Source organism: Ictalurus punctatus, chromosome 3 (genome assembly GCF_001660625.3).
Source record: "Ictalurus punctatus breed USDA103 chromosome 3, Coco_2.0, whole genome shotgun sequence".
NCBI lineage: Eukaryota > Metazoa > Chordata > Actinopteri > Siluriformes > Ictaluridae > Ictalurus > Ictalurus punctatus.
The window spans coordinates 12,368,584-12,440,672 of NC_030418.2; the positions used below are offsets into that span (position 1 = coordinate 12,368,584).

The window sequence follows — 72,089 nt, forward strand, 5'->3', positions numbered from 1 at the left end:
GTTCTGCAGTAGGTTTATTTATTTATTTATTTTTAAGCATTTGGTCTAAACATTTAAATCTTTTTGGAAAACACATGCAAATGTAATATTTGTTCAATAAAACTATTCTGTGAAATTTAATATATTATACATTGGATATAAAACATCTACATGCCCCTGTTAAAACTTTTCTACCTTTACCATGAAATTTTAACCTATAAATTAAAGTGAAAAATAATAAATTATTTTAAGGAAAATTATTATTTTTTAAAACGTTAAAAATGTACAATAACCTGGTTGCGTAAGTGTGCACACCCCTAAATTAATACTTTGTTGAAGCTCCTTTTGATTTTAATACACCAGTCAGTGATGGGTAAACGTCTGTCAGCATGGGATGATGACTTCGCAATATATTTCCACTTTTTTGTTCAAAAACATTCTAGATCTGTCAAATTGTAAGTGCGTCTCCTTTGCACTTCAGGTCACCCCACAGATTTTTAGTTAGACTCAGGTCTGGGCTCTGGCTAAGTCATTCAAAGACCTTATCTTGTTTTGGTGAAACCATTCCTTTGTTGAATTAGAGATTTGCGGTATACTTTGGGTCGTTGTCATGCTGAAAGTGAAATTTATCTTTCTTTTAAGTGTTTTAGCAGAAGCCTTAAGGTTTTGTGCCAAAAATTTACTGGTATTTGGAGCTATTCCTTACTCCCTCTACCCTGATTAAAGCTTGTACTGTGTTTTTTTGTGCCAATCATATCTCTTCGTATTATGGCTAACAAGTTCAAATTTGTTCTTCTCAGAACATAACACATTATTCCGTATGGTTTTGGGAGATTGGAGGCAGGTGTACACTAATTAGTATTTAACATGAGTTTGAATGTGAATGGTTGATTCTGAACACTGCCACATTCTCAATTATAAAAGGGTATGCACACTTATGCAAGCTGGGTATTGGAGGCTTTTTATTCTTGCTTTTTCCCACCAAAACATTTTGGGTGTTTGTCACTTGATTTGTGATGCTGCAATTTCACAATAAAGGCAAAAAAAGGTTCTGACATGGTTTAACTTGGTTTCATTTTTTTTTTTTCAGCACAAAAACCTGCCATTTTAACAGGGGTGTGGAGTCCACTGTATAAACAATTAAATTTGCATAATCTGACTAATCTTCTAATAATAATCTGATGAATTAATATTTTAAATAGTTCAAACGACAGGTTGTTATAGTAATGAGAGCCAATATTTTGTGTACAATTTTATGTTTCAAACTTTCAGCAACAGATTTGTAAGGTCTGTGAGGATGGGTTTCATGTACCTATAGTGCTGCCTAAAGATAGCAACCGTTGAATCAAAGTTATAATCAATCCTAAAAAATTATATTTATCAGGTTACATTAAGCACTATTGTTTGCATAACATGCATTTTAACAATGTCAAGTACAAATAGTTTTCCAGCTGTCAAACAAATCAAAATAAACAAGTTCTCTTCCAATATTTTACTAAAAGTGTTAACTCAGAGGGCAAGCTCATTCAAAAATGTTTCTTTGTTTATGTATTTATTTAGTTATTCTTTTTTTAACCTCATCAGAAAACACTACAGATGACGGTGCTACAAAAGTAGCTTAATTGACTATTACTACTGTTTGTAGTCTCTCAAGCTCCCTCTAACTTTTTTTTAAATGACTGTAAGGATAATTATTTATATAAAAAATAAGAAAAATATTTTGATTTTATTTATTTAAAAAACTGTTTTTAATAGATACTTTCGTATGCCTAATGACATAGTTGGCAAAATGTTATTAGGAGTGACTTGAATTTAATGATCGAAGCATTTTTATTACTCTATTTAAATACATTTTACGGTCTGAAAATCCTTTCAAAAAATCCACTCCTATCACATTGGGTCATTTTGGTATATAGTGTCATCTACTCTCCACTAAATAATGAATTGCTGCACTGAATTGCAGTGGAGTGAAGAACTGTATTAAAACAATATAGCAGTTCAGTTTCAACTCAACTCAGAAACAGTCAGTTATTTCACTTAAACTTTATAAATGTATAGATTTCACATATAATTTCACCAGTGTATGAAAAACAAACAAATCCCTATGACCATCTGATGCAGACAAGAAAAGAGTGAGATTTTAAATGGCTTTTAGTTTCACAGATATGTTAAAATGAATATGTATTAGACTTTATTTTTAAGTTTTAATACTACGATGTATTATTGTTGGAATTAATTGGGATTATGTCATGAAGCTACACAAAAAAAGTCTTTAGTATTGATGTGGGTTGGGACACTACAGTTTACAAAATAATTCACACACAATAAAAATGTATTGTATTATTATTCACCTCCATTGCTGTGAAACACATAAAATGGTTATTTTGGAAACAGACATGGATACAGCATCAGAATCATTGCTTAGTAATGAAGAATAACATGTCATTAGGATGTTTTACTTTGAGTTTATGGCTCAAAGTTTATTGCTATATATTTTACACCCAAGTAACTCAACAGAGACTAACTCTTTTTTTCTAACCATTTAATTCAATTAAAATTCATTTTAATTTAGAACAAGGATTCTAAATTCAATTTGTGGGCCAGAATAGAAATCTTGTGTATATTCAAAAAGTTCGTCTAGAGTAGTAAGTATGCAATTTGAGAAACAATTGTGCTCTTAAAATAAGCATAGTCCTCCATTCTGTATGGTTTTAACACATAGCATATCCACTCCACTTATCCATCCATTCCATTTCTCCATGTTCTTTCTAAAACAGGGCTAAGACCACACACAGGATCTCAGTATATTCACATCTCAGACATTCATTGTGAGTCAAGTGTGCTTTGAAGGGACTCGAATGACTAATTGCTTTCATAATGAAAGCAGCTTCTGGAATCCTAATTTAAACTTAATGATAGCCACCACTCATCTGTTACTAATTAGTGTCATGAGTTCATGTCAAAACTAACAATTATGGCACAACACAGAAGAGAAATGTCACAAGTCTTGAGAAAGAAAGTAATTTCTTTACACAAAAAAGTTCAGGGCTACAAGAAAATTAGTAAAGCATTGCTAATCAGTCAGAATACAGTAGCGAAAGTGATTAAAAAATTCAAAAAGGATGGACTTGTGGCAAGAGACGTCCAAGCCGTCAACAGAAGCTAACACCTCGAGGTGAGTGTTTTGTCCTAAGAAGAGTTGAGTAAAGTCGCCATGCAAGTTCATCTAAATCATGCAAGTTAGCCAAAGCTGTACAGAGCCAAATAGGGGTGATTGTTTCATGTGACACAACACGACGTATGCTGTAGGGGACTGGCATGCAAGGGTGCCAATGCTAAAGCCAACATACAAAAAAGCCTGTTTAGCATTTGCCAAGGCTCATGTTGACAAAAGTGAAGAATATTGGGATTCCATACTCTGGTCTGATGAGACAAAGGTAAATCTTTTTAGAACTGATTGCATCCAAACTGTACGGCATTGCAAGGGGGAAGAGTACAATGAAAAATGCATGGTACCCACCGTAAAGCATGGTGGGTATATACATATATACAAGGTATATACATATACATATATACAAGGCTATATAAAAATGTTGCATATCTTCTTGTTTTAGACTGGTTTACCAGCAAACAGATTGTGTGTCTGTAGCACTGGGAGTGTTTCCAAATTGCATAATTATTTTTAAGTGTGCATTCAACTGTGGTGTCTTTTTCTTTTCTTTTTTTGTGGAATTATCATGTAAATCAATTCAGTATTCAATATAAAAATGTACAAAAAACATATTTTTGGTGACAATGTTTGGGTAAACATTTGTGACAACATTAGAACATATAGCAACATTTGGAGAAAAAAAAATCACAAAGCTAGCACACACTTTCTGGGTTAAATTTTAAATGGAGACTGGAGTTAAGGTTCTCCCACAAAACAAAAGAACAATTTCTTGGATCAAACTTTGTAGGACAGTGACCCTACAGGACTAGAGAGAGATATTATTATTTTTTCATGTTGTGGACTTGCTATTTGTCACTGTTTTCCCATGGCTCAAGGTCTATTAGAAACCTTTTGTCATGTCACCATGTTACACACCATACACTTCACTACTGACTCCACCCACAGTTTTATTTAAAAAGATTAAGAACATTTGCTAATAGGGAGTACACACATCAGTAATGAGTACTCCCACACTTTAGGGTCAGAAAATTATTACTTTCATCAAGTATTGTTCTCTTGGCCCACCCAATGGCCTATTATGATTTTAACTTTTATTAACTTTCTTGTGATCTAGGATAAGTTGATCCATATGTGTGCACATGTGCATGTACAGTATGTACTGTATGCTTCAACATTTTTCCACAGATAAAATCAAAAAGACGCAGAGTGCCATATTTTAAGATTGAAAACCCTACAAATACTGTACACTGCAGGAATACAGCAGATGCGCAGGCTGTATAAAAGTGTGTGGGAGCTTTTGAAGTGCAATCATCCCCAAAGACAGTTAAGAGAATCCTCCTCTACTTTCACTGCTGTCTGTTCTTACAGCCATGACAACATGATTGGAACCCAATTGTCTACAGTCTGGGCTCATAACAGGAAGTGTGAGATCAACCATTTGTGCATATGTGTGAGGGAGTGAGACAGTTATGCAAAATACACAGAGCACATAAATGCCAATCTTCAGGGTGAGATCAAAATCATTTAAAAAAATGACAATATATTTACTATTATTTCTGTGAAGCCTGGCTTTCTATTAAGTGGTTCCAGTTGATCAATTGTAATTACCATTGAAAAATAAAAGCACACTGTAGGGAAAATTGGCTGATTAGATTCATTTGTTGAATTATCCACCATTATATTTAAGGAAAATTTAGATAGTTAAATTTAGTTATGCATGTTCTCCCTGTGCTGCGGGAGTTTCCTCCGGGTACTCCGGTTTCCTCCCCCAGTCCAAATACATGGTGGTCTGATTGGCATGTCCAAAGTGTCCGTAGTGTGTGAATAGATGTGTGAATGTGTATGTGATTGTGCCGTGCAATGGACTGTCACCCTGTCCAGGGTGTACGCCGCCTTGCACCCAATGCTCCCTGGCATAGGCTCCAGGTTCCCCGCAACCCTGTAGGATAAGCAGTATAGAAGATGGATGGATGGAAATTTAGTTACCTATATGCTCCAACAATACATGTAGGAAAGCTTTAGCTCACTAGGAATCTTAATTTGATTTAAGGAAATATTGCCAAAACTTTTGGTGAGGGTTTGCACTGATTCTGAAAGTTATTACTCTTGTGGCCTTTAATAGTAATACCTTAAAGTGATAATGCAATATTTCTGAGCAGGGTAACAAAATCGGCAAGTTTAGGGACTCAGATCATGAGCAAATGAATCACAGGCAACTTCACTTTAATACACACAAGACTTTATTACACTATTCTACGACACATAAACTAATCTAACTGCTACACAAAGACTATTCTAACACATATTCACACACACACACACACATATACACACACGAGCATGACAGAAAGGAATAGTCTTATAACAGTGGCAAAGCAGAATGCTAGTGTTTCGGCAAATTATGGCTTCAAAAAAGACTCCGACATGAGCGAACCATCAATGCCTTAGGAGTGACCCAAAACTGATTGTAAGGTTAGCCTAGCTGCGGATTCTACTGCACCAGCTTATTAAACGTGGGAAAGATGTGTTCTTGCTTGCCGTAGTTAGTGAGAGATGAAGCAAGCGACATCGTTGGACGTCAGGAGGCCTGGTCGAGCCGATGATCAGAGACTAGATGGAGTCAATCACTGTCGCAGGTTGGTTTCGGCTTAATAGTTTCTTAACTTGCCAGTAATATTTAAGAAAAGGAAGAAGCAGACGTCTGAAAAACAGTTGATGAATCAGATGGGACTAACAAAATTAATCTTCTCGCTGGTAGTCAGAGGGTTCACTGTGGCATAGCCTTTTAACCCTTGCTGACTATCCCAGCCCTCTAGGGGTCTTAACCAATTAGAAATGGTCTTTTCGGGTGACTGGTGGAGAGTTTGGTCTTTCCCTCCAACTAATTTGTATAATCTCTGTTAGAGTCCATGCTCATTCTTATTTAGTGTTAATTTGTCCTTTACTTTTAAAATGGGATTTTGTGATGAGTTATTAAAATCTGCCGTTCACTAGCATTCTGGAAATGTTATAACTGACATACAGATATCAAACATGATGTATTTAGGTATAAGGAATACTTTGCCAGATATATTGGCCTAATACTAGATAATAAAAGCTTAATAGCTACATTTACGTCACATACAGGGTTAATATAGTTCACAACAGTTAGCTCGCTAGGGATACTAGTGAATGTATACATTGACAAACATAAGGATTATATTTTTGGATTGTGGACATGGATGCGTGAGTGTACAGGAAATGATAAAGTCTGTGTCCTTTTAGAAGATGGTATGAACTAAGGGGCCGTTTACACTTCAACGTTTTCAAATAAAAATGGAAAACTTTTTATGCGGTTTGGCTGTTTGTTTACACGGCAACTACGTTTTGGGGCCTGAAAACAAAAACAGGTTTCAAAGTGCTAGATTTTGAAAACTATGACGTTATTGTCTCTGTGTAAATATACAAAAACGAGAATCTGTGAAAACGATGACGTCACGTGCACACATGTTCAGTCTATAGGCATGCACGCAAGTACTTAAAAACAACACAGGAGACATTCAAAACAGGACTGTGTTTGTGCTGCTCAAGATTTTGAGTTTATTGACGCCTCTCCAGCAACGTGTAGATTTACTGCATCACCACTACGACCAGCAGAGATGCATTTGTTACATACAGCAAATTGTTAGCCCACATCTATGCTAATGAAGGGTATTCAAAATCTTATAATTATCTTTGTAATTGTCTGTTTTGGAGTATATCTGTATCCTTTTACTGCTAATAAAATATAGAATGCAGACTGACTGCCAGTGTATCATTATTTGATTTGTATTTTGGTACAATGATGGTCAGTTATTAGTACTTAAAGATGCATTGTTTCAGGGTTTTTTTTTTTTCAGTATTTAAAAATTAACGAGCTTTGTTAACCAAATTCTGATCTGGAGCACAAGACAAGCTAAAAGATGGTGTTGAAGACAGAAAAATCCATTTCCACTATCAAAAAACTTTATGTACATTAAATTATATTACATTAGGGACATTTATTAGCCAAGATAAATAAGCCAAATCTATGCTTGACAAGTGTGAGTTTTCTCAATTCCTTATGACCGTGAATAGTTTTCCAAGTCTAAGTATCGAGATTCTAAGTAACTGGAGATAGAACTTTTTTTTGTACTCCATGTGGATCATAAACCATTGGAATTGTTTGAGAAACGTAAATGTTATTGTGTTTATTTTTTTATCCAGAAAAACCACAGCTCCCACGTTTATTTGTATTTGTTTGTAGGGCAGTCTTGCTTGAATCAATATGGCACACACGTTGACGTGAATGCTTATGTGTGCAGGCACGTAGAGTTTCTTTACAAAGTTACATCACCGACTAGTGGCCTGGCATGCATAATACATGGTTTTTAGTCGTTTCCGTGGGGATGTGAACGGGGATAGTTTTGACAACATTGTCATCTGTATGTAAAACGTTTGCAAAATGCAATGGAAAAACTTTCCCGTTTTTAGTACATAGCTGTCGAGTAAGCGTACCCTTAGAGCCCAGGGATTTTCACCTTGCTCACTTTTCACCTATAGAGTTTTACTTCTTTGACTCCTTGAGGCTTTTCCGGTGGGTGATAGATCATCAAAAGGCATCATCCTGCCAGATGGCCTCTTTAACAAGGGCCGTTGTATAAAGTGTTATTCTAAAGCATAGTTCACACTACACAATTTTAAGCCCGATTTGCAAGTAGCTGAGTGCGCTGACAAAAACCCATTGGTTGGAGGCAAATCAGCGAGCAATCGGCGTTCGCCATTCGGCAGTCGATCTACACAGATATCTTGTGGTGTGAAAAGTGTTGTCACTCGCAGTGCTTGCAGTGACAACCTACAGCCACAAAGGCATGGAATGAGGTCACCGTGAGGAAGGGAAACCCACAAAACCTTCCTTCTGCAAAACTGGCTTGTCATTAGAAACCTTTTTACTCACCTCCAACTCTCTCTGTAGCGCACACACTCCCTGCTGCCTGCATGTGCTAATCCATTCTTTTACCCACATTCTTCGTCTTTTCCTTTTTGGGGTTTCTTCAGCACAAATCATCGATCGAACAGTTCGCACCGCTTGTTTCTGTCCTACGTCCATTTTCAGACAAACAATTCCTGTTTCGCATGTGGTTTTCACATCATATATCCATGTCACTTCTTGCACGTGTTTTCGTGACCTAATGTAGTTTGGTCACCAGATAGAGTCATCGGGTGACAGAGTTGTTGTCAGATTGTATAAGGCTAAGTTCACACTACCCAACTTGCTGTCTTGTAATCAGGAATCAAAGAATGTTTGTAAAGAATGTGGGTAAAAGAATAGATTAGCACATGCAGGCAGCAGGGATTGTGTGCACTACAGAGAGAGTTGGAGGCGACTAAAAAGGTTTTATGTGTTTCCCTTCCTCACGGTGACCACACCACATTCCTCACTCTCACTGGCTGTACCTTGTTGCCGCAATCACTGCCGGTGTCAACACTTTCACACTGACAGCTCCAAATATTTAGCAAGTCAAATATCTGTTTGGTGTCGCTGATGCCTCTGCGATGTGTCAGCATGCCTCTGCGATGTGTCAGCATGCCTCAGCGATGCATCGTTGAGCGGTTCACACACAACGATCGACTGCCGATTGGTGAGCGCTGAGATGCCTCCGATCAAAAGGTTTTTGTCGGCAAGCTCGGCGATTTGCAAATCGGGTTTAAAATTGCATAGTGTGAACTAGGCTTAAGATTACACTCATCTGTAATCACAACTGGGCCCAGTCCTGTGAGTTAATCTTACGGGGACGTTAGTCCACTGATTGGAAGGTCGTGAGTTCGAAATCCCAGCACCACCAAGCTGTCACTGCTGGGCCCTTGAGCAAGGCCTTTAACCCTGAACTGCTCAGTTGTATAAATGAGGTAAATGTAAGTCGCTCTGGATAAGGGCATCTGTCAAGTACCATAAATGTAATGTAAAAGTATTGTTTGAAAGTTTAAAGGAATGTGTTTGGATTGCCCTCTGTGGAATTTGGCTCAAGCTCTTTATGCTGAGTTCTTTATGGCCTGGTTCTCTCAGGTCCTACAATACTAACATTTGAGATAGAAAAATATTAAATTAATTATATTTTTTAAAAACTGACTATTAAAATATACTTAATAATAATTTAATAATATATTGTAAATATATTTTACAATATATGGAGGTCATCATCGCAGTTAAATACACTATATGGCCAAAAGTATGTGGACACCTGTCCATCACACTCATTTGTACTTACTGAACACCCCAGTCCAAAGATATGCATGGTAGGCTGATTGGCATGTCCAATGTGTCCGTAGTGTATGAATTGGTGTGTGAATGTGTGTGATTGTGCCCTGCAATGGATTGGCACCCTCTCCAGGGTGTACCCCGCCTGTGCCCAATGCTCCCTGGGATAGGCTCCAGTGTCCCCATGACCCTGAAGGAAGGATAAGCGGTATAGAAGATGGATGGGATGTTACTTTATTGATATTATTTTATGTCAATAGTTAATGTATAGTTTGTTTGGGTCACAGCAAGGGCATTGCTAGCCCAGTTTTAGCAACTGTTCCTTAAGCACCCACTCCTCTCCTCCCAATTATTTCTCCCCTCACAACCTCCGCCATAAACTACTATACAAATCTGATATACACTGAGACGGTGTTGCCTTGGCTGTGCTGCAAAAAAAGTGTTACAGAGTTGTGCTCACTCTGCAAAATAAGAGCAGAAACTCTAACATCAGTCAGCACGTGCCACATTTTGACAGGATGTTGGCTGAACGCTTACTAAGATAAATGTTATATCTTAATCAAGATGCGGTTCAGTAGTATTTGGACTGTGATGCAGTTTTCTGATTTTTTCCTCTGTACACTACCACTTGTGTGATTTGAAATGAAGCAATTTCAAAGGAAGAAATCAAGATGTGACTGAAGTGTAGAATTTCAGATTTTATTTAAAGGGTTTAACAAAATATTGCATTAAATGTTTAGGAATTATAGCTACTTTTTACATAGACTCTGCATTTTCACAGGTTCAAATGTAATTGGACAATTGACTGATAAGCAGTTTCATGGCCAGGTGTGGCTTGTTTCCTCTTTATTTCATGCCAAATTAAGGAGATAAAAGTTCTGGAGTTTATTCCAAGGACTGAATTTGCATTTGGTAGCTGTTCATGGGAACTCTCAATATGAAGTCCAAAGAGCTGTTGATGCAAGTGAAATAGGCCATCATTAGACTGACAAAACAAAATAGACCTATCCGAGAGATAGCAGAAACTTTTGTAGTAGCCAAATCAACAATTTATTACATAAAAAGGAATGCACTGGTGAGCTCAGTAACACCAAAAGGCCTGGAACGGCACAGAGGACAACTATCTGTCTGCACTAAGTGACAGCAGAAAAAAAAAAAACAAGCAAATTTATCAGTCAGCAAATGCAGCAAGTTTACCACAGCCCAGATGAAGCAAGTGATCCCAGAAGAATGGTGTGTGTTCGCTTTATGAGGCAGATGGACTACTAGGACAGTGTTTCCCAGAGCAGGGGTGCTGTGTAAAAAATCCTTTTCTAAAACGTTTCTAAAATGCTAAAATGTGTATATGTGATATGATGATGAATGAAAACATGGTGCACCCCCCCAACAAAACTTCAGCTTTGGCTTTATTCTTTCAACAGTACGTACAAAGCAAATAAATTTTTAAAAACCTTTCCATGGATTTTGTGCCATATGGCTATCAATATGGTAGCGCATGGATGGATCATAGAGATGCCTGTACAATCGTACCTTCCGTTAAGAGTCACCTTGAAGTCAATCATTTCCGAATGCGGTGCCACGAGGCAAGTTGCAAAAAATGCTGTTGAAACCGCCACGCCAATGAGACCTTATGCACTCAATGCGCTCGACCGCCCACTCTGCGATAATGTCATTTCTGCTGCGCGCTCCCTCGCGCTATTGCAGACGTGTCGATTATAAACCAGGCTTAACCCTGTCTAGCATTAGTGTTTGTGTAGGGTGCCACAAATTTTTGAAAATTTTCAAAGGGTGCCGTGACTGAAAAAAATGTTGGGAAACGCTGTACTAGGATATCGATGAACTGCTACAGTAATCATGAGGCTGATTATTGCTGAGCGGTTGACTTCAAGATACAGAGAAAAGAGTTGGATAGTTGAACAGAAATACTTGGACACTGAAAACAGCAATGGATGAAAACAAAATAGAATTGTAAAAATACTTGTGGATTGTCTTTAATGCGTTAGAATACTATGATTTATCTTTGCATTTCTCTTTGCATTTCAATTGTTGATGGAGCAAGACAGGTATTATAACATACTGTAAGTATTATAACAAAATAATAGTAACCAGAACAAATCAACTACATAAGTAATAATAAAGTCAAAGTTAATACTTTATATACAGATGCATACAGTTGAGTTTGCAGACACTTACTATATGTTGCTAATTGCCAGAATTCACAGCTCCCCTTCCCAAAATATGCATTATTTCAATGAATAATTTTGCTAAAAATGTTGTACTTCTTTATGAGATGCCAATTATCAAGAATTTCAGATGTCTGAATAAATAGTTTTAGCATCATTAAATAAAATTGTGTTAAGTTGTACTAAATCCACCCTGTTCAGGGTGTACGCCGCCTTGTGCTCAATGCTCCCTGGGACAGGCTCCAGGTTCCCTTTGACCCTGAATGATAAGCGGTATAGAAGATGGATGGATGGGATGTACTGAATCCTGTCTGTTTTAATTTACAGAGATGGACACCTGTCCCAGTTTCGATGCAGTTCTTGTATATATCTGATGTATGTATAAAAATGAATCTAAAAAAAATATTGTTCTAAAAATAAACATATATTGATACTACTTATTTATACTAAGATACCACTTTTTCTCCCCTTGGTTTTCGGAAAAGCTTCAGAACATTTCCCTTAAATACAACTATAGTGGTAAGAATCCTTAATAATTTAATATCAGCCTGATTTCTGCCTTTGAAAAAGATGAAACATTTACCAAAACAGTTCACAATCTTGGTCATATATATTTTTTTTAGAGTCAATATATATTTTTTAATTGTTTCACAGTGGTCTGAGAGAGGACGGCGCACATTTGTTGGGGTAAATTCTGTACATTTACATATGCATTATTATTAAAATCATAGTAAGCTTTATCACCTGGGATAACTCTCCTCTAGAATTCTCAGCCATCAATTGATGATCCATATTAGGTGTTTTGTTCTCATGAGTCTGATGGGATATTCTGTCATATGCTTTGGGAAAGTCAGGAGATTTCTTAATTTTGGTTGCTAAACTTATGTCCTGTATATTAGGTCTGAATATTTGTTGTCTTTATTTCTATTGAATAAATTGTGTAATGATGTGTCTGTTTGTATAATGGAAGCCTTTTTGGTGGCTATCTGCAATGTGGGCATGCTATGTCTAAGGTATTATTGCTCACTACAAATGTAAGACATTCCAACTTTATCTAACTTTATATATTTTAAATGTTCCATTTATGTCATACAATTACAATTGTAATTAAGCATAAAAAAACTAAACTGAAACATTCCCATTCACCATCTACTGAGATACTTTTATGGAAGGTAAATTGCTGTGAGCTTTTAAATACCTGGCAACATTTTTTGTAAAGGTTGCCAAGTATTTAATGGTTACTATACAGTTGCATTAACAGAGTCTTAGCTCATTCAGGCATGACTAACAAATAACAAAAAATTCAGTTCAAATCTGATGGCACTTTGTGTTTTCCTTCAGAAACCATCACCTGCTCAGAAATCACTTCCAGTCACAGTGCTGGCACGGCGGCTTAGCTGAAATTGCATCAGTCCAGCTCGATTGATAGACCTTTTTACTGCATCTCGGAACATGGTGCTAGAAAAGCAGTAGATAACAGGATCCAGGGCACTGTTCATGTATGTGAACCCAATGGACAATACGAACAACTGACTGGCTAACTTGTACGCATTACAGTAGACCTCCAACCTACTTTTTAAATAGACTGCGGTCAGTGCTGTGGCAACTCCAGGGAAGAAACAAAAGATGAAGACCCCAACAATTACTAGGACGGTGCGAATAGCCTGTCGCACCTTCTTCTCTCTGCCCTTCTGCAGCTGTTGTAATATGCAGGCAATTTGAATGGAGCAGAAGAGTAGTGTCAATAGAGGGAGGAAAAATTCAGCAATATATATCACATAGTGTAGAATAATACCAGGGGGGGCATTTTCAATGTTGAAGCTCCGACAGTAAGAATTATTCTTCTCCTTTATAAGGAGATCATTAGTCAGCAGAGGAAGCCGCATTGAGACCACCACTACCCAGATGAAACAAGCGATCCCTCCAGCTTGGCGTGAGCTGATAAAGTTGATTTTATTATGTGGATGGACTACTTTAAAATATCGATGCACAGCTACAGTGGTCATAAAGCCGATGCTTGCTGATCGATTGACTGCAAGCATGAAGAGGTTGATCCGACACCAAGCAGTACCGAACACCCAGTGTTCAGAGCGCAGATAGGCACTGATCCGAAATGGCATGCTCACCAAGAGGAGAAAATCAGCCAGGAGCAGGTTGAAGAGAAACAAGATATTGGGTCTCCAAGACCGAAGGTGGCGAAAGAAGATATACAGTGCCATCAGGTTTACTGGCAGGCCAAGCAGGAGCTCAATGATAAGTAAAGGAGGGAGAATGGAGGATATCACATTTTCTCTTCCCGCAGCACAAGTAGTATTGTTCTCGGACATGGTGTTCAGTAAATTTTAAAAGCTGACTCGGATACTGTCTTTACAACACTTCTTTTTTCATGCGCCTATAAGTGTGAACTGAGCTTTCTCTTTTGCGTCACAGCTTAAGGACTGATCTGTCAAAACACAGAAAAAGGAAATTGTACAGCTTTTAAACTGCAGAATGTGTAAATGACAATTGTACAACACAACACAATATTTGGGCCTGCCACCAATGTAATGTACTCTAAATGTCCCACCAATGTAATATAAATCATTCTTCTACCATGACATCTTATTCATTATTTTTTTGTCTATGTTTGAAATGATTAGGTGCTTAAGACTTTGATGCTAAATCCAAAATGACTGCTTAAATTATTCTTCAATTATTCAATTATATTCCTTTGTGAGGACCATTGTAAGCATAAATATAATACATATTAACCTACATTAATGATACACAGCTATATCTGACGTGCTTTCAGCATTAGAAGAACAATACCAACATCCGTTATGTTACCAACAATCCACTGAAACAAATACTTCCTCATATTGTCATCCAAAAAATATTAGATATTCAAAAGATAGTAGAATAAGTTTTTTTAGCCCAACAAATGCATAAACAAAAATTAAGTATTCAGATTAAGTTCAAAATCAGAATAAAAACATGTAATTATATGTATGCAATAATATCAGTTCATATCTCATAGAAATGTATCTGTTACTTACTAGAGAAAAATGATTGTGTCTTAATCACTCCTCAGTACAGAAAGGAAACTGCTACTGTGATCACTTTTAAGCAAGCTTCCTCCCCTCTTACACTGTGACAACGTCACAGTAAATTCAGAGAAGTTATTTCAAATCTTGATTAATTGTAAAGAGTCCAAAATAGTACATATCAGATGATTACCCAAGGGTAATAAAGTTCTTTTCATTCATCTCTTGTCTCTGTTTCCAAGATGAGCTATACGCTTACTTTTGCTCCACTGGGATGCATGCTTCGACATAGCCTTGAGATGGGATTAAAAGGCTCAATATTTGTTCATTTTAATTTATAATTATTTCTATTTTATATTTTATATGTAGCCAAGCTAACCTGGACTAAAAAGGTGAAGATGCTCAGTGATAATCATTTGTGGTCATACTGACCACATGAGCTGGATCTTTTTTTTTTTTTTTTTTTTTTTTTTTTTTTTTTTTACTGTAGACTTTGTTAGCAAATTGAATATGAGCTTAGATACATTATTTATTATTGTTAGATTATTTTTGTAGCATTATGAATGAAAAAATCATGAGGAGCAAGTAGACCAATAGCCTAGACGTTCTTTAGTTAGTGGTAACAGGAAATTAAATTTGATGTTTCCTGCCATGCAGGAAACTGCACTTTAGAGTCAATTTACCACAAGATGTCAACACTGATATAAACCGTGACATATGCCTTCAAATACTTAGAATATTGACCATGGAAAACTTTCTTGCAAATGAGTCAAAAACAACATGCAACAGCATGATAGGAAAAAAAAACACTGTTTATGAAAGACTTCATTTGTATAATGTGTCACTTTCACAGGAACTAGCTGCACAAATGTGATACACCCTCAAATGCATGAAGTATTTCACCATACTGCAGCAGAAATTACCAAAACATCCTTCTCCTGCAACAAAAAAGTGATTATATCAAGCATCAAAACACTCTACTCTAATCTAAGCAGAAAATTTAAATAAAATGTTTTAAATTAAATATTTGGAGAGAATTAAAGGTGTTATTAAAGAAGAAATCCATATAGAGCTATGTCTTGTTGTGAAGCATGACTTCATTTTGAAACAATTTTAGATTTATTATTTATTGCTCCTGGTGTCCATAACAGGGGTCGCATAAAAAGGGGTGAAATCTTTGAATTAAAGATTCAGAGTCTTAAAGAGTCTTTTAGTTTCACAAATCCCAAACTTTGGGATGACAACACCATTTGTGACCGCCTTCCTTCTCCTATTTTAATATACCCTTTCAACTCCTACTAGTTTTTCCCCTACTGCCCTATGTGTGTGTGTCTGTGTGTATGTAAAAGTATACTGGACTCTGATCCCCAGTGACACGAGTTATTCAACATGTTTATTATAGTGCACAGAAAAGTAAACAGAGGAAGTCTAATAATGGTGCCATGAAAGGTTCCCCTTACTGAAAGCAGCTGTAAAACCATAATAAGAAAACCTGTTCTTTTTCTGTATACTGTCAGGAAACTGTTGTTTATCAATCATTTGCCTCATTGACTTATACATTTTTGGCTGTGGGTTTCTAAAAAAAATGTTAATTTATTAACAGCCATGTTATTTTTGCTTGCAAAGTTTGTGTAAGTCACAGTGTAATCTCATATGATATCTCTCAGCTTTTCTTTGAGAAGCAGAACTGTCTTCCTAACCACAGCTTTGGGGTAGAAATGAGGAACTTGACCAATAAAACTTGTTGCTACACACACCCTCACAGCCACAATCTTTTTTAAACAAGATGAGAATATATACCAAAGGCTCTAGCAAAACTACTAAACTATATTAAGTCTGCAAAAGTATATATATATATATATATATATATATATATATATATATATATATATATATATATATATATATATATATATATATATATATATATATATATGTGTGTGTGTGTGTGTATATATATATATATATATATATATATATATATATATATGTATCTCTACATGTATGGCAGCCATTCTATTTCAGTTGAATTACAACACAGCACACCTCATTCTACTTAAAGAGGTATGGATTAGGTGAACCAATTCTTATTTTAACAAGGAAAAGTATGAAAACCACTGCTGTGATTACGATCCTCTTGCAGTAGGACCAGCTGGATAGCAAAAACAGTGCTAGTAGTGCCTCAAAAGTAATTGGAATTTTTAAAAAAAATAACTCTTGACCATGGCAAAAGAAAAATTTTGAGTGAGGAAAATAAGAGTTCAGTTTTGGCTTTACTGGCAGAGGAATACAGTGAGCGTCAGGTTGCTTCCATAAAATTTCAAAGACGGTGGTTCATAAGAACAAGGTCAGACATTGGGACAACAAAGCTGCAGACTGATAGAGGGTGAAAACAACTCTCCACTAACCAGGATGACCGCCAGTGCATTCAAATGTCACTCAAAAACTCAATGTAGGATGACATCAAATGACCTACAAAAAGAATGGCAAACGGCAACTGGGGTGTAGTGCATAGTGAGGATGGTTCAAAACAGGCTCCTAGGGGCAGGGCTGAAGTCGTGCAAAGCCAGAAAAAATTTCCATCATCAATGAGAAGCAAAGAAGAACCAGGCTGAGGTTTGCACAAGAGAATATGTATTGGACGGTAGACCACTGGAGTAAGGTCATTTTTTCTGTTGAATCCAATTTTCAGCTTTGCTCAAGACTTGGTCACCTAATGGTTAGATGGAGTCTGGACAGGACTACTCTTTGTGGATCGGTGATGATCTGGGGGGTACTTCAGCAATGACACATGAATCAAGCTAGATACAAGGTTACCCTGGAAGAAAACTTGCTTCCTTCTGCTTTGACAATGTTCCCAACTCATAGGTTTGGTTTTTCCAGCAGGACAATGCTCCATGCCATATATTAATCAAGGGCTTAGTTCACCAGGTGTGCTTGAGCTGGAACACATGAAATACCTGAACTGGCTAGGGGTTTATTGAGTGTACACTATTTGGACGGGGCAGAAAAAGGAAGTTATCAATGGCTGCATCCAGATTTCGGAGAAGACAGGTTGTGAAAAACCCTTGAGTGACTGCAAAAGACCTGCAGCAAGACTTGGTGGCAACAGGCACTGAGGTTTCAGTAAGCACAGTAAGGCATGTACTAAACGTAGAAGGTTTCCATGCCAGAACTCCAAGATGTACACCGCTACTGACCCAAAAGCTCAAGAAAATTCGGCTCAGAATAATATAAATAAGCCACAGATGTTTTGGGATTCTGTTCTGTGGAGAGATGAAACAAAACTGGAACTTTTTGGCACGATGGATCAGCAGTATGTCTGGAGGAAGAAGAATGAAGAAAGAACACTTCGTCCACAGTCAAGCATGGTGGTGGCTCAGTGATGTTCTGGGGCTGCTTTGCATCCTCTGGCACTGGAAACCTGCAGCGTGTGGAAGGCAAGATAGATTCATTGAAGTATCAGGAAATCCGAGGAAAAAACATCAAGCTGTCCGTGAGGGAGCTGAAGCTTTGAGGATACCTCAAATTCCACCAAGGATTGGTTGCAGAAGACATCCTGGAAGATTCTACAGGGCCATGACAGTTACCTGACTTGAACCCCATAGAAAATTTCTGGTGGGTTTTGAAGAAGCTGGTTGCCACAAGCAAACCTGAGAATATTATTGAACTGGAGGCCATTGCTCATGAGGAATGGGCTAAGATTCCTCAGGAAGCTGGTGTCTGGCTATGCATCTTGTTAGCAGCAGGTCATAACAGCAAAAGGGTGTTCTACTAATTACAAAAGATGCTTGACATGAAGTGGTTGAATAATTTTGAGACTGGCGAGGTCATTATAAGTTGCATTTTCAGTTGAATTTGGGGAAACCACTTGAAGCATTCGTTGTGCTGAGCTATGTCAATTGCTTTTGTTTGATTTGTTCATTGCAAACAGCTGAAAGACAATGAACCTGATTTGCAATGGAGGTTGAATCATTTTGATTGCAATTGTATGTGTGTGTGTGTGTGTGTGTGTGTGTGTGTGTGTGTGTGTGTGTGTGTGTATATATACACATGGTGCCATGGTGGAGAGTTTGGAATCTGATTGATCGATTGCTTCTGTGGACAGGTGTCTTTTATACAGGTAACAAACTGAGATTAGGAGCACTCCCTTTAAGAGTGTGCTCCTAATCTCAGCTCGTTACCTGTATAAAAGACACCTGGGAGCCAGAAATCTTTCTGATTGAGAAGGGGTCAAATACATATTTCCCTCATTTATAATATTTTTGACATGCGTTTTTCTGGATCTTTTTTGTTGTTATTCTGTCTCTCACTGTACAAATAAATCTACCATTAAAATTATAGAATGATCATTTCTTTGTCAGTGGGCAAACGTACAAAATCAGCAGGGGATCAAGTACTTTTTTCCCTCACTGTATATATATATATATATATATATATATATATATATATATATATATATATATATATATATATATATATATAATGTGTGTGTGTGTGTGTGTGTGTGTGTGTGTGTGTGTGTTTGTAAATATAGGAAAACTTTTTCTCAATCATTTGGCAGAAACAGTGTACAACCTAAATTAAAATATTTTATTTACAGTCATCGACATTCCTTAATGGTAGCCTGATTCATCATATGTAGATGATCTCATGAAGGCTTGGTTAACTAAGTCTAAATTTAAGAGGTAGTAAATTTAGGAGTTAATCATTACAAGATGGAGTAAGAAACTGTTATCTGCTCCACAAAGCCCATAAAATAAATTCATTGTAGTTAAAGTATTAGTACATCACTGCATGCTAGTAGAATATTTTCTATTATATAAACACAATGTCAACATAACAAACATTTGCTGTATTGGTTATTATCAGTTGACTTAACTTTAAATATATATATTTCCACACATTGGTCTGTAGTATATGCACACTCAGCCTATTATATTTTCTAGTATTTTCAAGCATAAAGTTTCCCTGAATATCAAACATTTCAAAGAATCACCAAACATCTGTCATGTATGCCATATTCATCACATCATATTAGTTAACCATTATTCTCTCCTGCACACAATGTAAGATGTGACCAAGGCAGCAAATGTTGTGTCGCTGCTCTACGTTTAATAATAAAAAAAAAAAAAAAAAAAAAAAAAAAAACCTCCTTAATCTGAGGCAGGGATGTCACTAGTATGCACTGGCTTAATGTTTAGCTCAGGCAAACTAAAGACCAGGGACGAACAGGAAAACAGAAAGCTGTGGCATGCTGGTGAGCAGTACTGACACAGAGATGGTATCCAAAAATTTGTTTCCAAGGAGGGGGCACTCACAAAGTGAGTAGTAGTGAGTATTAGATGTTCTACATTAATATTTTTTTTAACTGTCATTTGCATGTGTGATATACAATTCAAAATATTTATGATAAAATAATAATTTAACCGTACAAGTCATTATATCCGATGCTTATCATTTACTACCCTGATACTACTGGAGCCGCACCAAGGCATGCATAGAGGAGTAGAAAATCTACATATATCTTCGAATAGGCAGCCACAGAATCCAAGTCTAAAGAGATATCTCATTGGTCATGTCTTTGCACTTGGTGGTGTTGTACAAATGATGATTAGCAGAATTTATTATTCAAAACTATTTCCTTGAGTTGCATGATAGAGTGGCTAGTTACTATGAAGGAAAAGACAACATGAATAATTAAAACAACAGTTTTAGGCTTATTATGATGTTTAATAGACTTTTAAAAGATGTTTAATAATTAGATTTATATAGTGTCTGGACTATATGCCATCTACACATTACAGTTATATCAGTATTTTCTTTTCAAGTATTATTATTCCCTCACCCACATCCATAGATGATATTATATGAGCAGGCATATCAGTAACCCACCTGAAACAAATGTAATGCATGTCACTTTATAGTGGTCAAAAACATTGCACATTCTTCCTGAAGGAGATTACTGAATGAATAAGCGTGTTGAATTTGTGTCAAGTGGCAATTTTTAAAGGGAACTCTATAATTGTGTAGTGTAAATAGTAACTTAAAATGTGTGGGTTAAGAATATTATAATGAGATGGTGTTATCAACATCTGGAGTACCTGGATGTGCTAACCATATTTGCATAATGTAAGTCTATAATGTAGCAAAGTTATAGGATGCAGTACAGTGTAGCTCATCATAAGCAATTTAATTCTCAAAAGTGACTCTAATAATAAGCTCTGTACTTCCATCTCCCATGAACAATTATTACATTAGGGACTATGAGAGTCATGAGAGATTTTTTTTTTTTTTTTTTTTACAAATTAAAATAGCAAATTGTGTTCTAACTGTCATGATGGATTTTGTGTGATACTATTTAAAACATTACTGGGAGTAGCATTCAAACGAGCCACATTTCGATGCTGTGTACACTCCTGGGCAAAAAAAAATGGAGCAAAATGACAAAATATAAAATTTTTAATGGTCTTAACAACAAATCATTGGTCAGGAAATTAGCACGAATTACACAAATGGATAACTAAACTAAGTATGAGAGATATTTTCCCACTGATTTCTTTAAATGTTTAAACCTTATGGGTAAACTTGCAGATGGCTTATTTTTTATTTTTTATTTACATCAAACATTTTAATTATAATTATGATTTTACCATTGCATACATGAAGACTGTATACGTGAATTTCCCTGTTTCTAGCTTTCCCCAAACCATTCAAAAGCAAATGCACAAATGGTGGCACAGGAGGTCTCAGTACATTTGTTTAATTCTTGCCAATTTTCTGACCAATGATTTGTTGTTAATGATTTGTTGTCATTACCCATTTTATTTATTTATTTATTTATTTGCCCAGGAGTGTACAGTACATAATAATAATTTAGGGTTTGTTTTCACTATCCTTACACATAGGCAATACAAATGGACACATTTCACTCAGTGGAACCACAGAGGTCAAGAAAACAACTCAATGATATACGATTATTGAATATGGTGATGGTAAATAAAAATGCCAGTGCTTTCTTCACAGAAAATTTGGAGTAATTTGCCCAAAAATTTGGGATCTCCTCTATTACATAAACATATGGTTGCATAGACACTCATGGCAAAGATGTTATTGCTCTGTTTCATGACAGGTTCAGTGTTATATTTTATGGTTGAAGAGGAGAGGAAATAATAAGGGTTATCTGTTTTTATGCAGTTTTCTTAAAATGTATTAATTTCTAATACCAAGATCACACATATGCAGACATATTTGACATAGAGAAGACACAAATTAAAGAGAGTTATATTATTTATATAAGTTCTATTCTAACCATTTTAAAAGTTTTTAATCCATCGTTAATACTCTAGACCTGGTTTAGGTTTGTATGATTTTTTTTTAAACCAACTTCTGAAAAATGGAATTGCAAAGCCACCACCCACCTAATGACTGCTGACTTTAAGTGTGAATCATACAATGAAGAGGTTTATTGTATTATAAAAACTGGGAGGGTAAACATTACAGAAGAAAACATCATTACTAATCAATGTTATATATTTTTACACTAGTTAATAGAGAACGAATTATAATCAATAAAGAATGTTTCTGAGAATAACTTGATTACTGCTAACAATGCACCTCTGTTTCTTCTTGGAACAGATCCTGGTGTTGATGCAGGGGCCTCTGGTTATCTTAATGACCATCTCACGTTCTTACCCCTCTCTCCCCTCGTCCGTCTTTATGTCTATGCCCTGCATGGGTGTGTGTGTGAGGTGGCATTTACTGCTTCCTGGAATTGGTATTATACTCGTGACCTGAGGCTTCCTGGCTACACCAGCTTGTGGTCGCTCCTCATATACAGCTCGGCTATCTTCTTCATGGAAGGCTTGAGTGCATCGCTAAAGCAGAGACATTTCCCCTTACTGCTTCGACTAACCGTTTACACCTTGTTCATATATCTGTGGGAGTTCAGTTGGGGGGTCTTTCTCAGGCTGCTGGAGGCATGTCCATGGGACTACTCACATTTCAAGTATAATATCATAGGACTCGTGACCTTGGAGTATGCTGGGCCTTGGGCAATGGCTGCCCTCCTAGCAGAGAAACATGTTATTAGGAACACACTGAAGATACGATTGAATGGCTAATTAATGTTAAGATTATAAGGCTCAGAGTAGTCTTTTTTTTTTACTGTTAGAATTACCACTGCAATGAAATAAGTTCTGATTACTATAGTTAATATCTCAGTCACAGAAAATACAGACAAAAAACACATTATGAACATTATGAAATAAACATGTCTATCATAGCATATGCTATATTTTTTTCCCATGTTATTAATGTTATTATTAATGTGGTTGATGACTTACTGTATATGATCATGTATGTATTATGTGAGTAAAGTAAAGTAAAGAAAGGACATAAGAAACTAAGAAAGATAACTTTCTATAGGTATGTTTCAAATATAGTTTGCATATTTAGCCTTGGAAAATAATGGTGCACTTATGCTTTTGCTAAGATAAGGGAGGCGCATGACTTTCCAGGTAAATGTGAGCACAGAACGGGGTCTTAACATGGCCTGACATACAGAAAAGAAAAAAGAAATGAAGTCAATTTGAAATCAAGTTAAACCACAGGTGATTACTTTATACACTGTAAACTGGGCTTCCCCTAAAATGTCATTAAAATGTGGAAAAGTCTTATTTAAATATTTACCAAAGTGCTTATATTAATCAGCATTCCTGGTGAAATGTAACATTTCAGTGAACCAAATTATCAAATATCTCACTGCATTATTGCACTGTTGACAGTGGACATTGAGGCCTACAAGAAAAATCTCCTTTGAAGACACAGCACTGATAGAAACTCAGAGAATAGGTGCTTTTATGGGCATCTAAGGCAAGTGCAAGGTGTTTTAATGGCAGCAAAGATTAATGCTTATTGGACCGCAAGCTTTAAGCACATCATTTCGAGTCCCTCCTGGAAGCGGGAATAAATGTGAGATGTGGGTTTTTGGATAGAAAATAATTTGACTGTTTACTGGATTACTTAGATTCATTATTTATTATTGTTAGATTATGTTTGTAGCATTATGAATGAAAAAATCATGAGCAGCAAGTAGACCAATAGCCTTGAAGTGCACTCTTTGCTTGTCCCATGTGGCTTCTCCATATGATGATTGGCAGAGTTCTGTCAAAAGTGACTGAACCTTGTAACCAACTGACAATCACTTAAACGGTAATGAACATGACTGACATCTCAAACATATCGGCACCAGTTGGATTTGCTTGGAGCTGCAGTAGTGGTTAGTTGAGGAGCCTAATCCAAATGTTTTACACAGGAATATATCTGTTTTTTTTTTTGTTTTTTTTTGTTTTTTTTTTAATCTTTGCAATTTGCAAATTAATTGCAAGTAGAAAGTTCTCTTTTTATTTCATTAGATTTTCATTAATTTCTGAAATTTGTTGTTTATATGTCTGTAAGACAAAAGTCTCTTGATGCTCATACTTATGAGGAGATACTGAAAATGAATGTTTAATGAAGAAAGCAGACCAATGCCAAATGTTTTAACAGTTAGGGAGCAAAGAAAGGTCCTTTTATCTCTTGTGCTTCTTTATATATGTGCAATATACACATACAGTGTTTATACATACATATATGCATATAATGCCCTACACTAATATTGGCACCCTTTGTAAATATCATCAAAGAAAGCTGTGAAAAATTTGCAGTCAAAAAAATTGACAAATTGCTCTACTGGATACTCTCATGGATATCAATTGCAAACACAAGAAAGGTTTATCCAAAGATTTTGTTAATATTTTGTTAAATATAGGTGTGCAAAAATTAATAGCACCCTTATGAATTCATATGAGAAAAATATATTTAAATTATATTCCCACTGATATTTTTTAGTACACCTGGGTGACTAGGAGCAGGAAATTGTTCAAGCATGACTTCCTGTTTTTGCAGGGGTATAAATATGAGCTAACACATAGGCCAAATTCCCTTAGCCATTCATAACAATAGGTAAGACCAAGGAATATAGCTGTGATGTGCGGCAACGGGTTGTTGAACTTCATAAAATGGGAAGTGGCTATAAGAAAATAGCACAAGCATTGAAAATGTCAATTTCCACCATCAGGGAAATAATTAAGAAGTTCCAGTCAACGGGAAATGTTATGAATCAACCTGGAAGAGGTTGTGTGTCTATATTCTCTCAACACACTGTGAAGAGGTTGGTTTGAATGGCCAAAAAATCTCCACAAATCACAGCTGGAGAATTGCAGAAGTCAGTTGCGTCTTGGGGTCAGAAAGTCTCCAAAACTACAATCTGAAATAATAAATAAATTTAAAGTATTAAAAAAGGAATTAAAAAAATAAATAAATAGAACACCAGAGGTGGTTTTGGTGCACACAGAGAGGTAGCCATATGGAAAAGTACCTCATGCCCACTTTAAGTATGGTGGTGGCTCTTTAATGTTTTTCTGCCAGAGGACCTGGACATTTTGCTAGGATATATGGCAGCATGGACTCTATCAAATATCAACAGATATTAAATGAAAACCTTACTGCCTCTGGCAGTAAGCTTAAAATGGGCCATGGTTGGATCTTCCATCAGGACAATGAGCCAAAACATACATAAAAATCAACACAAAAATGGTTTACTGACCACAAAATCAAAGTTCTGCCATGGCCATTCCAATCCCCTGACTTGAAAAATCCTTCAAATTTCAAGATCCACACTCGTGGAGTGTATCTTTTATTTGTCTGTCCAGAGCATATTATTCCAAAAAGCCTGGTCTTTGCCTATATGCTCATCCTTTTCTGATTGTAGAAGCATGCACTTTAACGCCAACAGTTGCAGAACTTACTGGTAGATCCTGTGATGAAATCTTGGGGTTATTTGAGACTTCTTTTTGCATCAAACAGTCTGCTCTTTGGCTGAATTTGCTGGGACGGAAAGTCCTGGACAAATCGGCAGTCATTTGAAATCTGAGCCATTGATAGATTATTTACCTTACAGTGGATTGATTTATTTCAAATAATTTGGAGATCTTTTTAAATCCCTTGCCAAACTCAAAGTATCCACGACCTTTTTTCTGAAGGCCTTATAGAACCCTTTAGATCTTGGCATGATGACACCACACACCTCAATAGCAAAGGGAACACCAGACACTAGACATGTGTCACAATTTCCCCTCATGCTAAGCGCTGGAGCACGCAGCGTGCTCCAAAGAGCAAGCACGCGCTTCTGGATTTTCAGTGACATTGACTCTGTTTACTTTCTACACGTCCATCTGTTATGGTTTATGTCCTGTCTCTGCCCTGTATGGTCATTGGTTGTTTCCCGTATGTGTCATCATTAGTCTCAGCTGTTTTTGTGTTCACCCTTGATTATGTTTGTCATTTAAACCCGTCGTGTCTCTTTGTACTTTCTGAAGTATTACTTGAGTTTTCAGTATACCAAGTGTTTGTTCCTTGTTTCATGTGTTCTAGTTTTGATCTTGTTCTCGCCCTCATTTTTCGATTCTGTTTTGCGTTATTTATGTCTGTTTGCTGATCGCCTGACCCATTGCCTGTTTTGGACCACGTTTTGGATTTGTCTGCCTATCTCTACTCCAATAAAGCTATTATCTGCAATTGCATCCATCCTAACCTCCATTACATTCTGTAACATTACAATATGAGAGGGATATATATAAAGTCAGGTTCCACCTGCACTCCCTAAGCAGATTCTAATCACTGGCATGCAATCTTGAACACCTGATTCTAATTTTATGGATTTGAAGGGTGTACTTACTTTTTCCATTTGAATGATCTGTTTTTTATTCATTTAAATTGTAAAAATTACCACAATATTTTATTTTATAGAGTGTATCAACTTTATTAATAGACACTGTTTCAAATGTTTGCTTTTCCAAATATATACTGTGTGTGAATGTATATATATATATTATAATACATATAAAAATATAATACAGTTTGTATTAAATATATATATATATATATATATATATATATATATATATATATATATATATATATATATATTCAAATTGAATTAATACAAACTGTTCTGAATATGAAATTTCCCATTGACTGAATTGATAAAATGCTAAGAAAGTCTTTGCATGACTACAATTCAATTTATTTACATTAAGCTGAGAAACAAACTGTTAGCAGTGTGTCACTTATAGCTTAAGATTTCAATGATTTCAGTATTTTCATATGGAATCTTCAGATTGAATGTTTAGCACAACCACATTTGAATGTAACAACAATTACAATACAAATATCAAAAAAGCTATTCCAAGCTTTGCCATACTACAGCCAACAGGTTAATTATATATATTATAATGACTAGCATGTCTTACAATAACTGAAGCACTTTCTTTTAACAGCAGGCTAGCTTACTGCAACCAAACAGCAACACTGCATCAATAATAATAATCATTAAACTGCAATTAATTACCTTGACAGCTAATTAGGTTCACTTTCCACTCTCAGCCTGTTTGCTTGCACATTTTCTCCAGGGTTAGACCTGTTATATATTTAATATGTATATATATATATATATATATATATATATATATATATATATATATATATATATATAATATAGTATATATATATATATATATATATATATATATATAATATAGTATATAATATAACATATAATGCAGACATCCAAACTCTCCCAGAAATATCCCGCATTTTATATTTAATATGTGAATTGTTGTAGTCCTTAATGTTTGTTTTAGCACATCTACTTTGCTCACTAGTAAGCTAGTTAACTTAGCAAACCACATATAGTGTCACAGTCATGTTACAGTGTTTCTTTTTGTAGTCCTGTGACTTAAATATGATGAAAACAATAGCAAAATTAGACTGACTTGTGGAAGCTTATGGAATCCAAAAGCCTAGTGTAATCTTTGACAATCATATAGCTCATGGTAAGTCTTGAAAGGTTAATAAAATTCAGTGAACTTTGCTTAATTTGCCACACCAAATTCATTGCAAATATTATTTCACTATTCAAAGTCATCCATCTGATACACTATATGGCCAACAGTATGTAGACACCTGACCGCTACACCTATATGTGGTTCTTCCCCAAACTGTTGACAAATTTGGAAGCACACAATTGAACATTATGTCTTTGTATGCTGGAGCATAACAATTTCCCTTCACTGGAACTAAGGGGCCCAAATCTGTTCCAGTGTCACATTGCCCCCTACACAAAATGAGGTCAATAAAGACACGTTATGCCAAGGTTGGAGTGGAAGAACTCAAGTAGCCTGCACAGAGCCCTGACCTCAACCACACTGAGCACCTTTGGGATGACTTGGAAAACCTGAACACATGAATTGGGACATCAGTGCGAAACCACTTGTGGGTTAATGGGCGAAAATCTCCAGGGCCATGGTCCAAAATCTAGTGGAAAGCCTTCTCACAAAAGAGGAGGCTGTTATATCAGCAAAAGGGGGACAAACTCCATATTAACACTCATGGTTTTGGAATGGAGACATCCAACTCTCCCGGAACTTCCTTGAGTCTCCTGTATTTTAATAGCAGCTCCCTGACGCAAATTATATACAATATCCCAGAAATACATATATATATTTTTTGTAGATCGAGCAAGAGAGTTAAACTTTTAATGGCAGATGGGCTCTGGAGAAACAGAGAGAGCAAGTGACAGACCTGGTGAGAGTGACACAGTGCGCGTCCTGATTGGTCTTTCTTTGTGCTAACTAACCTTTCAGTTTTCTCGGTAGGCGGGCTTTACAGTCGACCTCTCTCTCTCCAGTTCATCCATCAGTTTGGTTCAGTTAATGTCTGCAGCACCATAGCAGAGTGTCCAAATTTGTAAAAAAAAAAAAAAAAACAATGCACTTCGCCCCAGACTACACTAAAGTGTACCCATGCAAAATAGGGGTTAAACACAATGACAGTGTAGCTCCCTGTACTGTTTGCAGCAGTGATTTCTCAATTTCCCATGGTGGGTTAAATTACATGTTGAGGTGAGTTTAATAGGTGTCATTCATCCATTAGCATAGCTAACATTATTTTAACTAGCTGCTATAAGGTGCTATTGTATTGATGTCTAGGTGATGAGGCCAAACTCCCTGTAGACATGTGTAAAGTAGTTATTGAATATAAAAATGACTCCATGAGTGGAATAATACAGTAATATAATATAGTATATTATAATGTGAAACAGTGCAAGTACATATTTTAATGTCACATTTTCTGCATATACCAGAAAAGCTGTTTGCATTAGTGTGTGTAAATAGTGTGTGTAAATAGTTGCAATACATTGTTAAATAAATAGTTGCGTTCTGTCATAATTTAATATCGTATCCTTGTTCATACATGTTTGGTGGCTGTGGGTATATGTGTGGATGTGGCTGGGTCGGTGGAGCGCAGTAGACAGTGAATCCACCTCCCTGAATTTAGTTTTTGCAGGTTGGGATGTCTGGGAACGGTATATTGGTCAGGTGTCCACATACTTTTGACCATATGCTGTACACTATTTTACACTGCTCTATAAAATTATCTTACCATAATTCTGAGAGCAGCACTACTGTCAGATCCGGATTAATTATTTTAAAAAATAATCGTTACCTTTTGACCAATCAGATTTGAGAATTCAACAGTGTTGTATTTAATGAAAAATATTTATAATAAGCAATAACATGCAATGGGTGACACTTTAATATTTAAGCAGTGTTTTAACCATAATATGTTTCAGACATAAGTTTTCTCTTCCCCCATGCAAAACAGTAGTTTAAAAATGTTTTGGTAAAGCCTCCTTGGAGAAAATAACAATGGCCTAATGCCTGTTAAGTTAGGAGAATGCTTATAGAGGGAGCTTGGACATTCTTCCATGCAGAACATTTCAAAAGCCTTCAAATTCTTATGGTTGTATATGTAAACTGTCCCAGGTTTTCAATAGGGTTCAGATCGGAAATACTAGCTGCAAAACAACCCCAAATTATCAGTGATCCAACAAATTATTTTACAGTGGGGTATCATGTGTTTCCTTGTATTTACTTCCCTTTTTTGATGCTTGGAGAAGTTCAGAAGCTGTAATTTGTGGGCTGCTCTCAGGAAGGGCTTTTATTTTCCTGCAACCCATCCAGCTTGTTTGTAAGGAAGTGGTATGTTATAATTTAACACATGATAACCCCAAGAATCCCTTAAACTGTGCAATTCTAAGACTGTGATCTTGGAGTTTTCCTTTACTTCCTTCAACATCTTTGTCACTGTGTGGAGGATGGTATGTCACAAGCCTTTTTTTCCCCCTGACAATTTTTTATTTTATTTTTTTTTTTAAATATGGCTCTTATTATGCATGGTGATATTTTAACAGCTTCTGTATTTTTAAGCTATAATCAGATCAACTGTAAAGTGATTATATTAGTAATTAGCTATATTAAATTATATATTAGATTATTTTAATAATATCAAAGAATGAAAATAATTTCATAAATATTACTGAATTATTACTGAATATTACTAAAACATTATGATTTAAATAAAAGTCTTCTAGTACAAAACCTCAATGATACTTTAAAATGAAATCCAATATATTTTTCTTCAAATATAATTGTACAGTCATCTACTGTATAAACCACAGGACCTTTATAGAAGCACTTAATGTTAAGGCAGATCACAAACAAATAATTTTCTGCCATGACCTAGAAAGGCCTCTTCCTCTCTGGATTTTGAACAACGTACAATGCAACACAATTCTCAGCCCTCTGCCAGTGATACCTAAGGAGAAGACAAGCACACAGACACACACACGCACACACACAAACAGACACACACACAGAAACACACATAGACACACACACACACAGATACACGCACAAGCACACACATACACACACACACACACACACACACACGCACACGCGCACACACACACACACACACACACACACACACACACACACACACACACACACACACACACACACACACACACACACACACTTGTGTTACATAAGCAACCAGTAAAGACTAAACTTATGGCATACAGTACAACTCCCCCCCAAAAAATAAAATTAAAAATTCTATCGCTAACTGTATTTTACAGTAGCCACTTACTCTGTCAGTGCAAGTACCAAAAGACAGTCCCCCACAGAGAGATTGTAGTGTTGGCCATTCATAGAGACACTCGAGGATCCCTCCTACAATGAGTGGCAGTAAAATAAATAAATATGCTAGACCACTTGTCAGTGAACACACACAAGTTAAGTAAATAAATAAATTTGAGAAATATACTAGCTGCCAGATCCATCCATCGGAGGCTCTTTTAGATGTCTCTGATTCTCCAGGACCAAATAGCATAACCTGAAAAACAAATAGTTATGGATGATGTGATTGCCAATTTTCCCTTAATGATTCTATCAACCAGCCTCTTCATAATATTTCTCTTTAAGACCAATGTGCATTCCTTGAAACTGACCTGATGAAAGGTAAGACAACAACTGTGAAACCTCACTTGTTTTTTAATACTTGTTTAAATCATTGAAACTTTGATCAATGTAAGTAAAATGAGAGCAGTCCATCCAAACATACAGATGGAACACAATCCACAGAGTTAATATTGTAAGATTTTAAAATCCCATATAAAAATGGAATATGTTGTAAATGTATTCCAAAATATAAATCAATTGTATTACATTTTTACAATAGGAAACAATTAACAAGTATAGAAATTATCCATTAGCAGGTTATGTGCCAAACCTGCTTTCTGAAAGAATTTCCCAGATGGCCCTGTCTTTCACTACCACCTGTGTCAATACCCACAAATCAGCTCAATCAGCCAATAGCTTGCATCTAGACATTCTGATTGTTCACTTACATTTGATTTCCCCTGACTGGAAAAGTTAAGCTGATTATTTTACCCTCAGATGTATGTTGTTTGTGAGTCCCTGAAATAGGGTTTCAGGTGTACACACATTGCACTTCCACAGGTTACATTTGTGTGGTATTAATGTCACAACTGGGAAGCTTGTACTAGATCATATTGTTTTCCTTCTTACCTCAGTCTCAAACTGAGTTCCAAACATGTCCAGAGGTCTTCCGCTGACCAGTGCGGGCTTCTGCTTCTCCACCCAGTCTTTGAAGCAGAACGCGGTCATCACATTCATTGTGTTGAGTAGGTAAGGTGGTGGCTTGATAGGTTCAGCTACAAACATTCATGTCAGTGAATATGTTGTCCACTTATTGTTATAAATGTACAAAAACATACAATATAGTGTATATACATTACACTTAAGTATTGAGATGGTAACCTTTTTTGCACAAACTATAATTACACCCTATATGTTGCAACGAGGGAATGATTACCAAAAAAGAGCTGTGTCAAGGCAAAGATCTTGGTAAGGGGAAACATTTCTTTAGCTTTGAAGTTTCAAAAGAGAACAGTGGCTTACATAATATTTAAATGGAAGAAGTTTGAAACAACAGCGTTTCTTTCTAGAGCTGGGTGCTTGCCAAACCAAGCAAACAAAGGAGAAGTGCTTTAGATAGAGAGGTGGCCAAAGGATCATGAAGACTGGACTCCAGAGGTCTTGTGTGAATATTGGAAAACCTTACAAAAGGTCAACCAATTCTGCAGCACATCACCATTTGTAGCATAAAGGACTCTCAGACCATGAGAAACAAAATTTTATAGTATCATGAAACCAGATTGCACAATTTGGCCTGAAGGTCAAATATTACACGTGGAGAAACCCACTTAGTGCTCATCATTTGACCAGTTCCATCTCTACCATGAAGTACAGTGGTAGCTGCATCATGCTGTGGGGACTGAGAGACAAGATAAAGGGAGCAAACTACAGAAGCATTCTTGAGGAAAGCCTGCTCAAGTGCGCTCATGGTATGAGGCTGGGGAAGGTTTGCTTTTCAACAATGACCCAAAACATTCAATCAAGTCAATATAGGAGTGTTTTTGGGACAAGAGTGGACTAGCCACAATCTAGAGATTAACCTGACTGAACACCTCTGGAGAGACATGAAAATAGAGTATAGTTATTCTCCCCAACAAACATAACATCGCTTGAGAGATTCTGCAAAAACAAAAATCCTCCAATTCATGTAAGCCAAACTTGTAGCACCAAATCCAAGAAGACTTACAGATGTGTTTGCTGTCAGGATCATTTAACAGATTACTGATTGAAAGGTCTGAATACTTGTGCAAATGTGATAGTTATTTTTAATTGATAGGATTTTTTTTTATTATAAATTTGCAAAACTGTGAAAGCTTTTGATTTTTTAAAGAAGGTTTTAATAGAACAAAATGAGGAAAAAGAGAAGGGGTCTGAATATTTTGAAATGCCACACATACATACAGTACTCTTTGACTGAAGGGAACTGTTCATATAAAACACACATCCAAGTCTAACAATTGGCGCAGAGGTCAAAAAGCAGTTACCTGGGTCAGGTTTTCCAGTCTTATGCTGCTTCGATGCCATAAACCTGTCAGCAAAAACAAAGTTTGTCTGTATAGGCTGTGTACCCAGAGAGCATTTTTTTAGACTCATAACAATGACTTACTCCTGAATAACTGGAACTAGCTGAGTGCCCAGGTTCTCACAGTAAAACCAGCGCTCAAACAGGATGTCAGTGCTGTTATCCACGTAGTACCTGGAATAAAAAATAACCTGCTGGAGAAAGAATTTTAAATATATACAGCCGTAAATATTTTGTGATATTTCTGGCTGTGTTTGGAATTGAGTGACCATACAGCTTTTAAAGTAGAATTGAGAGGCTACACATTTGGGGCATTGCCACAGCTAAGAATATTTGTGAAATCACTTGTTCTTTGTCAAAAAGCCATCATAGTCAAGTGATTCTGATTATGGCATTGTTTCATGTGCATGGTATGGTCCAAAATCCTATTGTGAAAACTTATTTATTTATTTATTTATTTATTTATTTATTTATTATCAGCGTCTAAGATATTACACAATTGATAGTGATTATTTGTAATGTAACAGTACATTACAAATTAGTTTTATTAGGCTACCTTAAATCTGTGTATTCTTTGTATTTTGTAAATTGTAGTGTCTTTTTTTTTTTTTACACACCATTTAACAATTACCCATTGATTATATATGCCTTAACACAGACTATTCCCTGAGGACCAGTTGATGATATTAAAGCAGTACATGTGATATAGTTTTATTAGTATCTGGCTACAATAGAAATCAAAAGTCTACACCTATTTTTTATACGCTGTAATTTCACAGTGAGGATTGAAAAAGTTCTGACATGATTTATACTGGTTTCATATGTTTACATCACAAAAACCTGCCATTTTAACAGGGGTGTGTAGACTTTTTATATCCACTGTAAGTTACCGGAGACAGTCTGTCTCTGAGTGCAGTCGTCTCCTCTCCACCACTAGTCCCACTGTGTTGGCCTGTCTCTGAGGAGAGTGGGGGATTCGTGCTGGCAGCAAAAACATCTGGGGAAAAAATTAGGGCCAGATCATATAGCATATTTAGACAGTTAAATGCATTCAAAAACCCAGTGATATGCAGAGAAGCGGAAAGAAACAAAGAACTGGCTACCATCAGTATCAGAGCCACAGCAGGGCAGGCAAAGGACTCTGACACTTCAATCAGCCCCAAGTCGTGATTCCTACCTCTCCTTCACGGATATGCACATCTTTGTGTTTGCCATTCTCTATCACTTTCAAGACCATGTCTCCCCGGATCTGGTAAAATAGCTGAAACAAGCAGTGCGAGGTCAGTATAAAAACACCAATATGACAGTTGTTTCATACCATCTGTGCTATTTCAATTCAACCTTTAAATTTAAGTCCAGGCAAATTATTATCAGAAATAAAATTGAATCAGAAAATTATCTCTAACTCTAAGACTATATTGTAGTGTTGTGTTTACCATTTAGGCACACCATTTACTAATTAAGTGTCACTGTATTTAGGCATACACTGACCTCTACTGACCACACCAGTGCTTTGGTGTACAAGCTTCAGCACTACAAATGTTAGTATTTTTGTTTTAACACAACCTGTTTAACTCGTTTGTTAATTTCCCAGTGTTTTTAATGAACTGGGGTTTGTGTACTGAAAACAAATAAAATAAAATAAAATCAGACGACTGGTTGTAATTGATTGGATTTAACACCCATGTACCGAATGCAAAGTTAACATTCTCTAACATTTTCTAAAGGAAACTACAATTTTGTTTTCTTTTTGAATTTCTTTTCTTAGTCTTAAATAATACACAGTGTATGAAGTGTGAACATAGCCAAACAACAACAAAAAATGCTAGTGGTTCATACTTGCAGAAAGACAAATGGACTTTGTCCTTTTTGTGAAAGATTACTGTTATCAGGAGGGTCCAAAAAACCTCTACGCTTTGTGAGTCTGGCTCATGAATGTTAACATAAAATATGTAACTCATGACAGTCTTGGTTACATTTGCTACATTGGCATTAGACTCTTCTAATCCAGAAAGCTTTAACTTTAAACATGGGCAATAAGAAAGCAGGAAGGAAGATATTTTATAAGTTACAAATGTGGGCCATTTTTTAGTAGCACGTGTATTTGAAGGCCAACACACTAAAACTATCATCAAATAAATGTACAAAAATGTAAGGATGGAAAAACTGTTTATTTTAGATGGTAGGATCAACCATAAGCATTGTTATAGTCATTATTGAGTGGGTTGAATGACTTTTCAACCTTATACAAATTGGTTTAATGTTTAATACACTTTATAAAAATTAAGTTATTATTTGATATGTGATTGAGTGAGTTGAGCATAAGAAGGGGATTGCACTTTAGGAGCTACTCGAGATATTTTGATTTTATAGATGGTTCTCCTTGAGCTGGGCAATTCCTGAATGAAGTTATGCGGTCCACTGATTACAAACCTTGTATACCACTGTGCAATCAAAACTACTTTACCATAAATGGAGCAAAAATCAAATAATTAGTAAGAGAGATTTGGAGCCTTAATTTGCCCTTATCACAATTTTCATTGCATAGTCATACTTCACCTCTTCACCCTCCTCTATGTGGTAATCCTTCCGTATGTTTGGACCACCAACAAACATGATATTTAATTGATAGAAGAACCTGAAAATAACATTTTATTTACTGAGTTCAGTGTAGATAATATTAGCATAATAATCTTAAATGGCTATTATCTAATCTACTTACATTAATTTGTTGCAGACAGGTGGTAAGAAAGAAGCCTCATTCTCCTTAATCCACTTGTCTATGTTGATATGAAGAGACTGGTTTGTCATTTTTCTTATTGATTTAGGCTATAGCAATATGGCAGCAGCAATTTTGAGCACTTATATCATGTTGTGTATTTACTCTTCATGCATTAATGTTGTACCTGTTGCCAGAGACAAAGTGGGTGGGGAGGAGCACAGACCACGTGTGTGGGTACAAGGTTGTGCTTCAGTGAAATCCTTGTTTACCGTTCACTGGTTAACTAATAGTACACACATAACCCTTGAACCCAGACCTTTGGAAGTTGGTTTTTAGCCTGGCTGTTACTTGTGGCTGTTGTAGAAATCATTCAAGACTTTTGACACACTCTCTGCCTGACTGAACATTGGTCAAAGTAACGCATATACTTTAATAAAAATGAAGATAATGAAAACAATTAATTAGTCCTTAGGGGGGTGATTTGATTATGACTTTTCATTTTCTTGAGTTGTTTTTAAATGTTATTTTATTATTTAAGCTTTGGATTACTTTGTTAATGGTTTGCCTTTAATTGTGTTACGTCTATCTATCTTATTCATTGTTTGTTTTTTTTTTTTTTTTTTTTTTTTGACAAATCAGTGTAATGGAAACATTATGTATATACAGTGCCCTCCACTAATATTGGCACCTTTAGTAAATATGAACAAAGAAGGCTGTGAAAAATTGTCTATATTGTTTAACCTTTTGATCTTTTGTTTAAAAATTCACAAAAATACTCTGCTCTCGTGGATATCAAACATTTTCAAACACAAAACAGGTTTATCCAAAGAAAATATCTTTGTTAAATATAGGTGTTGTTACGTCCCTCCTTTTATGTCCAGGGGTATAAAGTAAAATAAAATAAATAAATTTACAGCATTTATCAAGAGCGACTTACTTTTTTCTTCTTCTTCTTCATTTATACATCTGAGCAGTTGAGGGTTAAGGGTCTTGCTCAAGGGCCCAACACTGGTGGCTCAGCAGTGCTGGGGTTTAAACTCATAACCTTCTGATCAGTAACGCAAAGTCTTAACCACTGTTTAAGCTGAGAATAGAAGAACCACCACTATTTAGGCATGTTTTGTGGGAAATGCAGAACGAGATAAGTATTTACAGGTAATAATACAGAACAAATCAACAAGTATTTACAAGAAACAGGGGAGCAATTATACAGCTAGTATTTACATGTAGCAGGTTCAGAACACAGCAGAGAGGGACAATGAGCAGTGATAAATCAAAGAAATCAGCCAAACAAAATGATCACTCCTCTCGATACCTGCAATTCTTACATGACTAATGTCTCAAAAATAAAGAAAACAATCTTTAGCGCTGGAGCGCCCTACCTAACCTACTCTAGCTATATAAGCAGAAAATACAAATGATGGCACCCGCTCCTTAACTAGCATGTATATACAGTTTCAAACTCTACATGATGCACCATGCATGCCACGTGATGTACTTCCCTATCCACTCCTCGCTAGTCTGATGTGGTCGTGGAAGGTCTGTTTGGCTGAACAGAGATCTGAGTCGACCCACAAACAGTTGGAGCAAAACACTCAAAGAAATTTGAAATGGCCGAAGTGTACAGACTAAAAAGGTTATTCTGAAACTAAACAAACTCAAGGAATGATTTTCCAGTTATTAATCTGATAAAAGCAATTAACATAACAAGTGTCAATTGAATAAACAAATCAATAATTATTGCCATTAATTTCCTTTATACTGAATCTTTTACATAAGCAATCATAGTAAGCTATCAGAAGGGGTGGTACCACTACTATCATTTGGCCAATGCCCTTATCCAAAGCAACTTACATTTATCTCATTTACACATCTGAGAAGTTGAAGGGCCCAAGAGCAACAGCTTGGCATTGAACTCATGATATTATGATCAGTAGTCCAATGTCTTAACCACTGATGTACCACTGCCCAATTAATGCTTTTCATTTTTCTATAAAAACATACAGACTACATAACTATGTATTTTGCTTTTAGCACTATATGGAGCCAGGGTTTTCATTATATTTTTTTACTCAACTGTGGCGTAAACGGGCTTCCATACATAATACCTGATACTGTAACGTTTCCAAGTGGAGTGCAATTCACACACATACTGTATGTTATTATTTTTTCGTAAATAATAAAATTAGCCATGTTTGCTAATAGCGGGACAACATTACGCTAACTGCTGTGGGTAAATAATAAAACCAGCCGTGTTTGACATTAAGTATGTTTTTATTTATTTTTTTATTTTTATTTTTTATTTTTTTGTATGGGCCGTCTCACCGTGTCAAGTACTTTCATGACACCGGAAGTGATTCGACACCCATTTCCGCACCCATTGGCCCTGGTGGCCTTCCATAACATTCACACGTAAAGTAAAAGTAAAAACGCAATAGAAAACTTCTTTATTAGAGTTCATGTCGCGTAGGAGGAAAATAATCCGTGCTGCAGCCAAAAAGTAGCTTCGACCGAGGTTTTATTATGGACCGTCTACCTCTGCGGTATTAGCAGCTAGTTGTATAGATTAAAAATAGTTCTCTTAGCCATTTAGTTCATCTTCCTTGTGTTTTGGTTTATTTACTCATCTAATAAATTAAGCTTTTGCCTTTTATTGTGGTCAAAATCGGTCGGCAGATAGTGAGATCAAACTGATTTTGTCAGCATTCAAGCTAGACAAAGCGCCGGTTTACGTTAATTGCGTAGAGAAGAGTGCTATTTGCTCACCACGAATCTAGCGGTGAGTTAGCTGACCTAGTTAATAAAGCAGCTGATTTCAGTATTGTGTAGCCTGGGTCGGTTATATAAAGCATTACAAATTCATATAGTGTGTTAATATACTAAACCGAAATAATTGATTGCATGCAGTTATAACGCTGATTACTTGTACTAACGCTATAAGACGTGCAGGAAGACTAAATGGACGGAGCTCCAGTGGCGCAATCGGTTAGCGCGCGGTACTTATACAGCAGTACAATGCAGAGCAATGCCGAGGTTGTGAGTTCGAGCCTCACCTGGAGCACAGCTTTTGGAAACCGAATTGCTTGTTTTTTGAGTTATTTCTGTTTGTTGGATCTTACATGATGCAGTAATGACTTCAAATATCCTATTACCCCACAGGTGATCAAAATTCAACTGTAAAAGATATAGATGCTGAGAATAAATGAATTAGTTATATGATTATAGAGTCAGATAAGAACGAGCTTTTTGCATATTTATAATCTGAGTGTCAGTCAACTGTTACAGTTCTGAAGCTGAACTATTTCGAGCTGTCCAACATAAAATTTGAAAGGACTTTAATGAAACAGTATATATTTGAATTGGGTATATTTGTTTCCCCCGTTTATTAATCTAATCAAAGAATTACACCTATGTGCACCTCGTACTAATTTATTTAACAGTGTACAACTTGTTTAACTAGGTACTGATTATATCTGTTTTAAACAACAGAGGGCGCTATAAGATAAACTATAAGTCACTCGATTCCCCTTCAAATTTCTGAGCCATGTGGTGGCAGTGTTGTCCAAAGTTTTCAAATAAATAAATAAATAAACAAACCCTTCAGCTAAATTGAAGCACAGGGCTAGATTTCTGATCTGTGCAGATATATGTTGTTTGTTAAATAATTCAGTACCTTTACTATATGAGTGATGCACTGTATTGTGGTTTAACCCTTAAGTTCTGATCATGTCAAAATGACCCAGCTAAAAATTATTTTGAAGTGCTTGGCTTAATTTATCTAAACCTGAAAAAAAAAAAGAAAAAAAAAAAAAACATGGTTAAGAGTCATATTGCCAAGTTGGTGTTATGGTTTTTTTTCTCCCTAAACAAAATTTGTAGATGGTCCCTATATTGTATTTCTACTCCCAGCAATCACTATGGCAAAAAGGATGTATATGATATTTTTATGTTACAATTGTATTTCTACAAAGTCCTGGAATGGCTCAGAAGGACATAAAATTGTTAGGTACTGAGATTTAGCATATCTGATAGTGTGAAATGTAGATGAAGTGAGTAAGTGTTCATGAGTAGGAGGCCTCTGAGTTGATACCGTGATGAATCAACTTGAATAGTACAGACAATTGGCTATAAGCAACACTTCCTCACCATTGCAAATTAAATGACTAACGCTGGAATGAATGGCCCAGGAGCTTACTGATGATGTAAACAGTATGATGACTTTGCCTTTTTTCAGGACTGGTGGAGGCCAGGATACAATTAACATGAGATCAGTGGAAAGCAATGTCTGTGCCGAGAAAGGAGCTGCATTGAGCAGAACAAACATTAACACACTGGAGCTGGTATGTTCTGGTTCTTTGATGTCTCCCTCTCATAAATCTCCTAAAATGAACAACTAGAATAGTGGGAAACAGTTTGCATAAGTGTTAAGATCTGCTCATAAATGTATAGTCTGGTGGAATTTTTTCACAATGCTTTAGCGTTTCGATACCTGCTAACGGAGCCATTTCAGTGCATCAAGGTCATTGTGCTTTGTGCCTGCAAATCAACCACAGTTCTCCACACAGACCGACAGATAGATGGATTAATAATTACACACATATTGTATACACTTCACTGATCCTGTGAGTGAAACTGTCATTACAGCAGCCAAACAAAGCACACATGTAAGTAATAACTAATTATTTTCAAACCCCAGTATTGCTTACCGCAGACATTTTTTATGACTAAGTGGTTAAAAAACAAAACAAAACAAAACAAAACAAAAAAAAAACATGCATTCATTCATCTTTAGTAACTGCTTTATTCTGATCAGGGTTGTGGTGGATCCAGAGCCTATCCCAGGAACACTGGGTGCAGGGAGTTATTGGGTGGCGTCATTCCTGTTTGCTGGATCATAAATGAAGTGGTAATGTCATACACCTCATACAAGTGTATGAAGACACTATGGACACTAGTTCATCACAGTGTACCATGCACACACACATTCACACACTCTTCCACGTTTTAGCATAGACAATCCACTCACCAGCATGTTGTTGAGAAGTTGGAGGAAACTGGAGAAACAGGAGGAAACCCACATGGACAGAGGGACAACAGACAGTAACCAAATCTCAAGATTGAGCTAGGACCCTGGAACTGTGAGGTGGCAACAAAAATATAATACAAAATATCCGATATATTCCACAGTTCTCAAAAACTGTAATGTGATTACATTCTCTTCAGATATAATTCATTAGTTTATTTGTGCTGACATACAGAGTGACAGTAATTAAGTAGGCTGTTACCCCTGTTACCCCTACTCATGGACTTAAATATAGTACACTTAAGACATTTTTTGTGAAATCAGTGCTTTGCCCATACATGCCCTCTGTCAATGGCAAGTCAGCAGCATCCACCATCACTGTGTTCTGTCAGCACTTGTGGTGTTTCAAGAGACCATATGCTTAGTTGACTTTGGAACACGGACAAGACCAAACACACAATCATCACTACAATGCATTTCCCTTAGCCAGACATTCCAGTAAAGTTTCTTGTACATTAAATTTTCGTTTTTGCAGTTTTCTCATTTCTTGTTCTTTGTATTTAATCACTTGTCTAAGGCAAATGCAAGTGTAAGTACCATTACATCAATAACTGTGAAATGTGAAAGTCATTCTGGAGGATACAATGTGAATTTTACACTGTGAGTAGTAAGTCCTGCTGCCTTATCACTCTTTCCATGTGTTTTACAGTAGTTGCCATGTCACCAAGAGGAAAATAAATCACTCATTGGCAAGCTGTATTTAGTCCTTGTTAATAACATAAACATGATGGTGTGAGCAAAGGCATCTTGAGATTAGTCTTCTTCCATGACAGTTTTTTCATGACACAAATTTTAGATGAAAAGCTAAACTTCAAATCGAAGATATTTTTTAATGGGGCAAGCTATAAAAAAATTACAAACCCTCATCATATTACACATTTTAATAAAGAAACTAATTTTCAGATAGGCATCCCAACCAGCATGTGTTACTGCCTCTCACCTACTGTTCCTGGGATAGGCTCCAGATCCACCAAAATGGTTACCTGAAGATGAATTAATGATTTAATGAATAAAATTATTATTGATTTTGTAAGCAGATAAGTTAGAAAGCTTCAATCAACTGAATGGAGAGAAGGCTAGTTTTGCTTTATTTTTAAGTGTACAGGTTTTTGTTCTTTGTCTTTTCTTATGCTTTCTTTTATTATTTCAAACATAACAGTGAAAAGAAATATAAACCTGTTGAATTTTGTGAATCCACACAGCCAAATCTCTGAATGTATAGTATAGGCTAGTTTTTGTTACAGATGTCAGTAACTTGACAACCTGCATTCTTAGTCTCCTTTGTAAATCTCATTTCTGGACAACTAATGACAGAGCGCTGAGTCTTGGCTTATAATTCTCATGTGTCTCTGCCTAGCTGTCTTTGCCCCGTTGTAAGTTGCGACAGTTTATTGATTCGGTTGCCCTCAGGTAGCATTCCTTATGCTAGAAGATATGATTATTATCATTGTTACTGTTTTTCTCTCAGTGCTCCAGACAGATTGATTATGAAATGCCCCAAAAGAACATGATGTCATGACACTTGGCATGAGGGACAACAGATCTGAGGAGAAGTGTTGTCAAAAGTTGCCTTTTAATGAATTGTGTTTTATTGGTCTCAAAATGTTTGCTATAGGCAATACTGGAGTCTGAAAATAGTTTATGTGGGTATATCTGCACATTCACCTTTGTTGTTGTTGTTATTGTTGTTGTTGTTATTGTTGCTGTTGTTTTAGACATATTGCAGTATTTGCCACTAATGTAGTTTTGGCCCGTACTACATAAGTACATTGTGTGTTTCACTCTACACATGAAGTATGCTTGAGTTACTGGAATCAAGTGAAACCATTTGGAAGAAAGGTTTCAAGCTTGTACTAACTGGCAGAAGGAAAGTGTGGGAAGAGTAAGTGAATTATACAGGGGGAGGCTGGATTTCCGAAGCTTTCTGAGTTCCTACACTCAACACAGAAATCTCTTTAGCCTAATTAATTATTACTCTTAACTCGCTGCTCCTGTGCCAATCCTTTGACAGTCCTGCTTAAATCAACAACAGACACACCTACAGTTACTGGATCAGTATTCTGTGCCTTGTAAATCTGCAATGTTAAAGCTCAGGATTGAAGACTTGTTATTTCTTCAGTATCTTGACATTTCTCTATATGCATATATCTTTATTTTTCAAAGAGCTTTCATTCAGAATTCATTATGAATAAATATGTTCCCAGGCATTTTCATGTGGTACTTCAGTATGTGAGTTAGCTTTCTGAAACTCTGGAATTATAGGGTAAATAACTGCAGATGAGAAGCTCATTTCCTTCCCAGAGAATTATGCATTCAGTCATTCATCCTGAGCATCTCAGCACGGGTGGTTCTTTTAAAAAGTGCCTCCCTTAAGTTCCCGTGTAAGACTTCCTGGAATGTTTTTCCCCCTGCAGCTTTTCAGAGCCTTTTATCAGCATAAACCCTGCTTTGCATTTCTTTCTTTTTTTATCTGACAGGCCATAGACACATTATGCACAGTCCTTTCTTTTCTATTCTGGCTTTAGCAATTGAACAGGACACCGCAATACCACATCCTCTGGACTCATTGCCCACATCCAGATAACATGAATAATGGATTCTCAGTGAAAGTATCCCATTTGATTTATGTGTGTTCAAAGAGCCAGATAGTGGGAAAGTGTTCAGATGGTGGTCCAATAATCTTACTTGTGGAGGACCTTTCTGTGCAAAGATGCCTAAGCTCATCTCAGCTAGGCTGTTTTTGAATGATGATCTGAACAATAGAGCCAGAAGATATAAACATACAAAATAAAATAGACATAATAATTTTATGCGCATATAATAATAATAATAAAAAGATTAAAATTTTCACAGGTGCAGTTGCCTTCAAACAGATTGTACACTCTATTTATATTCATCTCTGCATTCACTTTTTCTTCCACATTAGTTCAATATTAGTCCAATTATTCAGTTTCATTTTCCACATTCATTAACTGGTGCTACTGCGATGGTGGTATTGAGTTTTGTGTAGAGCTCTTTACCTACAGGGTTGCCTCATCATACAAGGTGGTTTGGATCTTTTCTGTGGCTACATATTATTATTTTCTGTGGCTACATAAACGGTCAATGTGGCCTCAAAATTGCAAATTCAAGCCATTACAAATAATTGAATGAATGGTCAAGGTTAGGGCTAGAGCTTGGGTTACTATTAATGGCTATATGGGCAACTTGTTTGCAATCAATCCAACTAAATCAATCTTGCTTATTAGAAATCAGATTGTAAGATGAGGACTTCTGCTGCCTGGGAAAAAGCCAATGTCACCACACTGTTCCAAGAAATTTGACAGAATATCTTTCAACTGTATGCCAGTTAAAATAACCAATATTTTTTCATGCTCAATCCATACAGGATTTTGCAGAGTTTATTTATTTTTTGTGATTGTTGAAGCTAAAAATGGTTGATTTTTCTGCAGCTTTTGTTATAAAATTTGCCATGAGTGTTTTGTGTTTTGTTTTTACAGAAAAGCACTTGATTTTTGAAATTGCAATTGCACTAAATAGTTTTACATGGTCTTTCTCAGTGATGTTTGTTGGTAAATGAGACCTTTTATCTGTACTCATGTTCGACACGTGGAGCTTTGCCTGAATGCGTGTTGTGGTGATGCCACATGATGCGTCTTGGCCCAAATCTGGGGGAAAATCTGCAGTAATTTAGAAAAATGGCAAGCTCCTCAGAATATTATGGCATTTGCTTGAATTTGTGTTCATTTCTGTGATCACAAAAATGCAAAACCCTGAAGGGAATGCATACTGGAGAAGCGCAATGCAGTCCTATTTTGCACTACTTTTGTATTTCTGTCCAGAGACATATGTGTTGTACAGTCAACTCTTCGTGATCATGAGCCAAACTTGATTGCCTAATATATGCTTTGGATTTCCCATTAAAAAATACTTGCCTTTCTCCAAATTAACTTTATATAAATTTCTCTTAGAGTTAAAATTATTGACACCCCAAGAGAATATTTAGAATAAATGCAGTTGTAATTCTTTTATATTTTACAAATTGACCTTGGTCATACATACTTGTTGTGGTTGACCATATATATAAGGTTGCACACACAAAATACTTTTGTAATTCATTCAGTGGAGAAATCCCCATTGCTGTTAAAACAAAAGGCGAGTTGTTGTTGACCAGCAGAGGTCCAGTAGTAGATCCTTGATGAGAACATTTTAAAGTCTGAAACAACTAAATTGCTCAGCAGAGGAAGACATGAGTGTATTGCTCACTTGGACAGTAAGCGACGCTATGTGTCTTGGCTGAATTACCACCTCTGGGTGTGCATTACTTTCTAATAATTCAATGTCCAACATCAGTTATTCCTTACATATAAAAGTTGGATCACGGATTAGATCACTGAGTGTCAAATGATATGGTGGACAACTATCTACATTTGAACAATTCATCCTAGAGTTTTTGCTACTGATCATTGTTTCATTATATGCCTACACAGACATGTCCGTTCAGTCGTTAATCCTTTCATTCACCCTACAATTTATTACCCAGATTTTTACAATTGTTTCAGTAAAAATATTTTAGCGAGTTTCCACAAGTCAAGCATAATCTATTTACCATGTTGCATTATTAATGGTGTTCTAAAGGAAAAATAAAAAGCATGAATGGCCCATTCAGTCTTTTCATTTATGCCTTTACTTAGTGGGGTAATGAGCCAACTGCATGTGATTTTGACAGTGGCTAAAGTTGGCCCCCTCTAGACTGTTTACTCTGTGCCAGGCCCTAATCCCTCCAAAGCAAGGCGTCTGACATCATTCCTTCCAGACACTGTGGCTTGTTATTGCTGCCATTCCAGGACTTCGTGCTATAACTGAGCAAACATTTCATGGGACTTCACAGGGGCTGTCATTCCAGCAACAGAGCATCGTAGGGGTTCAACACACTAGCACGCTTCAGACTGGGGGGCCTACAGACTTACGTTAATTACATAGCACAGAGATCAGCCGCATTAGCACCCCTACTGAAGCTATCATTTATAGACTTAGTAGCTTATGAACTATAAATCTGCTCGTCATAGGGAACCTGTTGAATTACCAACAACCACAAAATATATCTGAAGTGTTTATGCTATTTATATGACTTAAACATACATAAACAGTAAGTAAATATTTGTTCAGGAGCGGCTGGTCCTATTCTCGCAATTAAAGAGACAGTGTACCCCAGAATAATGTCACTAATACTAATTGATTAAGATTCACTTTATTTGTCCATATATAGAAACTCAGAGTGAAGGATGTAGGTGTTCTGCTGGAAATTATCAGAAAGGATGGCTGTAAGTCAGTGTAACATGAACATTGCTTAGTAATGCAGAAAAGATGTGTTCCATCTCCTAAAAGCTGGACTAATGTTGTCTCTTCCCCTTGGTTCCCAGACCTCATGGCCAAAATTAACAGCATGCTTGATATAGGCTGATTTCTCTCCCTTCTATCAAATTATGTTGTTCAAGTATACATTTACTCGGATACCATTACTGTACAGCTCCCAAGCCATTTCTTGAGGGTCACCTTTGTATCCCTAGAGCTTACACATGTTCTTTGCCATTGCATATCCATATCTCTGGCTCTTGAGCATTTAGTGTCACTCAGGGTACCCCTCTTGGACACATGCATTTTCTCCAAAATCAACATGTCCCTCAGCCCATTGTGCTGCAGCTTTGGTGCAAGGCTGACTGTTAGTTCGTTACCAATGAGTGGTTTGGATAGTGTTTTATCCGGGTTAATCCCAGTAAGCGAGACTAGACTATACCAACATGCACTTCTAAAGAAGAACCTCTCATGACACATGGTTCAACACAAACACATATCTACTCCTGCGCACTATGCTGATTTTTTTTTCTTACTATAAAACTCAGCAGATGTTTGCACTTAAAATGCAAAGAAACACCATTTAGATATGGAGTATCAGAATTATTTGAAAATATCTGAAAGAATGTGATTCACAGCTTACGGCAATCTAGCCTGGTTCTAGGGCAATCAAAATTAAAAACTGATTGAACATGGTTACAATTAATTTAAATCAGTGTTTAGGTTGAAGGAGAATCCCCAGCTGGTTCAAAAGTCTTAACTTTTACTGTAAATGTTTAGACATATTGGGCCTCTTTTCAGTTCTGTATGTGTATTTGCTTTGGAAGTCCTTCCCCCAACATGTTAACATTCAAAAGCTTCAGCCTCACTTATAGCTTTATAGGGACCGTGTAAACAGAAATTTACACAAATTTCTCCATACATCAAATGAAGGTGATTAGCTAAGACATGTTTAATGTCTTAGGTTTGCCTCTTTAGTTTTGAAATTGATCGATGAGCTAAATGTAGCTGACAAGTAAGAAAAGCTCATAGCCTACAGTTTACCTTTGGTTTAACTGCTTGTATTATGCATCAAGTATTGCAGCCATTTTACACACACACACACACACACACACACACACACACACACACACACACACACACACACACACACACACACACACACACACTCACACACTCATCTTGGGGTAATTTAGAGTGGGTGGAGGGAGGAAACTCATGTGAATTTGGGGAAAACATGCAGAACTACAAAATAACCAGTAAAGCCTAGTTAACACACTACATGATTTTAAGCCTGAATTGCAAGTCGCTGAACTCGCCAAGAAAAACCCTTTGATTGGAGACAAATCGGGTGTCGATCGTTATGTGTGAACTACTCAATGACGCATCTCAGAGGCTTGCCGACACATCGGCGAAGCATCAGGGACGCCACACAGATATTTGGCATGCTAAATATCTGGAGCTGTCGGGCGACGCCAAATCTTGTGGTGAGAAGAGTATCGTCACTGGGAGTGATTGTGGCAACAAGCTACAGCCAATGAGAGAGCAAGGCATGGAGTGAGGTCACTGTGAGGAAGAGAAACCCATGAAACCTATGGCAGAAGCATAAAGGGGAGAAACTGTACAACTTTTTAACATGCAAAAAGACATTCTTTCATCCACTTTCTTTGTCTTTTCCTGTTTGGGGTTTCTTCAGCACAAATCATTGCACAAACAGCTCTCACCGCTTGTTTCTGTCCTACGTCCATCTTCAAATAAACAACTCCTGTTTCGCGTGTGGTTTTCGCATCATGTATCCGTGTCACTTCTCACATGTGTTTACATGAGAAAGCGTAGTTTGGACACCAGATAGAGTCGTTGTGCGTGTTCCTTTTAAAACGCATAACTTTTGCTGCTACGGTTACACCTATCGTCTACACTACTCCGGCATTTTCAACCCTCAAAAACAGAGACTTTTGGAAACACCAAAGACCCCGTTTTAGACTGAAAACTTACGTTTCAGTGTAAACAGACCAAAACGAAGACTTTTGAAAACGAAGGTGTGGCTGCCCACATTCGCCCCTGATCGGGTCTTCTGGATCATTGCGTATCCTTCCCTGATTCAGCATGACCCTACCATATGACCATTACGCTACCTTGATCGTATACACAACAACACGGAGACTGAACTGCAAGCTCACCTGGCTTTTTTGGCATTCTTAGCAGCCATTGTGCAGTTAAATTCTGTATTTTATAATACTGCAGCTGCCTACATGCACAAGAGGAAAGCTATGATTAGAGAAATCGGCAACAAATCTAATTTCAAGTGGCATAAGCCCTACATGGAACACCGGTTTGGACTAGCAACCAACTTCCTGTTTACACTTGTATGCACATGGCCAGTGTGCATGAATGGTCATGTGACATGCATTTTCAGTCGTATAGTGTTTCAAAACGACGTTTCAAAATGAAGCCGCACTAGTGTAAACAGGGCCTTTGTCAGATAGTGTAGTGTGTGACCCCATGTCGCCGAGAAATCACGTAGTGTGAACAACACAACGACTGCATGACTCCCGATTACAAGACAGAAAGTCATGTAGTGCAAACAGCACAGCGATCTGCCGACGTTGAAAGTCATGTAGCGTGAACTTAGCCTAACATGTTCAAACTCCAGATCTTGGAGTTGTGAGGCACCAAAACATCCTGCTGTGGCATCAAACCACACCTTATATGCAGGAGTGATCAGCAGTTACCGGAATTGTTTAGTTGCAATTATTGCTGCACAAGGGGGTCACACCAGATACTGAAAGCAAAGGTTCACATACTTTTGCCACTCACAGATATATAATATTGGATAATTTTCCTCAATAAGTAAATGACCAAGTATAATATTTGTGTCTCATTTAATTCAGTTCTCTTTGTCGACTTTTAGGACTTCTGATGATATGTTAAGTCATATTTATGCAGAAATATCGAAATTCTATACTTTCAAGCACCACTGTAAATAAGTTCACTATTTAAAGGTTTCCAGTTTGCTAAAAGAGCTGTACGTTTTTATTGAAAGGGAATCCTGCTGTTATAGGGTTCTACACAGAACCTGTAGAGGTTCCAGTATGCGTGGGCAGATGTGAACACCATGCATACTGTACAGTGGCCTGTACAGAATGCAGCCAGTCACTACACTACAGGTCTAGTGTGAATTCTGCATGGTGTGGAAATGTTGACTAATATGTCAAATGGGCCATTTAATTTTTTTATTTTTTTTTTGCAAGCTCACACATCCTGAATGAATATATGCAGCAAGCTGTATTTGGCCTACAGGCCCTGAGTTTGACTCCTGTGCTCTAAGGGCACAATGGACCCAAACCATGCCAGCAATACGTAACCCCCGACATAATGAAAAACCCGTTTTTCCTTTAATTTGTCACCTGTCTGTATGTGTGTGAAGATGCACAGAGGAGTGATGAGGCTGTCAGTCTGGATCTGATTACTGTTAGAAATGCCTGGGAGCGTTTTGTGGTGGAATGCTTTCTTAATTGTGCATTCCAGTGTCAAAACAAAACTCAACCGTTATGGGTGCTTGTGCAGGCTGATCTCTGAGAAAGAGAGAGAGAGAGAGAGAGAGAGTGAGAGAGAGAGAGAGAGAGAGATTAAGCAAGCATGCCTAAGGGAGATGTAGAGTGTCTAGACTGGTAAGAAGCTGGGCCCTTCTACGCTGTTGTTATAAGTTTCTGCACATCTAGTTAAAAAAAAGTTAAAATCAGTGCATATCTATTTTAAGTTGCAATAGGCCAGATATGCAGTATACCACATAGAAAATCTAAGAAATGTGGTATAGGTTGATACAACATAGACACAATATTAATCTCCCAGTACTGTAAATTCTTTTTTTATAGTAGTGTAGCAGATTTGGGGTGCAGGGCATCTCAATGACTCCACCAGCATGCCACCAGTAAATGGTCCTGCCTTTTAAGAGCAAGCAGCTGTGCACTAGGTCCGAACCCTGTTTCCTCCCTCCTGTTTAACACTGGAAAATTTCATTCCTCTCGAACGAGCTCTCTTCTTATCGTCTCTCCCAATCTGCCTTGGCCTCAGCTCCAGGCAGACTCAACACCTAGGTCCCATTCGCACCCATCTCACACAGTCCCACAACCCCCACACCTTCTTAGGCTTTTGATCCCTCTTCTCTTTCATTTCAGGCCCGGCCTCTGCCACGAGTCAGTGAGCAGGCGCACGGCAGTTCCCATACTAGAAAGCGATAAGACAACATTAGGGTGGGTAAGCATGGGCTACATGCGGGAGTTCACTGCTCTTTTGTTCTTTAACCAAATACCATGCAATTTACTGTGGAAAAGGAAATAACATTAGTTGGCAGTGTTTTTGTTTGTTTCCTACAGTTTGCATGGAAAAATCCTTCAGGAGCTCAGAGGAAGTTGCTGTTGTTGTGTGAAGCTGCTGCTTTTTACGAGAATGAATAAAGTAGGGAGGGGGGGCTCTCCATATATCCTGCCAGACCTAAGGCTAGGGCTGAACAAAAGGGGCTGTGGTCTTTTATTGAGAGAAGGTGATGACATAGAACCTGTTTTTGAAGATCCCTATGACTGATTCAAAGCCCTGACTGCACTGAAGGGTGATATAATACATTCATGTTAATGAATGGCCAGACACTCCAGGAATTTCCCCTCAGTGAGCAAGTCTATGGTTTGTTACACACTCATGTTTGGATGGAATGAGATTTGGAATCTCACTTTGACCCCATCTCTGCCCCCCACACACACCTACATCATAACACACAATGTGTTTATTAACTAAATATTTAGTATCAATTATTGTCATTAAATACACATTCGTTTTGGTTAAGAACCTGTTATTACCTGCTGTTTAGCAAACAAATGGCTACAGTTACATTTAGAATTAAGCATTAAGGACTTTAGCAAAGGCATTTCCACTGTACATTATGCTTCACATGTAGTGTATACTCTTTACAAATCAGATCAGAGCAAAAAAACACAACTTATGGATGTTATAAAAAATTTTTTACAGTGGCTACCTGGTTTTACGGGAATTATCTGTAATGTAGCAGAGATTAAACTGGGCTGGGCATCAGCAAACCTTAAAATCAGTGTTTACAATTATCTGATGGAGGTGTAATCTGATCTCTGGTGGGGCTGCAGAGGGATGAGATAGAGATTAGGGCTGATGCAGGATGGGAGGGTGGATTGTAGACCAGAGCACACAGGGAGAGATGAGCAGAGTATTTGGTTCTCTATAGCTGGTACTTTCCCAACAGTCCAGCTCTTAGGATAACATCTGATAACCATTTCAACACTGTAGGGCATGCACTCTGTCAGCTCTCACCTCCAGCCTGTAATAAGGCTGGTCACATTCTTATTTAAATTAGAAAGATCTTTTAGCCTCCATGTAGATTATTTAATTGTCTTTTGATCATTTGTTGGAAAATAACCATTTATGCTCTGGGAATTTGTTTTAGGTTATGACCACAAGAGGTGACATTTTTAGAAATTTTCTATAGGTTACATAGTCGAGGCTTAAAATTTCATTTATGTCAACAAGAATCAAATGTATAAAATCAAGACATGTAGCTTAGATATCTTGGTTATGTTTGACCTTTTTCCAGCAATCCCAAAATTTCTATGTGTGGATGCAACTGCTCTCTTCTTTTCTTCCAATATCAAACTCACTGTCCAAAAACAAACAAAAAATGGTTCATTTTTGTGGGTTGAATTGTTGACACTGTTTTCAAATTGGTGTTTATATTATAGTTATAGATTAAATTAATATGTACTTTATGTATTTAATTAATATGTATTTTTTTATATACATTTGTCTGTTTGTTTGTTTGTTTTTACTATGTTATCCACCACCAACCGCCAAAGCTTATATGTAAATTTATAAGTGGTTTGGATAGTCCCAAAAAAGTGGAACAGAAAAATGTATTTTAAAAGGCAGTATTTTTCTCTATACATGTCTGTTACACCATACAGGGTTAGCACATTATTTTCAAGGGATCTTCAATAGCCTAGACAACAATAAGAAAGTGACTAGCTAGTTTCCAGAGTTCCTTTACTCCTTCTATAAGCTTATCATGGACCAGGCAGCCACAGTACTTGGGGAATTGTGTTTTTGAGGAGAGCATCTACAATGACTTCAAAGAGCTGCCAATGCAAAAGAGAGCAAGAGACAGGAAACTGGCCTGGATAGAGATTGGCGAGTTCACCAAGTAATTTTTTTCTCAGAGGAAACTTAAAAATAATTAATAAAATCCAAAAAAAAAAATATATATATATATATATATATATATATATATAATATATATACACACACACACACACACACACACACACACACACACACAAAATTTCCACCAGTAACACGATTCATGGTGTTATAAGCCTGAGAAGCAGTCAACAGTTTGCATTAGTTGATATTCCAAGACATTAATATCTTTTGAGGAGTTTTGTGGGAAAGAAAAAATTTATGAAATGAAGTCAAATGAATTATCTCTAAATACATTTTATATAATTAATATAGGGTTAAATAACAAAAAAGGAGCAAGGTAAACTCTTTCCAGGGTGTAGTGAAATATTTGGAGAAAAATTAATTAATAAATAATGATAAAAACCTAACAGAAATCTAATGATCCGACCTTTAGAGAAAAACTGTGGTGTGAGCATTTCTTAGTTGGAAATGTAATTAAAGGCATACACAATGTTAATAAAAGGCATACAATTTTCTGAGGTCCTTTTTCACATGGATTGCTGTATTTGTTTCTCACACTCACATAATGTAGATATGATATGCAACATAATATATCATTATCTTCTCTGCTATCTAATGGAAGACCTACATGGAGTGTGTTGATTTAAGTGAGTACACATCTGCACCCACAGACAGGCTTATTATTTAACATTATTATTCACTGACCTTTTCTGTATTTTTCTGCATGGTCTTATAAAAAAAAAATTGCTAAACAGATCTAGATTGTACTTTTAATACATCCAAAATGGAAAAAAAAGATACTAAATAGTGTCGGATCATCCCATGATAAACACGTGTCAAAGTCAGAACGTGCAATATGACAGTCTCCTGCAGTGTATAAACACACTGTTTAGAACGAGGTGAGGTGAAAATTCATGACGTGAGATTTTACCCCATCTGCTCTGTGATTAATAGTGGCTGAACATCACTCTCCAGGGCAGTGCTTTCCTGCTGATGCTCTGGCCTCTTATTTATAGCTTAGCTATAGGGCATGAGCCTGTATATGAAATATTCACTCTGTCTCATCTCCAACAGTTAACCTCAATGTACACAGCTAACTACAAATCTCTTAGAAGAGGAGTCAATCTTAAAGTAAAGGGTTTCAGAGGACACGTATGATATTTCAGTGGCTCAATACGTAGCTACCTAACATTAGCGCACTTGTTCGCCTAATTCAGCTAGATTTCAAGCTTTCTGTGTTTTTTGTTGTTGTTGTTGTTGTTGTTGTTTTCTTTGCTATGGTCAGTGTGGTAAATTGCACTTATTTTCTGCTAGCTATGAAAGAAAGCAATTCACGTCTACTGCAAGAAAACAGTATTCGCCACCACTTCCGTTGTCAAGTATTGGAGCTAATATACAACCCACATGTATACCTCAAACCATCAGATTCATCCGCGCAGAGGAACAGTGCCGAAGCACGACCCATGTAAACAAAATAACACCGCAAGTAACTTGCAATTTTAAGTTTCAAACAGAGATGGCGAAAGAGAGGCAAAAGTTAAGTGCTGCTGGGAAATAAACTGAAATTAAACCTGTCCCATGTGATGGACCTGACACACATGGGGTAGATGATGTGCTGAAGGGCTGTATAAACCAGAGCACACTGACTCATACATCGCTGCTCGGATGACTAGATTTATATGAGGTATGATCTTGGCTCACATGTAAAACCGCAACAAATACAAGACCATACTTGCATGAGAGACTCAGGCAGGCTGTAGCATGTGTGTGTGTGTGTGTGTGTGTTTGTGTGTGTGTGTGTGTGTGTGTGGGGGGGGGTTGTAGGCTTAGTCTTTTTATCTGTGTGGCCTAAACGTACGCAGGGCCTAAAAGGAATACACGGAAATCCTACAAAACCCACAGCTTTTATTTGAGAAATAAAACAGGCTAATACATCTTTTTTTGGTGTGTTGGTTACACTAGTCTCAGCAGTCAAGTCAGGAAGTCCTGCCTATCACTCACAGTGATATTTGTTTACCCTTATCTGGTCTCAGTGATGAGTGAAAGTAGCGGCCATGGAGAGCCAAAACGCTAGCCACATTATTCCTTGATTATTTACTCTCTCCCGTCCCCTGCTCCAGCATGAGCGCTACCTTAAAAGGACTCCCATAGCAGTGTCACTTTGGTGTCGTAGTGCACAATGGCTGTGATTAATGTGATCTCTGCAGGCCTCAGAGGAGGTCAGAGGAACAGGGTGTGGTGTGGTGGTTTCCATACATGTCCTGTTTTAGTTTGGACTTTTGACCTTTTTGTAATTATGTCAGTTATGAGTGAATCAAAGCACATACGTATTTGTGCATAACATTTGCAGAATTTACAAAATGTTAATAATTTAAAAATAAATAAATAAGAGGGATCATAAAGATTGCATTTTGTTTTTACTGAGTACTGCCCTGAATAAGCTATTTCCCATAACAGATGTTTACATTATTTTGTCTTCTGGGAAACATGTAAATATCTTATGTAACTTCTGAAGGGCAGTACTAAATGAAAAAAATAAGATCATTCTGCTCAAAAGTTTTTTAATGTAACGTGTTGCCTTCTTGAGGATCAGTGAATGTTTGCACCTTATGTTATAGTTGTGTACGAGTCCCTCAGTTGTCCTCTGTGTGAAAAGATAGATCTCAACATCATATAGTCACTGCTGGAAAGGGTTCAAATATGCAGAATATTCTGGAAAAGTAAAGAATGTGCAGGACCTGGAGGATTTTTCTGAAGAACAGTGGACAGTTTAACTTCTCAGGACTAACAAGGGACTCATGAACAACTATCACAAAACATAAAAACAGTCGTTGATCATCCAGGTAACGACACACGGGATTAAGAATCAAGCGTATGTAAACTTTTGAACTGGTTCATTTGTGTAAATTCAGTTATTATTGTGTCTTGTGGACTATATGTAAACATCTGGTATGTGAAATAGCTCATTCAGGGCAGGACTAAATAAAAAAACAAAATGCCATAAATAAATATATAAATATATTATATATATATATATATATATATATATATATATATATATATATATATATATATATATATATATATATATATATATATATATGTATGTATGTATGTATGTATGTATGTATTGTATGATACATACGTGTATATGTTTGCTTATATATATATTTGTGTATATTTTACACTATTTATAATTGTACTCTGTATGTGCATTGTTTACAGTATGCTTTGTATGAATATTAGGATGTTTTTGCTTGCCCATGATCAGATGGATCTACTCCTGAAGTGAAGCATAAGTTTTTTGCTGAGGTTTACAAGCTCAGCTGAGCACCACGATGACCTCAGAGAACAAACTGTTCTAACAACAATGCATGTTGCTAAGCAGAGCGGCTGCGATCGCCGGTCAATCGGCAGGGTAAATGTGGTCACTCCCAAGAGACTCTACAGCTCAGAGCAACACCCTCCATCTGAGAATCATCTCATCATTAATTTGTCAGTTTTTCTTTCTTTTCTCAGGACAAATTAAGGACATTTGGTTAGCTTTTCTCAGCCAGTAGGGAAGTTGGAAAGGCAACATATCACAGCTTCACAGCTCACTTTAACAAGTGTTTCTCTAATAGCAGCGACTTTTTTTACACAGTATGTGAAGCCAAGAAAATGAATTATGGCTCATCTAAACATTGTCTACACCTAGAAACTTATTTTATCATCAAATTATGTAAACTAGTGAACTAGTAGCCAGATAAATTGGTACACTGATGTTTATTGAAGCATGTGGTTATAGAAATTGACCCACTATAGCCCTAGTATTTGTTCTATTTGTTTTGGTTTGGAAAGATGAAGAATCTTGGAGCATACTTTATTAAGCTGAAGAATCTTTCAGGAAACTACCTGAAAATGTACAATGAAAGCTACAGTGAGGGAAAAAAGTATTTGATCCCCTGCTGATTTTGTACGTTTGCCCACTGACAAAGAAATGATCAGTCTATAATTTTAATGGTAGGTTTATTTGAACAGTGAGAGACAGAATAACAACAAAAAAAATCAGAAAAACGCATGTCAAAAATGTTATAAATTGATTTGCATTTTAATGAGGGAAATAAGTATTTGACCCCCTCTCAATCAGAAAGATTTCTGGCTCCCAGGTGTCTTTTCTACAGGTAACGAGCTGAGATTAGGAACACACTCTTAAAGGGAGTGCTCCTAATCTCAGCTTGTTACCTGTATAAAAGACACCTGTCCACAGAATCAATCAATCAATCAGATTCCAAACTCTCCACCATGGCCAAGACCAAAGAGCTCTCCAAGGATGTCAGGGACAAGATTGTAGACCTACACAAGTCTGGAATGGGCTACAAGACCATTGCTAAGCAGCTTGGTGAGAAGGTGACAACAGTTGGTGCGATTATTCGCAGATGGAAGAAACACAAAAGAACCGTCAATCTCCCCTCGGCCTGGGGCTCCATGCAAGATCTCACCTCGTGGAGTTGCATTGATCATGAGAACAGTGAGGAATCAGCCCAGAACTACACGGGAGGATCTTGTCAGTGATCTCAAGGCAGCTGGGACCATAGTCACCAAGAAAACAATTGGTAACACTCTACGCCGTGAAGGACTGAAATCCTGCAGCACCCGCAAGGTCCGCTGCTCAAGAAAGCACATATACATGCCCGTCTGAAGTTTGCCAATGAACATCTGAATGATTCAGAGGACAACTGGGTGAAAGTGTTGTGGTCAGATGAGACCAAATGGAGCTCTTTGGCATCAACTCAACTCGCCGTGTTTGGAGGAGGAGGAATGCTGCCTATGACCCCAAGAACACCATCCCCACCGTCAAACATGGAGGTGGAAATATTATGCTTTGGGGGTGTTTTTCTGCTAAGGAGACAGGACAACTTCACCGCATCAAAGGGACGATGGACGGGGCCATGTACCGTCAAATCTTGGGTGAGAACCTCCTTCCCTCAGCCAGGGCATTGAAAATGGGTCGTGGATGGGTATTCCAGCATGACAATGACCCAAAACACACGGCCAAGGCAACAAAGGAGTGGCTCAAGAAGAAGCACATTAAGGTCCTGGAGTGGCCTAGCCAGTCTCCAGACCTTAATCCCATAGGAAATCTGTGGAGGGAGCTGAAGGTTCGAGTTGCCAAACGTCAGCCTCGAAACCTTAATGACTTGGAGAAGATCTGCAAAGAGGAGTGGGACAAAATCCCTCCTGAGATGTTTGCAAACCTGGTGGCCAACTGCAAGAAACGTCTGACCTCTGTGATTGCCAACAAGGGTTCTGCCACCAAGTACTAAGTCATGTTTTGCAGAGGGGTCAAATACTTATTTCCCTCATTAAAATGCAAATCAATTTCTAACATTTTTGACATGCGTTTTTCTGGATTTTCTTGTTGTTATTCTGTCTCTCACTGTTCAAATAAATCTACCATTAAAATTATAGACTGATCATTTCTTTGTCAGTGGGCAAACGTACAAAATCAGCAGGGGATCAAATATTTTTTTCCCTCACTGTACAAGAAATACAAGACCAGTCTTGCATGAGAGGAAAACTGCCTGAAACCTTATCCTTCAATGCACACACACGCACACACACACACAAAACATACACCTTATCATACTCCATATAATGTTCAGAATTATGTAATTACGAGTCCAGGTTTTTTTCTGTGCATGCAGCAAATCCAGTTACTATGGCTGCGCTCCAGGGCATCTGGCATCCATTTCGGATAATAACAGGCAGATAAGGCAGATGACAAATGGTTGGCCATGCCTGACCGAAAACCTCAGCAGCCCCTGGAGGGAGCCAGACCTGTTCCACACAGGCCTGCTGATGACCCAGAACTCCAGTCTTGTGTTAAAGAAGCCTCTCATGTTTGATCGATTTCTCTTGTAACAGTTCACAATTTAAATTGTATAGCATCATTTTGTTTCCTGCTGTGAAAAGAAACATAATATAATTAATTTCACAATCTTTGTTTTCTTATGAAATTGGAGTCCTAAATGCTGACAGTGTGTCTTAATTTCTACTTTCTTCTACAATACTGTGCAAAAGTCTAGGTTTGTTGTACAAACTTTCTTAAAGACTGTTTATTCAATGACACAATTAAATGTTACAGAAAAATGTTTGTATGGTATTGAAGAAAGCAGCATAATATGTATGAGACACTTTTCAGAGTAAAAACACGAAGGCTGCTTGGCTTTGCTGTAAAAATAAGAAACAAGTGCGACAGTCAAAGTCTCCAAAAGAACTGCAACCGGTTCTGAAAGGTACCCAGTAAAACTTTACAGCTAATTTCCTTATAAAACTGCACAAATTGTTCCTGCAAAGGGTCACACCAAATATTGACTTTGTTTCATTTATACAGCAGCATTTTTTTTAACGTAGAAACATTTCATTTCATTATTTTTGAAGGCATCTTTGCCCTACAGAATTTCTTTGCATGTTCCTAAAACTTTTGCTTAGTACTGTACATTTATTTTTAAGCATATTATGGAATTAATTATGGAAGTAATTAAAACATAATGGGAAATAGACTTCACTGCTACAATAGGTAGGTAAGTTCAGATAGGGGAACTAGTAAGAAGAAAAACATTAAAAGGAATAAAAATGTCATTTGGAGTTTCACAAAAAAAAAAAAAAAAAAAAAAATCCCCAGGTATTACTAAGAAGTCATGACTTTCCCAAATGGAGGCACAGATTCTGAGCAGCTTACATTTACTGTAAATGAGGTGTGTGTTTCCATGATAAGGTATTCACTAAAACCATGCAACATGTACAGAGTAGACTGCTACTACTAGTAATGCAGAGTTGTAGAGAAAGGGTTTATGCTAAAATGGAGGAACGTGACTATTTCTTTTTCATACCATTCTCTCCTTTTGTACCCTCAGGGCTTACGATGTGAAGCTGGAAAACAATGACATAAGCCCAGTTCCCATAACCAGCAAGGCTCGTTGACAAAAAAAAAAAAAAAAAAATCAACCTATTTCCTCATTCAAAGCAGTGTGTTTCTGCTAACCTTTCCTTCTAAACCTTAATGTGGCTGCCACCCTTGGATCCCATCTTATCTGATGGGAAATCATGTAAATAGAAAATCATTGGCTGATCATGCTCGACTTGCATACATTTTGTTGAATGCTCAACGAAAACTTGCAGCATCAACAAGCTGGAGTAAGATATGAGAGTCATGCATATCTTTATATATATATATATATATATATATATATATATATATATATATATATATATATATATATATATATATATATATATATATATATATTAGTTATACAGAAAAGATGTGTGCTGAATGACGCAGGCAAAAGGGAGGGGACATACCTGTTGTAGATAACAGGGGGATTATGAAGCAATATAGCTGACATGCATGAGCTGTGTTCCAGCAGGTTTCCATTTTGCCTTTAGCTTATCATTCAGCTCACTCATTGTTTTGGCTCCCAGCTTTGTCTTAAATTTCATCCCAGACAGATTTGTTTCAGTGTTGTATAAAAAACATGCCATGCCATATCAAGGGCATGTCTTGTGTTCAACACTTCAGCATCTCACAAAGACTAGTTCTTGGCATTAGACTGTTGTGCTCAATATTGGAAGTGTGTTTGTATTAGATAATGTAACCTCTGATGATTATGATGTCTTGGAATCAAAAAGCCTGTTGTTCTAGCTGTGTTTTTATAAGTAATAATGGATTATCATGGCATTTAAACAGATTACAGCATTATAGGTTATTCTAGTATTTGTGTGTGTGTGTGTGTGTGTGTGTGTGTGTGTGTGTGTGTGTGTGTGTGCATGCGTGGGTGTGGGTATGTTTTTATAACTTGGTGGAGACCAAAAGGCTCCACAAGAACAGGAACATCTGACAGTGTTGACCCTTTAAAAAAAAATGCTTTTCTTTTAATTACTCAGGTTAATGTTAGGATAAGATTTAGATCATTAATTAGCTGAGTTCATAATTATGTGCACAGTAATACACAGAAAATTCAACTGAATACATAATTCTATAAACATGTACATTAATACAGAAATACAGAAACAATAATTAGACAAAATCAGACTCCCCTTTGCATTGTAGATTCCTGGTATGGAAAGTAAAATCTCCTCAGAACATTTGTAGCCTCTGTGAACTTGGTGTGATAGCAGATGGTGTCCCCCCTTAAACAGTAGAATACAGATACATAATTGATGAATGCACATAAACACATGTGCACATAGAGACACCACAGACAAACAGCAATTACAATCAGACAGGAATTCTGGAAGAGATCGAATGCAACAGAGCTAAACGAATGAGGGAGGAAAAGGAAAGAAAGAGAGATGATCAAAATCAGCATGGTTTCAAGTGACGTTTAGTTCTTAAGTCTTATTACCAGAGGCCAAACAAAGGAATTTCCACCTGTTTTTGGGGGGTGCCCATGTTCGAGATTTGAATTTATTCATGATGTCACACTTCACAGTAGTGGTTAATGGCTCAAATGAAAGTAGACACTCAGGGCTTTAAGTATTTGCAGATTTTCGTACGTATTTCTTTTTTTACCTAGCCTACTAGGTTAAAATATTATATTTTTTGTGGCAGTTACATACAGTGTTTTACAATCAAAAAAGCTTTAGTCATTCTGAAAAAAATATTATATCTGTAAAAATATTATCGTGGAAAGATGTTAATTGTTTGCCCAGCAGGGGGCTCACACCCCTCCCCTTTCCCATCACCCTACTCATCAGGATCTAAACGCAGAGTCATGATACTCTACACACAGAAATCCAACAGTGTCCTGGCTAATCTTCTAACAGGCTTGCATTGATAAAATAATGAATTTGTTTATACTGATTGAAAATGTCCCATAAATCAGTTCCCATTCCGCTAGCAGAACGCCAGTGTGTGAGAAAGGGTTAAACAAATAAATCAAATATGTAAATTAATATACAGGCATGCATGTAGAATATAGATACAGATGTTTAAAAAAAATAGAAAATAGATTATCAGCAATAATCCATTTATTTAAGCATTTTTAGAGCTAAAGAAAAAAAAACTTCTTTGTGAAATTTTTTTCTCTGAACTTGATAATGTTGGCTTTGGCTTTGGAACATTTGGTGAAGCAAAAAAAAAATGTTCGGTTGTGAACATGTGAAATTACCATACATTATAATAACACTACTGATGTCTTGTGTAACATAATACAGTATATATCACTCACAATAAAGAAAAAATACATTCCTTCTAACAGAATAATATAATGATTAGTCTGTACCCAATGTCACCTACAGAATTAGTGTCTAAGTCACAGTTATATGTTACTGCCATTTCCATCTCTGTAAGAATGTCTGTTTATTTCTCTTTCTCCAACTCTTTTGTCTGTTCATGCCCTCATTGGTCTCACTATGGGATGTATTATCAGTGCACTTGTGTAAAGATGTGTGGGTGTGTGTTTTATGAGGACCAAATGTATCCATACCAGCAGTAATACGTGAGAATTTGAAGGACATTTGCCTCATCCTCAATATTTATTTATCTAATTATTTATTTATTTTACAAACAAAGATCAAATATTTCCTGTTTGTTACTGACAGTAAGATTAGGGTTAGGTGTACCACTAGTTACTCTATCTACAGTAGTAAAAAAGTCAATGAAAGGTCTAGGTCTAATCTGTTTGTGGTAATGTACCTGTGTATGTGTTGCTGAATTGTAATGTGTGAATTCTTGCACTGTAGGGTTCAGAGGCTGGTTGATCTCATGAACAGCTGCTTCCATTCATACACTACTTGCATGTGTTTTCTATGCAAGCTTGCAGGGAGAGAATTATGTGAATGGCACATATATGACTTGTGGGCTAAACATGGTGAGATAAATGAACACTGGCACACACAGGAAACATCTACACAAACTCATACTATAAACATGCGCACACATATATGCTCTCTCTCTCTCTCTCTCTCTCTCTCTCTCTCTCTCTCTCTCTTTCTCTCTCTCTCTCTCTCTCTGTCTCTCATTCAACAGCCCACACATGGTTTCACTCTTATCAGACAGAGCAATGCAGGGGTGTTCCATAGAAACATTTGGAAGAATATTTTTTAAAGCGTACACGATTGCACTGAAATAGCTCTGTGGAGTGCACAGACATACTGTTTACTGTATATTTGTGTGTTTATTTCACATCCCAGAAAAAAAAAAACAGGTCTTCTCTGTCCAAACACTAGATCAAGCATAACGGCACATGGACTGATATTTCAATCAATGCATGATGCTGAGGGAATATGATACCTATTTTGCTACAATTTGCTAAAGAGTTCAGTTCATAGTTTTTTGAAATACAGACTGTTTAAACGTTTGGCCTTTAAAAGAGAGGGTTAAATATGAGCATACATGTGTGTGTGTGTGTGTGCGTATGTGAGTATGTGCAATTTTTTTTTCCTCCTGAATGGGAGTGGTACTGTAGAGTCGAGTAGGGGGAGGTTGGGCATAAATGAAATCCAGCTGCACATCCAGAACAACTCCAAATGGGACCCAGACACTGCTTATGGCCTTCAGTTTATATATTCACATCATTCTTTCTCTCAGCATTACCCATCCCCCCACCCCACCCCACCTCCTGCAATCTATGCAGCTTAACATTGGAACTGTGCCAGATCTTTGTCCAAGTCTTGGAAAAATCACATAACATAAGTGCCCTATTAGGGAAACTTATTAGATGGCATTACCATACCCCGGGTTCCTCTGTTTGCTATGCCTCTGCAGGCCACCTCTGACCCCATATTTTCATGAATATGCCTCTGTAAATAGTCCTAAGAGATCCCACTTGCCGGTCTTCGCCATGCAAAGAGGTTGGGGAGAGGTTGATACTGGACAGAAGGGCGAAAAGAGAGAAGGAAGGGAAGAATAGGTACAAATACAGCAGGATCTCATTAATAATTAATAAGAACAGCAAACTACTTCTATAAATGTGCAATGGAGCTTGTTGTTCAGTGGCCCTACTAGTGCCTCCATCTTCTCACGCTCTCTCCTCCTTTTGTCTCCTGCTCATGCTTCTACTATTTCTCTCAGACTATATATGAGCCGTCCATTTAAGGACAGAATTATATTATTGCATCTGTGAATCTCCAGGTGACGTTCAGATGTTTGCACAGGTATCTCTCAACCAACTTGTTCATAACATATATGCATCAGAGGACAGTGCACTGAATGCAAATATGACTGAATATGATGATCAGTATAATTGTTTACATTGTACTTGACAGCACTGTAGTTGCTCCAAGGTTTTCTCTATCTCACTCCAAGAATTCACTGGCAATGTTTATGAAAACAAATTCACTTTTCTTCAGTGTTAGTTCAGTCTGGGCCAAACACCATTTGGTGTCTATGGTCGTCCCAACTCCAAATCTTGCTCCCTTGCTCAACTAGTCAATATGGTTGTTTGATGGATGCAATATGAGGTATGCATGTTGGCTCCTCTGTGAGTTATGCTTACTTATAAACCCCCTCTTTTAGACTCAAATACATTTACATGCATCTTTGCTGAAGTATAAATCAGCTTTTACACAGCTCCTCACAGTCATGACCACAGGCCTGGCCTTTGTGCCAGTGAATGTTCAGCTCACTAATAAACCGAGCTTGCTTATACTGCTGGGACTCTTAAAGAGCGTGAGTGCAACCAAGCACTTTACACCAGTCCAGCTGTTTCTGTGTATGGGATTATGTGTTATGAGTTTGTGTGTTGTTTGTCAGTATTTCAATCTATAACTGACAATTGTATGAATACAGTAAATCTCTTTCTCTGTGTCTCAGTCTCTGTTTGTGGTGCATTCCCATGTCTCCTCTTCTGCAGAAAGAGTCATTTGGGATTCATGCTCTTGTACTTAATTGCAGCCATTTGCATTTATTGCATTATTTTACACAGTTTGTGTTTCCCAGCAATCACTTAAGGGTATGTTTACACGACAACGATGTACTAAAAATGGAAAAGTTTTTCCTTTGCGTTTTTGAAAAGTTTTGTGTACAGATGAGAACGTTGTCAAAACGATCCCCGTCCACACGGATCCATGAAAAAGACTAAAAAGTCTGTATTATGCATGCCAGGCCAGTAGTTGGCGATGTCACTATGTATAGAAACACTACGTGCTTGCACACATAAGCATTCACATCAACGTGTATGGTGCACGTTTATAGGGCAAGACTGTAAACAGAATACAATTAAACAGAGGAGCTGTGGTTTTTCTGGATTAAAAAAAAAAACATTTTTTATCCGTTTTTATACGTTTACATTTCTCAAACGATTCCAATGGTTTATGATCTACGTGAAGCACAAAAAAAAGTTCTGTCTCCAGTTACAAGGAATCTTGATAGTTAGACTTGGAAAATTATTCATTTTTATTAGGAATTGTGAAAACTTATGCTTGTCAAGCAGAGATTTGGCTTATTTTTCTTGGTTGATAAATGCTGAGACATCCCTAATGTCATATAATTTAATGTTCATGAAATGCATAAAATGCATAAAGTTTTCTTCATTGTGGAAATGGATTTTTCTGTCTTCAACCCCATTTTTTAGCTTGTCTTGTGCTCCAGGTCAGAATTCTGTTAACAAACCTCGTTGATTTTTAAATACTGAAATTTTTTTTTGCATGTTTAAGTACTAATAATGACCATCTTTGTACCAAAATGGAACAAAATCGGCAAATCCAAATCAAATAACAAGACACTGGCAGTCAGTCTGCTTTCTATATTTTATTAGCAATAAAAGGATAGCGATATACTCCAAAACAGACAATTACAAAGATAATTGGAAGATTTTGAATACCCTTTGTCGGCATAGATGTAGGTTAATAATGTGGTGTATGTAACAAATGTGTTTCCGCTGGTCGAAGTACTGATGCAGTAAATCTACACTTTGCTGGAGAAACATCAATAAACTAAAAACCTTGAGCAGGGCAAACACAGTCTGTAGTCCGATTGTGTAATTTTGAATGTCTCGCGCGTTCTTTTGAAGTACTCGCATACATGTCTATAGACTGAACACGTAATACATGTTCGAATGACAATATCGTTTTCATAAATTCTTCTTTTTGTATGTTTACACGGAGACAATAACGGCACTGTTTTCAAAAATTTGCACTTTGAAACCCGTTTCAGTTTGTGTTTTCAGGCCCCAAAACGCTGTTTTATAAATTTTTCCATTTTTATTTGAAAACATTGTCGTGTAAACAGCCCCTAAGTAACCAGAATAAAGGTAATTGAACAAAGCTACTTTCAGAGTGCCTGAGAACAGAGTAAATATTATTTAAAATTATTTTTCATCTGACTGCCCACAACAAGACTTGTCAATAATTCCCTGTAATATCAAAAAAGCAGCAATTAATACAGAAGAAAATTTTATAGCATCGATCATCCTTACATATTCTATTTCCTTTTCACTTACCAAAGTATTAATAGACATATACGTCCATGTTATTATGTTACTACTTAAATAACTGCACAATTTCACTTTAGTATATAACTTATGCAGTTACTGATAAATGACGGTTTCTAATTTGGATGAGCTGTAATTGCTGTTGCCCGCCAGGCTAGACTAAACAGCAGCCTGTTAAAATACTGAAGGCCGACTGGTGAGAAGTTGGTTCTCACAGTCTGTTTATGGGCAGGATTCTGAGTGCACAGCTGCCTGCTGGGTAAGCCCATGATCCCCTTAGCTAATCCTCTAATAATGACTCCACTATCACACAACAACACCACGGAGGTCCTCCAGCCGTTATAGCCCCGAAAGTTTCTTGTAACATCATATAGTCATGGCCATGGAGAGACAAAGGCTTAGTGCTGCATCAGTGAAGGTCAGCTGTGAAATGAATGATCACATACAGACATGGGCTTTTGTGAAAAATCATGGTGTTTTACATCTAGTTGAGGCAAAAAAAAAAAAAAATACATTCCATTAAAATGATGATAATTTGAATATAGCTTTTCTATGCAAAATTAGTTACATATAACTCATTGAAATATAATGGCAGCAATTTTATTTCTATGCCTGCTTGCAACACAAGTAAACAGTTTTTGTACTGTGTAGTCGTGCTTCCTGTATTCAGGGCGAGGCGGACAACATAATCAAACCCTTATTTAGTGTTTTAGAAACATCAATTCTGGGACTAACACTGGTTATGCCTGAAATCCTGTTTGTGGCCTTGATGTTAACATAAAACCTCAAATATAGTCTGTGGGTACTTGTTTTAATACCTTACATTTCAAAAACTTGACCAAGAAGAAAAACAGGAACTAAGAGAGAAGATGAGGGCCTTTGCTGCTTACATTTTCTCACAAACTTCAAGGAGTTCTGATTTCCTTACATCTACCACAAGTCAACTGCAAGGAGTTTAAACATGTCCTTGGTGGAGTAAAACATCTGATCTCTAATTGCTTCTGAGCCAAGAACATCCCCTATTCAGACATACAAACATACTCACACGCCAAAGCTCTCTACCACATCTCTGCACTGATTGGGTGCTTGGTCAGCCCAGCACATGTCATTGTTCATCAAAGCCAGCAGTGGAAAGAGTGAGAAGCTGCAGATGTGAGTTTCAGTATGAGAGAGAGACATTTTAGGGTTGGCTTTTTTTTTTTTTTCAATCCACAAACCCAGCAATCTCAGCACAATCAATGCCATCTTAGAGTGGAAATGCGCATATACACATACCTCCCCTTTCCTATCACTTCCCATTAGAGTGTGCTGACCTCTAGGACTAAGGACCAAAGCATTAACTTGTTCCCCAGCTAAGACCTAGACAGTGTGTGGAGAAGTGAAAACAGGGACTAAGACAGCCACGGGTAGAGGTATACAGGAACTGAATCGAGACAAAGAAGATCTCATAGGAATTAGATGATAAAGTGTCCTTAATTACACACATTGCTAATGTAGTTATGACTTTTTCATGCTGACATGTATTATTGCTTAGCCCCTGATGTCATTATAAACACCCTGAAAGATGCACTGGGAACACAGGCGTGCTAATCGTGCAGGAATCCGGATGTGGCCCAAGCTAAGTGGTCCAGCTGTTGTGTTCAAAGGTATGTTGGACAGGATTTCTTAGCCAAGACTCCTAGGGAGCAGCAGGGTCTCTCTCTCTGTCTCTGTCTCTGTCTCTGTCTCTCTCTCTCTCTCTCTCTCTCTCTCTCCCTCTCTCTCTCTCCCTCTCTTATCAGCTTTTGTTTCAGTCTTGTGTCTTGGTTATAAACACTAGAGTCAATTTTTCTTCTCTTTTTCTGAAAATTATCTTGGTATCTATCTCTGCTTTGAAATGACATTAAAAATATGTTCATGGCTGTGTACCTTGGCTCAAGTTATGTTGTTATGTTTAAAGGTCAACTCATAATTGACAAATGCAATGTCACACAGCATGCTGCAGTTTATAGCCTATACTATCCACAGTCTAGTTTACTCACTTCACAGAGCAACAAAAAAACCTGTGCAAAAACAGAGCTTTTTGCGCACTGTAATTATAGCGTTATTTGAAACAGCAGGGCAACAAGTTCCAAAACCAGATATCTGTCAGTTATTCAAGATTTGATTCCCATCAGACCAGGAAACAGATCAGGTTTCAGTGGAGTAAAATGGTCCGTTCAAATTTGTTTTTGTTCTTTATCTGATCAGATTTAGCTGTGGAGATATGGTCTTTGCCCATGTGAAATGCCCATGTCAGTATCTGAATGAGATCCAAACTGGAATAGTAAAGATCTCTTTTGTTGTTTTTTTAAGTGTTTGTTGTTTAGTTAAACATTAGATGCACATCAGACATGGGAATAATATTCTGATTTTACTGTTTAAACTGGGGCAAAAAAAATCTGACCATACCTCCTGTATGTGGATTCAAGGAATGGTTATTACACTGACGTAGCGTGGACTTATCCAACCTAATTTTAAGAGAGTTTAAAGAGTGGAAAGATTTTAACTTTTGTTTTTGAAACGAGAAATAGGTCTGAGTTTCATGAGATGGCACAATCATTCACTTAAGTCACATACCCATGACATGATCCAACACTAGAGATCCATAACTAGAAGCCAAATAGTAACATAGTGTTGTTCCCGTATGGGCATACAGGTAGCCAGTTAAACCTCACTATCCTGGTTAATGAAGCCTGTGCAACTAAAACACATCTGAGGCAATCAAGTAAAATAAACGGTCATGTGAATTCCACAAGCAAGTGGTCTTATATAACGGTGAGATTGCTACACAGATTAATTGCTCTTGGATGCATGTTGATTCCCAAGGCATGTGTTTATTTTCACTGCTCTCAGAATAACGCAGTACTGGAAACCCATCCAAGGAGACAACAGCTGGGGGGATTGAAAGAAAACTAGTTTTAGAGAAGACAAGAAACATAATAAATTTGTCTAACATTTGCATCAATTCTTTCTGTAATGTCTAACAGTGCAGCTACATTTAGTCTCCCTGGTTTGACTTCACATGGAGTGAGCGAGGCCATTTTTCCCAATTTACAAGGCAATGCAAGAACAACTTCTGGTGTTTCTGTACAATGTAACATTACAGCTTTTTTTAGAGCCTTCATTATACTTCCAAAGTCAATAACCTCAGTCCAGTTACATTTTGAATAATGATTTCGCTATATTGAATGCAGATCTTAAATCAATCATTGTGGCTAGAAAGTCCCTGAAGTGGTTCTGAAAGTTAGGAGTAGCATACTTAATCTCCCATCACACCTGCAGGCATGTGACTAACAAGCCTCACCCACTGCCTTCCACTGTGTGTTGTTTTTGGCCAACACTGATTACGTTCAAGTTCCAACAAGTCCTACGTGACAAAACATTGTACATAAAGTTAGTCCTCTGCATGTCAGCATACTGCTTGCCCGCAACAAGCAGGTAGGGAAGCAGACATGCTTGCCTGACGCATAATATTATCGGCACTGCTATTGATGTCTGAGGTAAACGTAGACAAAATTTTTGTTCACTAACCCCTACCTAGGTGATTGTGTGTTGTTTTTTCCCCTTTTATAGGTCAGGAAGCATGGCGACTTCCCTCTAACCCTCTGGACGACTTTCATCTACTGTTCTGCAAAAACATTGACTTTGGCAGGGTGTTTAGTGTTCAGAATAGGCAGGAGATTATCTTTTTCAAAACTCAGTAGGGAAACAGACTAAACCCCTTCTGTCTCTTTATGTCATATTTATGACTGAGCAAGGCAAAGGAGTAGTGCCATTTCTGGCCATCATACAAAGAGTTTTGATGTTTAGGGCCATTGAAGTTCTCAAAACACTTAATGCTTCCACTGGCAGAACTCAATAACACACAGGCCTGATAGATTGTTCACACACATTCAGGTTCAGGCCTTCTATTATGGCAGAACTGTGCTGTTGTTCATCTTTGTTTGGAGGTTGACTTGGAAGTACAGAGGTGTTCAAGAAAAAACACACATGACACTTCTTTCCATATGATTCTAAGAATACACATGTATAAAATATAAACATTATTTAATTCAATTTCATAGTAAAATACTCCAGTGAGAACTCTGAATTTTGGCCCAAAATGGAAAGTGACTCTATCTATGGCATGCCGACAGCTAAAGTTTGGTTTTCAGCTACCTGGTTTATTCCATTAATGTTGACAGGGCTTAAGGTAGACTTATGAGTTACAGCAGCTAAGGTCTACACAAACTGACACAATAAGCCTTTCTAGAGTAAAGTGTGAATATAACGTTAAAAAAAAAAAAAAAAAAAATTAAATATTGGGGGAAAAATATATGGATCCTAATCTTCTAGGTGACTCAGAAGATTACAAGAAGTACAAGGCCATACAACTAATAATAATAGGTCATTGAAATGAATACCTCACTCATTCATCCCTGACTCCTGCAAAAGACACACAAATGAGGAAGCACAATATACAGTGACCTTTAAAAATACAGTATAAATCTGTTCCACCCCACACTAATAGTTAGACTGATAATGGCAATGCCACAGGTCATGTTGTGGGACCTTCCTTTTCACTATGTCCATGGCAACATCCCCACAGTTCCCATCCTGAGCTCAGATAGGATGTTATACTGTGGGAGATAAACCTGTCTGCTTCCCTTCACCTGGTCAATACTCCCTGCACCTTTTCCTCTGCTGCATCCCTCCTGCCCCATGGTTTTCCTGTGGTCAGTTCCAGCCACACTGCTACAGGAAGGGGAAGTGATGTCCATTCCGTAGCTCCACTTTGACCTGCCCCATTGGGTTCGGTCTCTGGGTTCACGTCTCTGTCACCCTGCTACATACATGTGTTTCCTGTTGTTGCAGAGCCACTAAGAGAGTCAGATCCCTCCTTTTTCCTGATGGTGGTGTGTCCTTTGTTAGCTGGTGCTTTGGGAACAGTTTATATTTAGGTGTGTTGGACACAGGCTATGAGGGCCATGCTGGGGCTGATGCTATCAAGCCTCATAAAGCAAGGCCCTGGTACTTGCAGGTCTGTGCATACAGGCTGCTGGAGCATTGAGATGAAAATTGTATGCCATGATAAGGTAATATGGGGGTGGGGATCTTCCGCTGTTGTTATTCAATAGGCTGGGTCTATTTTTTGTAACTGACAAGTCCATTAAGGCATAATTCAAGAATTTATAACAAAACCAGCATCAATCTCATAGCATCTGCTCTAGGGCTCATGTCTTTGGGTGGAACTTCAATGGTGGTGTTACTGTCGGATTTTAATTGGAAAAACATGTATAACTGCACACAGTATTTCGAGAGCATTTGTAGGTCCTGCGGCCTGGCTTTGCGTGAATGTTTTCCATCAGGGATTGCGGTAATTTATGGTGTGGTGAAAAAACTGGAGGCTCAGCATTTTGTTGTCCCCCTCCCTAATTCCTACTACCCCATTCTACCCCCCTCCCCCCTCCCCCATCCTGACACAGCACTTTGCAGCCTGTGCTCCACAGCCGCTCTCTGACATCACAGCACACATCTCGGTAAACATTCCCCGACATGATGAGTCTCAGATGCCTGGGTTAATGGCTTCCATATGGGGTCTGTGTCCCTCACTCCCACTCTGAGATGTGGAGGAGGAGAGGGGGAGGAAGGAGGGATAAGGGCCAAGAGAATGAAAGAAGCTTGGCAGCCTGTCGACATGAAGGAAATGCTTTCTCCTATTTCTCGGTCACTCTCCCAGGCTTACCCTCCTCCATGGAGCTGTTGTCTGATGTGAGAGGATCTGTCTGTTTTTGTCCTCTATCATCAGTATACTTATCTGGTGCTTTCTCTCTCTCTCTCTCTCTCTCTCTCTCTCTCTCTCTCTCTCTCTCTCTCTCTCTTAGGAAGTACAGACATGAGTGTTTTCCAGTGCAGCTTGGCTGCCTTCTGTCTAGTGGTAACAGGTTTGACTTGGCATCTCTCCAGCCTCCAGCTGCCTGTTGCTACAGCCTGGGAACATCCTGTCTGCCTCACAGCAGAACAGGAGCAATACACACTCACGTAACTGAACAGTTATAAATACACTACCAGGTCCTACCAGTTTTGACACACTAGACTGAATATATATTTTTCTTTGTCTTATAGAAAATGAATAACTTTTGGTTGAAATTTGCTCCTAAAAGAAATTTGTTCCCTGCATATAGTATTTGCTTATTTGCGTAAAAGT

The 72,089-nt window shown here is 37.3% G+C and overlaps 3 protein-coding genes, 1 long non-coding RNA gene and 1 other non-coding gene across 5 annotated transcripts; 3 read left to right on the plus strand and 2 right to left on the minus strand.

The window, feature by feature from the left end:
- Positions 1-11,382: 11,382 nt before the first annotated feature.
- On the minus strand, positions 11,383-14,674 carry hcar1-3 (hydroxycarboxylic acid receptor 1-3). Its single transcript, XM_017463020.2, has 2 exons — positions 14,626-14,674; positions 11,383-14,033 (listed from the first exon to the last, which is right to left on the minus strand). Exon 2 carries the CDS (start codon positions 13,915-13,917, stop codon positions 12,946-12,948), a length of 972 nt encoding a protein of 323 aa, XP_017318509.1. The 5' UTR covers positions 13,918-14,033; positions 14,626-14,674; the 3' UTR covers positions 11,383-12,945.
- Positions 14,675-19,797: 5,123 nt separating this feature from the next.
- Positions 19,798-22,907, plus strand: LOC128632716 (transmembrane protein 229B). The gene is made up of 2 exons (XM_053679597.1): positions 19,798-19,937; positions 22,252-22,907. The coding sequence occupies exons 1-2, from the start codon at positions 19,868-19,870 to the stop codon at positions 22,734-22,736; spliced, it is 555 nt and encodes a 184-aa protein (XP_053535572.1). The 5' UTR covers positions 19,798-19,867; the 3' UTR covers positions 22,737-22,907.
- A 7,318-nt stretch (positions 22,908-30,225) lies between these two features.
- Positions 30,226-35,973, minus strand: haao (3-hydroxyanthranilate 3,4-dioxygenase). Its single transcript, NM_001201311.2, has 10 exons — positions 35,807-35,973; positions 35,644-35,722; positions 34,262-34,345; positions 33,975-34,081; positions 33,169-33,258; positions 33,047-33,090; positions 31,653-31,798; positions 30,889-30,957; positions 30,712-30,794; positions 30,226-30,372 (listed from the first exon to the last, which is right to left on the minus strand). Exons 1-10 carry the CDS (start codon positions 35,893-35,895, stop codon positions 30,297-30,299), a joined length of 867 nt encoding a protein of 288 aa, NP_001188240.1. The 5' UTR covers positions 35,896-35,973; the 3' UTR covers positions 30,226-30,296.
- A 1,728-nt stretch (positions 35,974-37,701) lies between these two features.
- LOC124627714 (uncharacterized) lies at positions 37,702-47,129 on the plus strand. Its single transcript, XR_006982219.2, has 3 exons — positions 37,702-38,965; positions 40,041-40,712; positions 40,815-47,129. It is a non-coding gene; the product is annotated as an uncharacterized LOC124627714 (long non-coding RNA).
- trnai-uau (transfer RNA isoleucine (anticodon UAU)) lies at positions 38,774-38,867 on the plus strand. Its single transcript has 2 exons — positions 38,774-38,811; positions 38,832-38,867. It is a non-coding gene; the product is annotated as a tRNA-Ile (tRNA).
- Positions 47,130-72,089: the final 24,960 nt, after the last annotated feature.

What these genes read in the sequence shown, in the direction of transcription:
- hcar1-3 (XM_017463020.2), bottom strand. Translation starts at nt 13,917, where the DNA reads ATGTCCGAGAACAATACTACTTGTGCTGCGGGAAGAGAAAATGTGATA.
- LOC128632716 (XM_053679597.1), top strand. Translation starts at nt 19,868, where the DNA reads ATGCTGGTGAGCAGTACTGACACAGAGATGGTATCCAAAAATTTGTTT. An exon ending in AAGGAGGGGGCACTCACAAA is followed by an intron (nt 19,938 to 22,251) that starts GTGAGTAGTAGT and finishes TTCTTGGAACAG; the next exon opens with ATCCTGGTGTTGATGCAGGG.
- haao (NM_001201311.2), bottom strand. Translation starts at nt 35,895, where the DNA reads ATGACAAACCAGTCTCTTCATATCAACATAGACAAGTGGATTAAGGAG. An exon ending in TGCATATCCGTGAAGGAGAG is followed by an intron (nt 34,082 to 34,261) that starts GTAGGAATCACG and finishes TTTTTTCCCCAG; the next exon opens with ATGTTTTTGCTGCCAGCACG. An exon ending in TCAGAGACAGACTGTCTCCG is followed by an intron (nt 33,259 to 33,974) that starts GTAACTTACAGT and finishes TTTTTATTCCAG; the next exon opens with GTACTACGTGGATAACAGCA.